This window comes from Amblyomma maculatum, unplaced genomic scaffold (genome assembly GCF_055883805.1).
Source record: "Amblyomma maculatum isolate TAMU_Amacu unplaced genomic scaffold, ASM5588380v1 scaffold_20, whole genome shotgun sequence".
Lineage (NCBI taxonomy): Eukaryota > Metazoa > Arthropoda > Arachnida > Ixodida > Ixodidae > Amblyomma > Amblyomma maculatum.
In genome coordinates this window covers 2,600,515-2,672,603 of record NW_028146745.1, presented here as the reverse complement: position 1 = coordinate 2,672,603, position 72,089 = coordinate 2,600,515, and the positions used below count along the sequence as shown (strand labels likewise).

At 46.6% G+C, this 72,089-nt stretch overlaps 1 protein-coding gene across 1 annotated transcript; it reads left to right on the top strand.

The window, feature by feature from the left end:
* Positions 1–20,152: 20,152 nt before the first annotated feature.
* LOC146171527 (uncharacterized) lies at positions 20,153–70,693 on the top strand. The gene is made up of 2 exons (XM_084586493.1): positions 20,153–21,210; positions 70,621–70,693. Exons 1-2 carry the CDS (start codon positions 20,156–20,158, stop codon positions 70,691–70,693), a joined length of 1,128 nt encoding a protein of 375 aa, XP_084442619.1. The 5' UTR covers positions 20,153–20,155.
* The last annotated feature ends 1,396 nt before the right edge of the window (positions 70,694–72,089 follow it).

Here is a 72,089-nt window from a genome sequence, read left to right as displayed (position 1 = left end):
CAATAAAATATGTAATATATCTCTAAACTAAGGGTCCCCGCTCCGCTTTAAAAAGTAGGCTTCAGTTCTTAGAGACAATCTACAGACATGCATAGTTAGCATATGAAAGTCAAATTGTTTTCTGGGCCATTTAAATCAGTAAACTGCTTTCAACACATATATTACAATTTTTTTAATAACAGTAAGTAACAAATTTGCCTGCAATATGCGCACTGTGATGAGCAAAGAAGGTAAACATATGCGACTAAGGCTATGATAACCGCTTCATATGTACATTTAAGCAAAAGACATAAAAAAAGCAAACATCTGGTCAGAATCAAACTCTGTAATAGCAACATCCGGTACAATATTTGGCCACGGAATTGAAGCTGTCGACCTCTACTTGAATGCTGAGGCATCAGTATCGAATATCCATTTATTCTAGTCTAAAGACACTACAAAAATCAAGTAATGCGGTCAAACAGTTATGTTGAAATGTGACCACAAAAATAATGAAAACTGGATGGTTTGAACCACATCAGCTGACTTAGCACGTCTACAAGTGCCTTAATTGAAGTCTTGCTGAAAATAAAATACGTACCTAAATGATTCTTCGAGAGCGAAAGTAAACGCCATAACAAAAGCAGCATAATAAGAATGCAAATTCACACTCCACGCAACCGCAAAATATGGTCCCCGTAAAATGAAAAATGCTCCCATTGTGATTAAAAAAGGCAAATCCAGACGCGGGGAAGTTAACATAGGCTGATGATAGCGCATATAGTTTACGCAGTTTGGAATAAACTATTATGCAACCAGGCCGGCCGACCAGCGCACTGCGATGCCGAGAGCACGAGCGCAGAGGCGTGCCGCGCCGAACGGCCACCGAGAACGAACATAGCCTCCTCGAACAAAAAGTTTAAACAGAAGGGCTGCGGGAGGACGCTCCCCGAGCAGCAGGACGGTGCGCGCCTATGCTCCGAGTAAATAAAAAAAAAAGCGGGGGGGGGGGGGGGGGGGGTCGCAGCGCTCCGAGTGAAAGAAGACGACGAAGAATGAAAGAGGTTTCAGGAGAGCGAGCGCGAAGTGTAAGAGATAAGGAAGGAGGGGGGAGGGGGGAGTCGAGAGTGCTAGGAGAATTAAGGTAGTACGCCAACATGACCTTGCCGCACGAACGGAAACGGTAGAACAAAACCGAGTCGTTGCGAATTGAGCGCAAGTATCAAACTGTCAAGAAACGAAAATCGTTTCGTGAACCTCCTGCGCGTACAAAATGCAAGGAAACGTAGCACATACATTATTTCTGTTTAAGAAAGTTGAGACTGACGTTCTTGCGCGAAATCTGCATAACTCGCCGCGACATCTACCACATGTGCGATGTGCATTTTGGCAGCCAGGTGAAAAGAAGCGCGTGTCTCACGTTTTCATTTCAGCACATTCTGGAGCGTTCCGGCACAAAAAGACACAGAATGCAGCAATCCGGTAGGACACTGTTCCCACAAAGCGCAATATGCGTGAGAATAGGCTTACCTTTACAGACGATTGCGTCAGCCGCAAAGTACGCTGTCCGCCTTCGTATCACCGGCACCGAACCAACCAGTGCGATTTCAGCGCGAGTGCAATGTAGTCGGCGCATATACCTCTTAGTCACGCAGAAAAAAAAATCGTCCATGCCTTCTTCTTTCGAACATCTCAAACGTAAAGCGGTCCTTCGGCCTGAGCAAAGCAACAAGAAGCCCGGACACTTGCCGACACGATAAATGCACGTTTGCGTTAAACACCACATGTAGTAGCACTTCACAAGCGTACACACTTCTGTAACACATATGCATGGGAAATGCAACACATTTCACGAGGGTACACAATCGAAGAAGCACATTCAGCATTCGCCGAAACGTGGTCGAAACGCACCCCACAATGCTAACGGCCATATTGTGAAATTTGAAAAGAGCGTTCGTAGCTACCGGCGGCCTCCTGGCGGTGAAATTCTGTTTCAGTTTCTGTTTCATTTTTAGAAAGCACTCGTGTGTAATTTTAATTTTAGCGTTACTTTTGGTGCTTTATTTAGGTGTTGGGTTATATTAGCAGCGCCGCTTGTGAATAAAAGGCTACGAAGTTACGCAGCCATATACCCCCAGCATGTTAGGTGATATTGCTTGCCCGTAACACCCTAAGGCATATTCTCCAACCAAAGCACCCCTTTGGCATGCAAGAGGTGATTTCCAATGGCACGAACACCCTAGAGTCAGGGTGTAAGGGTGTTTTGAATCAGACAAATGCCCAAAAAGGTGTTTTTGTTTTTACAGTGTAAAGCCGTGCTGTGCGTCTGATAACAGTTTCTTTTCTTAAAAAAATACGATCAAGTGTCGACAGATTATATATTCTAATATTTTGTACCTTTTTGAGGTCAAGAAGATCGGGCGGTAATTGGATACACACAGACGATCAGTTGACTTGAATATGGGTATGATACGGGCACCTCTCCAGTCCACCGGAAGAGAGAACTGCGCTAGTGAAGCGTTAAAAATTAGGAACAAGTAGTGCGAAATCCATTCCGCCTAACGGCGCAAGAAAACTGTAGGAATACTATCGCGTCCGTCAGCTTTTTTAGCGTCAAGGTTAAGCAGTAAGTTTAAAATATCTTCGTAAGACACAATAACATCAGGCATAGGAGAAATGTACCCTTCAGGCTTTGTAACAAGATTTGTGTCTTTCCTGGCGTATACGGATTGAAAGTAGCTGTAAAATTTTTCGACAACTGCTTTTGCCTCTGAGACTGGGGAACCATCAACTATTAACGAAATATATTGGATGTCTTGCCGCGTATATACCACCAAACTTTCGCTGACGCTGCTTTGAGAAAATTGCCTAAATTGATAGTGAAAAAAGTTTCCTTATCTTCTTTCACCTCAATTTTCAGCGCTGCGCTTACAGTTTTGATATCAGGGTCTCGAGGCCTGCCTCAGCGTCTCATTCTCTTAAGCTTTTTCTTTTCATTTGGATTATCTGTCTCGTAATTCCTAGGTTCAGTTTCCTCTTCTTAACTCTATCAGCAACAAAAATGGCAATACAATGAATACAAATTTGTTTGAATGTACACCACGACATATTTACATTTTCGTCAACATTAAAACCGTCCAAATTCATTTCTAAGTAGTCTAGGATGCTCTCATCATCTGCCCTGATGAAATCCTCCACAACAATCACAGACTTGTTTTTGCCAGAACACCTCTTAAAGAAAAATGTGCCAAATACTAAGTTGCGATCAGAGAGCCCACGCATGACATCAACCGCGTCACATTTGATAGCGGTACTTATAAACAACAAATCAAAAATATGTCCCGCATGTGCAGTGACTCTGGTAGGGCCAGTAACAATGTGAGCTAGATCACATGAAAATGCAATGTTCAAAATAATCTCTGAGTGTCTAGTGTTCATGCCCATCGTATTCATCGTTGAGAAATTGATGTTCAGTAAATTAAAGTTCCCGGCTAAGGCGAACTTCACGTGCTCACCCCGGAAACGTCATACATGATCGTAGAGTTGCTCAAGAAATGCGAGATCTGCTGTAGGAGGCAGGTATACAACTCCGAGGGCAATAAAATTCCGCAAAAAAAAAAAAATATTACGTGATTAGAAATAGTTGGCAAAATTTTCACAGTAATGTTTTCTTTAACTGGAATAGCAACTCCACTCCTCAGAATTGTCTATCACATCTGAATGTTTTGTACGATGGGGGAATTATTTCGTTATCCAGCACTCCGGCGTGCAATGAGGTCTCCGTCAGCAGCGTGACGTGTGGGTCAAGTTCATAAAGCAGCGCTTCAAGTTCGGCAGTTTTATTACGATACTTAGCTCATTTAAAGAAAGTAACTCTTGAAGACAAGCGTAATTTTCTTGTCAATTGGATGCCCCGCTTGTCCGCATAAACTAAGAGCGGTCATCAGGCTTATCATCGCTCCCGTTTGTTAAGGGCATGCACATCCAGTGAGTAGAACAACAGCGCATGAAATCGTTTTACACCCTACAAGGTGTAACGCTGTTTCCGGGCAAACGCTTATGAAAGCAGCCCTGCTTTACTGTGGAATATCATTCGCAGTTTAAATCTCATTTTTTTGCCCTCAAAAAGTGGATGCTGTGTGTATGGCTCAGGCCACTGCTGCAGCGGCTTTTTGCCTTCAGACGGAAAGTATATTTAGCTTTATTTGTATGCCCCTCTTCTATTTTAAAGAACGCAGAGTAGTAAACTGTAGACATCGGATTGTTAACCGCCGTGACTTATCCCTGCCTTGCCGGTTTCGCGTAGGATGTCAACCCGGTGACGTAACAGCGCCCTTCGGCACCCAACAGTTTTAGAAATATTAGTGTGAGTGAAGTGGCGACGGACGAGTGCCGCGAACATTTCCAGCAATGTGACCGAGGTATTCAATCGGTATACCAGGCTGTACGAGGGGCGGAGAAACGCGTCAGCTCAGGAAGAAAGGAAGGAAAAACTTTATCGCTATGTTCTTTTTCGGCGGTGTCTCCTTGTTGCGTCCCTATGAGTTTTCTCCGTCAACCTCGTCAAATTCTACCAAATGATCAGCTGTCTCCAACCTAGGGCTCTGCTGGCCACTGCCGCCCGTTGAGCTCGCTGTACCAGACCTTACTGGTCTTTGTAGTGGTCGCTGCCCAGCACTGCCTCCCGAACCACGAAGAAAACAACCAGACCACACACAAAATTATGCGGGTGCCGGGTCCCATGTGGGTGACAGGGAACCAAGATACTAAAAGGATTGCTTGAGCATACAATATTTTCTGAGCTTCTGACAAGACCACGGAACTTTCGCAAGTACCAAAGGAGTAATCGGTCATACTAAAAACCTATGGAGGCAGAAAATGCGACATCCCCCACCGCACATTTCTCTGAACAAACAGGGACCTGCTATTTGGAGACAATTGCAGATTCATACCCCAACCTACAGAATCTAAACAAAATACACCCTACCTCATACACGGACGAATGCCCATGATGAGACAAAAAACCCGCCTTATGTCACACAACAAGGACCTGCCGAAACATAGACGTAGTTCCCAAAATACGAAACCTGCGTTCAGGCTAAGGAGGCGAAAGTTTTCAGCCTTCGAGAAGGCGTCAAAAGGGCAGTCAATGGGACCCGCGAACCTTACGAGACGCTGGCTGGTTAGGCGTTACTTAGTCAGACGGGTCTATGGCAATATTTTCAGGATGCTTGATATCGATTGCGCCAGTTGTAAGTGCGCGGGCTAGGGCTTAAGGCGCGGATAGGTAAGGCTACTGTTTAGAGCGGCGTCCTGCATTGAAATGCAATACAATAAAGATTGACCACTTTGTTGAAGCATGGCGCCGTACCGCATGACATCAGGCCTTCGCCGAAAACGCGCGTACAACCTTCTCGCACAGATACAATAGGGTCTGGTGCTTGGCTTCGACGGAGTAGCCGTGAGCGGTAGGTGACCGTTTAAAGTACTTATTTCAGTAGCCTGCTGAGCGGCGAAGGGGCCACACCAGATAAATCAATATAGATCGATGATCGTCTGCTAGCTTCCTGCCCCATAAATAGTATCAGAGAAGGGAAAATGGGGCAGCGGCAGACACTATTTCCACCAGGCATAAGCACGAAAAGCTGGCGGTAGGCTCAAAGTTGTGACCCTAAATTTATGACCTTTATTTCTCTACATCTTTGCATTTATTTAGCACAGAAAGGTTGATACTACTCAAACAGCAGATAAGTAAACAATCCGGTTAGAACTTACATGGCTATGAATTGGTGGCCCTCACAGGTTTGCTGTTTACTTCAATTAGTATTATGTAATGCTATCATGAAAAAATTCTGATAAATATTGTCGATATAAATGTAGCTTCAAGCAGCTGGTTTACAACTTTAGTAAAAATCCTGCTTAAATTTGAAAGAGTTGAATAGAAAGGGCAATTAAAAGGTAGGTATTGGACATTTTATTGGAAAAATAATAAGAAAATGAGGTTAAGGGATGTTTGCCATCCCAGGTATCGGCTATCAAATTGCCGGAAACACCTGCTTCTGGCTCTACAAGGCTGGGTCTGGTAGGTCACCGGATTTGTATCTGCTGTAGGCCGTCATTGCACCCGCCACCGCTTCGGTGGTGGATGATATGGCTCCTTCGAAGCGCGTGTTTCTCTCCCGCTCCTTTTTCGTTCTTTCTTCTTTATTTTGTTTTCAGCCCGCACGATGTAGCGGAGGTTGCTCAGCTACAGAGCCAGTAGAAGGCCCGTACATTTTCTTTTCCTTTTTCCTACAGTCGCAACAACAAAGGCAGGGGAGATAGAAAGAAGGAGATGTGAGGAACACAAAAAGAAATAGACGAGCGATAGGAAAAGAATGCAAAGATAAGGTAAATAAAATAAAAGGCATATACGCTCTAATACAAGTAACACAGCAGTATATTTCTAAGTATATTGATACCCTCGGCACAGCGGGCGAGCCTCAAAACTAGTGTTTAAAAAAAACGTGTTGCGCCAGCGTCAGGGTGTCGTCGTCGCTATGACTTAGTCGCGCCTCTCCCCCTGGTATACGGGGTAAGTGCCGGGACTTCGCCCCAATGAAGAGGCGACGGTATAAAGAGGAAGAGAGCACAACAAAAAAGAAAAAAAATTGTGGGGCTTTAGGGCTTAACGTGAACTTAGGAACAATCGAAAGCTTTGAGTGTTGCAGTGATAGTCTCTGGAACACCGGCTTTTCAATCAGCGGTGCTTTCATAATTTTTCTTACGCCTCACAGGAAAGGGAAGGCGCAGTATCTGTTACACTCGTTCCAAGGTACCTGAAATGCTCCGTAACGCTGGTGGTGGGGATTTATTGTATATACAGAACGAAGGAAAAGATGTTTGCCAACCCCCGTATCTGCACTCTGATATCTGAAGCACCTGAAATGGGGCGGCGGAAATAAAGGGACAGCGAGGAAGAGGCAGAGGAAACATACACTATGGTGCAGTATACCGTATCTTGCTTGAGGCCCACCCGCAAATGTCTTAAGTCACTGAGCACTCGGCACATCGGGCGGGCCGCGTATTTGGGTTTGCTCGGTACGGTGGCTCCGCAAGGGACAAAACGACAGAAGAGACGAAGAAAGCGGGCTGTTCCGACTAGCATCTACCGCCCCCAGGAGCCAAGCAGCCTAGCGATTAGCGGCGCATGCTTTTTCAATGGGCTTCATGTTGGACGCGGCACTAGCTTGAGAAAGCCTATACTACTACTACTACTACTACTGTTACTACTACTACTACTACTACTACTACTACTACTACTATTATTATTATTGTTATTACTATTATTATTATTATTATTTAGTAGTAGTAGTAGTAGTAGCAGTAGTAGTAGTAGTAGTAGTAGTATAGAGGAAGACTCGTTTCACTAAGTTGGCACTGAATTGTCTGTAGGTAACGGCGAATATAAATGGCTGAATATTATCTTCCCAGTTTTAAATATTAATGATAATAATATTATTTGTTCACAGAAAGGAAAAGGCGCAGTATCTGTCACACTTGTATCTGTGGACACCAAGGGATGAAGGTGTCCACAGACACAAGGGAGGAAGAGAGAAAGAGGAGCCGTAGCGGAGGGCTATGGAGTAGTCAGGTGTCCACAGACGCAAGTGTGACAGATACTGCGCCTTTCCCTTCCTGTGAACCAATCATTATTATTATTAATAATTAAAACTGTGAAGATAATATTTAGCCAGTTAATTCGGCCGTTAACTAGACAATTCAGTGCCAACTTCGTGAAACGAGTCTTCCTCTATACTACTACTACTACTACTACTAATGATAATAATATAATATTAATAATAATAACTAGCAGAGAAATATTACTGTGTATTATTATCATTATTTAGTAGTAGTAGTAGTAGTATTAGTTGTAGTAGTAGTAGTAGTAGTAGTAGTAGTAGTAGTAGTAACAGTATTATAGGCTCTCTCAAGCTAGTGCCGCGTCCAACGGGACGCCCACTGCAAAAGCATGCGCCGCTTATCGCTAGGGTGCTCGGCTCCTGGGGGCGGTAGATGCTAGTCGGAACAGCCCGTTTTCTTCGTCTCTTCTGTAGCTTTGTCCCTTGCGGTGCCACCGTACCGAGCAAACCCAAATACGCGGGCGGGCCTACGGAATAGCTCTGCGTCCAGGCACAACGGATGGAAGAAAGTTGGGAGTGAATATGGAAAGAGTGAAAGAGTTGCCTTACTGAAGAACTACGTAATTTTTGACCATCTGGGGAGATTTGCTGTAGTGGAGGGCTGGGCAGTAATTTCGACCACTTGGGGATATTTAACGTGTACTGACATGGTACAGCGGCCCCGCCCGACTACTGTGCCAGAGGTAGGACGCCCGACTACTGTGCCAGTGGTAAGACGCCCGACGACTGTGCTACAGAGTAAGTGTGACAGATACTGAGCCTTTCCCTTCCCGTGAACCAACCAACCAACCAACATCACACAGAGCACGGACGCCTCTTCGTTTGCCTGCAACGAAAGGTAGACGCCAGCGGTCGGGACGGAGCCTGAGCCCTTATTATTATTAATAATAATAACAACAATATTAATAATATTAATATTAATTTATTCGCAGGAAAATAAAGGCGCAGTATCTGTCTAATTCGTTTCAGTGGACACCTGAATCGCGCCGCAAAGGAAAAGAAGGTGGGAGTGAAATTGAATAGATAGGAAGAGCGGCCGTAGTGGTGAGCTATGGAGTAACTTCGACCACCCGGGGAACCTTAACGCGCGTTGACATTGCGAGACGCATGGGCTCCTCTTCGTTTCGCCTCCAGCGAAACGAAACCGCCGGCGGTCGGGATCTAACCCGCGTAGTCCTGCAATTGGTTCACAGGAAAGGAAAGGCACCTTATTATTGCGAAAGCAATACTACTTGCATTTTCAGCCTTTGCCGTGGCGCGGCGGTGCCACCATTGACCTTAGTTGACCTCTGTATGACGTCATATGTGACATCACGCTGAAGAGAAGGGCGACCAACTCGCGCCGTGGCAAGCCGCGGCGGTGCCACCACCGGCGCCTAACTCTTGCGCTCTCCACTAGGAGCGCAACAGGTGTTTTGACGTCACGCTGAGAGAAGGGCGACCGGAGCTCCCCGGCCTCCACAGGCTCCCCCCCGCAAAACAATTAGCCAAACCGACACCTCCACCTGCGACGCCAAAAGTGCTAACACCACCCGCAGCGTCAGACACGGAGGAGGACGCAATGATCACTGAACAGTGTAGGCCACCTCCCGCGCAGAAACGAAGAGGGGGAAAGATCCCCAGGTGGTAGAAATTACTCCGTAGCCCTCCACTACGGCCCCCCTTTCTCTCTATCCACTTTCACTCCCACCTTCCTCCTTTCCCTTACGGCGCGGTTCAGGTGTCCACAGAGCAAGTGTGACAGATACTGCGCCTTTCCCTTCCTATGAACCAACCAACCAACCAACCAAACGGATTCGCTGGCGGCAATAGAGCGTAGACTAGACCCCAAATACGGGGCGAGACTCGAGCGGCTCGAGACAGGCATGACCAACATCGTAGGCGCCCTAAATCGAATTCAGGAAAAAGCTAAAGAAACAAACGCGGCTCTTGCTGCTATAGCAGAAAGGCAAACAGTGAGAGAAAGGATGCTTGACCGATTCCAACATAGGCAAAACGCAAAGATTAATTCGACGGTATGGCAGTGGAACGGCCGATGCTTCTCGCGCAAGCGAGCGTTAGTGCAACAACACCTCAAGCAACCCTATTGAAAAAACCTATATATAGGACCTATTCATATTGGGTTATTGGACATGGGAGTTGTGGGAGTTGAGGGAGTGGTAGGAGTAAAAGGAGTAGTAGGAGTCGCAGGCTATGTGCGTTGTAGAATGTGGTCAGCTCCCCTCGTTCTGGGGAATATGAGGATGGAGGCTAAAAAGACGTTCAGGTAAATAAAAAAATGCACGTAAATAAAAAAAAAATGAAAAAAAAAGCTTGCCGCGCCAGAAATCGAACCATGACATGACTCATTACAACGCATACAAGCCCAGCACGCTAACCACTACACCACGGCGACTTTTTTTTCTTGATTGCATGAATTGGCTCTTGCTGCTATAGCAGAAAGGCAAACAGTGAGAGAAAGGATACTTGACCAATCCCAACATGGGAAAGGCGCAACCAAAGATTAATTCGACGGTATGGCAGTGGAACGGCCGATGCTTCTCGCGCAAGCGAGCGTTAGTGCAACAACACCTCAAGCAACCCTATTGAAAAAACCTATATATAGGACCTATTCATATTGGGTTATTGGACATGGGAGTTGTGGGAGTTGAGGGAGTGATAGGAGTAAAAGGAGTAGTAGGAGTCGAGGCTATGTGCGTTGTAGAATGTGGTCAGCTCCCCTCGTTCTGGGGAATATGAGGATGGAGGCTAAAAAGACGTTCAGGTAAATAAAAAAATGCACGTAAATAAAAAAAAATGAAAAAAAAGCTTGCCGCGCCAGAAATCGAACCATTTCATGACTCATTACAACGCATACAAGCCCAGCACGCTAACCACTACACCACGGCGAATTTTTTTTCTTGATTGCATGAATTGTCTCTTGCTGCTATAGCAGAAAGGCAAACAGTGAGAGAAAGGATACTTGACCAATCCCAACATGGGAAAAGCGCAACCAAAGATTAATTCGACGGTATGGCAGTGGAACGGCCGATGCTTCTCGCGCAAGCGAGCGTTAGTGCAACAACACCTCAAGCAACCCTATTGAAAAAACCTATATATAGGACCTATTCATATTGGGTTATTGGACATGGGAGTTGTGGGAGTTGAGGGAGTGGTAGGAGTAAAAGGAGTAGTAGGAGTCGCAGGCTATGTGCGTTGTAGAATGTGGTCAGCTCCCCTCGTTCTGGGGAATATGAGGATGGAGGCTAAAAAGACGTTCAGGTAAATAAAAAAATGCACGTAAATAAAAAAAAAATGAAAAAAAAGCTTGCCGCGCCAGAAATCGAACCATGACATGACTCATTACAACGCATACAAGCCCAGCACGCTAACCACTACACCACGGCGACTTTTTTTTCTTGATTGCATGAATTGGCTCTTGCTGCTATAGCAGAAAGGCAAACAGTGAGAGAAAGGATACTTGACCAATCCCAACATGGGAAAAGCGCAACCAAAGATTAATTCGACGGTATGGCAGTGGAACGGCCGATGCTTCTCGCGCAAGCGAGCGTTAGTGCAACAACACCTCAAGCAACCCTATTGAAAAAACCTATATATAGGACCTATTCATATCGGGTTAGTGGACATGGGAGTTGTGGGAGTTGAGGGAGTGGTAGGAGTAAAAGGAGTAGTAGGAGTCGCAGGCTATGTGCGTTGAAATATGTGGTCAGCTCCCCTCGTTCGGGGGAAAATGAGCATGGAGGCTAAAAAGACGTTCAGGTAAATAAAAAAATGCACGTAAATAAAAAAAATGAAAAAAAAAGCTTGCCGCGCCAGAAATCGAACCATAACATGACGCATTACAACGCATACAAGCCCAGCACGCTAACCACTACACCACGGCGACTTTTTTTTCTTGATTGCATGAATTGGCTCTTGCTGCTATAGCAGAAAGGCAAACAGTGAGAGAAAGGATACTTGACCAATCCCAACATGGGAAAAGCGCAACCAAAGATTAATTCGACGGTGTGGCATTGGAACGGCCGATGCTTCTCGCGCAAGCGAGCGTTAGTGCAACAACACCTCAAGCAATCCTATTGAAAAACCCTATATATAGGACCTATTCATATCGGTTTAGTGGACATGGGAGTGTGGTAGTTGAGGGAGTGGTAGGAGTAAAAGGAGTAGTAGGAGTCGCAGGCTATGTGCGTTGTAGAATGTGGTCAGCTCCCTTCTTTCTGGGGAAAATGAGGATAGAGGCTAAAAAGACGTTGAGGTAAATAAAAAATGCACGTAAATAAAAAAATGAAAAAAAAGCTTGCCGCGCCAGAAATCGAACTATGACATGACGCATTACAACGCATACAAGCCCAGCACGCTAACCACTACACCACGGCGGCTTTTTTTTCCTGATTGCATGAATTGGCTCTTGCTGCTATAGCAGAAAGGCAAACAGTGAGAGAAAGGATACTTGACCAATCCCAACATGGGAAAAGCACAACCAAAGATTAATTCGACGGTGTGGCATTGGAACGGCCGATGCTTCTCGCGCAAGCGAGCGTTAGTGCAACAACACCTCAAGCAACCCTATTGAAAAAACCTATATATAGGACCTATTCATATCGGGTTAGTGGACATGGGAGTTGTGGGAGTTGAGGGAGTGGTAGGAGTAAAAGGAGTAGTAGGAGTCGCAGGCTATGTGCGTTGTAGAATGTGGTCAGCTCCCCTCGTTCTGGGGAAAGTGAGGATGGAGGCTAAAAAGACGTTCAGGTAAATAAAAAATGCACGTAAATAAAAAAAATGAAAAAAAAGCTTGCCGCGACAGAAATCGAACCATAACATGACGCATTACAACGCATACAAGCCCAGCACGCTAGCCACTACACCACGGCGACTTTTTTTTCTTGATTGCATGAATTGGCTCTTGCTTCTATAGCAGAAAGGCAAACAGTGAGAGAAAGGATACTTGACCAATCCCAACATGGGAAAAGCGCAACCAAAGATTAATTCGACGGTGTGGCATTGGAACGGCCGATGCTTCTCGCGCAAGCGAGCGTTAGTGCAACAACACCTCAAGCAATCCTATTGAAAAACCCTATATATAGGACCTATTCATATCGGTTTAGTGGACATGGGAGTTGTGGTAGTTGAGGGAGTGGTAGGAGTAAAAGGAGTAGTAGGAGTCGCAGGCTATGTGCGTTGTAGAATGTGGTCAGCTCCCTTCTTTCTGGGGAAAATGAGGATAGAGGCTAAAAAGACGTTGAGGTAAATAAAAAATGCACGTAAATAAAAAAAATGAACAAAAAAGCTTGCCGCGCCAGGAATCGAAACATGATCTGACGCATTACAACGCATACCAGCCCAGCACGCTAACCACTACACCACGGCGACTTTTTTTTTTCCTTTATTGCATGAATTTACTGATGCATTTGCACTACACCACGGCGATAGATGGTTCGTATGCTTATATTCGTCGTTTTCCATTGCGATTGTCTGTTTCGCGGTTTGCATCTTTTTTTTTTAATTCCGGTCGTCCTTCGACGATTGCCCTGTAAACACGCTGAACCTTTTTCTTTTCTACAAATACAGATAGGCAATCTCATCTATCATTCAAACCTATCATTGTTTTGCACGTAGACCTAAGAATATGCGAATATGTTACGTACTCGCTATTTTGTCGCCGTGTTAGAGCGCAATTTTCTTTCTGCTAAAGAGATATCTTGTACGGATCCGCTTGTCATATATGACCTTTTAACTTCACATGCTGCCAGCGGAGCAGCGGCAGCAGTATTTTGCTTCCCATCACTCCTTTTGAACATGCAAAGCCTTAAATAAGCATCGCTATTGATATGCAGCTATCAATGAATGGTTCAGTGGGCGGCGACGTGTGTTTTGAGTTATGCTCGAGCATACTTATGTTCATGTGGAAAGGCGAATTTATTCCCTGCACTTCCGTATTGCAGACTCGTCATCAGTTACAGATATGAACGTGCGCCATAAGGCCGGAAGACGTGCAGCGATTGTTGATTGTAATTACCGCATGCGCTCACAGCAGCGCATTTAGAGATCGAAATGCAAAATAAACTTTCATGCTCATTCCATACAAATTTGAAAAGGGCTTTCTTGTTTTTAATTCTTGATTCAATTTAGCGGGGACACCGCATGCGTATATCAAACTTTGCCTTTTCAAACTTGCATAAACAAATCCTGAGTAAGGAGCCCATCCAACTCCTGTATCGTGGTACACAGGACCTATTCACAACTCCGATAACGCCTAATATATATCCCACATGCGATATACAGGAGTTAAAGGAGTCTGAAAATGAGTAATAGGACCTATATGCGTATCCTGCGCGTCCTCCTACTAGTCCTGAATGCTTCTTTATGGGTCCTTATGCCCCATTTCGGCTCCTTCATACTCCCATATTATTTCATGCAGGACCTATTAAAACCGCAAATAGGTTTTTTCAATAGAGAAATAGTTGAAAAACCTCTAGCCGTAGCCCTACAGGAAACTGGCAAAGGAGTAATTAAATTATCAGGATATCAAGCGTTTGCTAGTGGCCGGGGAGAAAAATCCCGGGTCACTACATTCGTCAAAACGAACATAGCGGTGATCAAACACGAAATTAGTTCTCGCGACATTGAGGCGGTTTTCGTTGAAATCATCACGGGTAGGAAGAAGGAACCCAGTATTTTTGTCCTAAACATATATAGCTCTCCTCAGTAGCGCGAAGTTAGGTTCAAAACATTATTTCGCGTAGCAATGAAGTCAGCCGGAGCTAACCCCCTGCTAATTGTAGGAGACTTCAACGCCTAGCACCAAGAGTGGTGATATAATAGGCACGATCCGAAGGGCAGGCAGTTATGGGAAGATTTTCACGAATTAAACCTCACCCTGCTGACAGATTCTGGCTGCCCGACCAGGGTGGGAAAGAGTGTGAGCAAAGACTCAACCCCAGGCTTAACATTGCCCAAAAACATACAGGAGCGTAGGTGGAAGAACACAGAGCTCAACTTTGGAAGCGATTATTACGTCCTCGAAATAACGCTTAAACGAGAGTCAAAGTAAGACGAGAAAAGATCATCAGCGCAATCGAATGGGAGAAATTCAGACAAATTAGGGAATCCGTAAACATGGACGAACATATTGAAAATATCGATGACTGGGCAGACATCCTCATTCACCACGTTAAATCCGCTACCATTACCCTAGAGGGGACAATGAACCGAAAACAGTCGACAGGAAGCTCCTACATATGTGGGAAGCAAAAAAAGGTGCGGAAAGACGCCTCCGGTGTCAGAGATGGAACCGAAACCTAAAGCGAAAAATAGCCAGGCACAATAGGGAAATTGAGGATTATGCAAATAAACTCTGCGAGCAAAACTGGTGTAACAGGTGCGATGAAATGGAGGGCAACATGAGCCTTTCAAAGACGTGGAGCCTGCTACGATATCTTCTTGATCCCGACAGTTCGAAAACACAGTCAAACACAACAATATCAAAGGCAAGACACGCGTTCAAGGGGACTGACGCGAAACTAATAACTAAACTTGTAGACACATATGTCGGCGATACAACATCCCTCCCTCTTAGGCAATACGAAGGCCCACCGAACGAGGCCCTCGACGCGCCCATCTCAGAAGCGGAAGTTAGAGCCGAAATCCTGAGCTTAAAGACGCGATCAGCTCCCGGCCCCGATGGAATAACAAATAAAATGCTACGAAACCTAGACGACGCTTCCATAACGGCACTCACCAACTACATGCAAGAAGTATGGAGTAGCGGTCGTCTTCCCCAGCAGTAGAAAATCGCAAACGTTGTGCTAATTCCAAAACCTGGCAAGCCCCGAAATTGGAAAACATCAGACCTATTTCTCTAACCTCATGCATTGGAAAGCTTATGGAACGCGTAATCCAAACAAGGCTAACTAATTTCATGGAGAAAAACGACCTGTGGCCGCACGAGATAGTCGTGTGCCGACCGGGCCTGTGCACAGAGGACGTAATGCTCCGATTACAACATGACATAATTGACTCGAAATCCAGAGACGCGAAGGTAATTCTAGCACTAGACCTAACAAAAGCATTTGACAACGTAAAACACCAGGCAATTCTCGCGGGACTGCAGGAATTAGGAGTCGGCGAGAGGACATATAATTACGTAATGGATGTCCTGACAAACAGGACGTTCAAACTAAAGTTTCAGGACCTAGAATCCCACACTGTCCACCCGGGAAGTAAAGGAACGCCGCAAGGCTCAGTGCTCTCCCCCTTCCTTTTTAACGTGCTGATGAGAGGCCTTTATGTCGCTCTTAAACTCATAAATAACCTGAAGTTCAGCATTTACCCGGACGACGTTAATCTCTGGATGAGCAATGGCAGCGATGGCAGCATAAAGAACGCCTACAGGCGGCGGCGGACACCATAGTGTCCTAGGCGGCCGAAAGGGGTCTTGCGTGCTCTCCGCAAAAATCCGATCTTTTCATATATAATCCAAAATCAATGATGTGCAAGGGCGACTTTAACGTAGAAATTAAGATCGACGGCAAAACCATACCAAAAGTCCAGCAAATCAGAATCCTCGGACTTTTTATTCAAGAGAACGGGTATAACAACGGAATGATAAAAAAACTCACTACCTACGCAACGCAAGTAACAGGGATATTTAGGAGGATTGAATTCAAAGGCAGAGGTCTCAAAGACAGAAGCCTCTTGAGACTGATGCAGGCGTACGTATTAAGTCGAATATGCTATGCCACACCGTTCCTCAACATCAGGACCAATGAAAAAGATAAGATAGACGCACTCATCAGGCATTGCATCAAGAGGGCGCTGGGTCTACCCATCTCGTCTTCTATGGAACACCTGATAGAAATGGGAGTGCATAATAGCTGGACGGAACTTGCTGAAGCGGTGAAAATCCCCCAACATGAGAGATTAAGTAGATCGAGCACGGGTCGAACCATCTTGGAATGGGTGGGTCGAAAAATAGATAGGGCACAGCTGACAAGGTTGCCCTACCACCACAATGTCGCGAGAACATCATTGTCCGTCCTCCCCCCACAACATGCGCCCAGAATACCACAAGGAGAGGCGGGAGAAGAGAGCAGAAGTAGAGTGCCAGACACTGTAGCAGAAGCACTGGTTAAAAGTGCAAAAGAATTCAGAGTAAAAGAAGTTGCCTACGTAGACGCTGCAAGCGGCCGATCAGGAGCGGCAGTCGCTGCCAGAAACATAGACACGGCTGAAGAGGTCGCAATACCGCTCGCTTGCGTCCGAACGAAGGGTAGATTGATCTTTAGCGACAGTAAAACTGCTCTCTGGAATACCGGAAAAGGCGGGGCTCGCAAGAAGCCGCCCGAATTCTAAAAGCTGCAGCTAAAATCGATCGCAAAATCACCCTAATTTGGGTCCCAGCACACACGTCCTGGCCCGCCGGGGGGGCGCAGTGGTAAGACGCCCGACTACTGTGCCGGAGTTCCCGGGTTCGAACCCAACCTCAGCGGCTGCGTTTCGATGGAGGCGAAACGAAGTGGCGTCCGTGTGCTGTGCGATGTCAGCGCACGTTAAAGATCCCCAGGTGGTCGAAATTACTCCGTAGCCCTCCACTACGGCTCCCCTTTCTCTCTTTCCACTTTCATTATCACCTTCCTCCCTTCCCTTACGGCGCGGTTCAGGTGTCCACAGAGCAAGTGTGACAGATACGGCGCCTTCCCTTCCTGTGAACCAACCAACAACAACACACGTCCGTCCCTGGCAACGAGGCGGCCCATGTTTTAGCCCAAGATCTCTACCTTCGGGCGAATGCGGAGCCGCCCGACTGCCAGGCGGTGGACGAACGTTTGCAAAACTATAAAGAAATAATCTAAAATTATAGACTAGGAAGACGTCTGATGCCGCCACCGGCTCCTAGCTTAAATCATAAAGAGGCCATAGCCTGGCGGCGATTACAAGCCGGAAATTTCCCGAACCCTGTCTGGTTGTTTCACACCCAGATAGATGAGAGAAAAAGTAATAAATGTAAAGTTGCGAAGCGAGGGGGACCCTTGACCATATACTTTGGGAATGCCCTAAGTCTCCGGGCGCTAGGGACAACATTGAAAGTAGAGAAGATAGGTAACACTGAGGCGAAGCGACGTCCCGGCTGACCAGCAGAAAGCATTCCGCCTAGCGGCTGAGGCCGCGAATAACCAATGTATATTCGCCAGTCCTTAGTCGCGGAGGTTCCAGCCCCCGTTCCTCGGGCCTGCGTGCCAGGAGCGGGGAGTAGGGGGCCTCCTAAATAAGGGAAAATTAAAGTTTTAATCAATCAATCAATCAGGGCGACCGACTCGCGCAAGCCGCGGCAGTGCCACCACCAGCGCCTAACTCCTGCGCTCTCCGCTAGGAGCGCTACAGGTGTTCCCTATTGCAAAAACCAGCGTCTCCAGTGCGAAACCAGTAAGATTTTCGCGCTGGTTTGCACTGGATCTGCTGGGCACGCTGGAGGTCTGCGATATTCACTGGAGCAGTAACGGGAAGACACTGGCCGCACTGGTGCGACGGAAAAAAAACGCTGGGATTAGCCTTTTGATGCTGGGTGTGTCGCTGCCATCCGCGATGCACTGGGAGAAGCGCTGTGCGCTGGGGCCGCACTAGTCCCAGTGCCCCAGTATAGCCCGTGTGGCCTGTGGCGTCAGCCGGAGTAGCATCCCTCAGGGGCCAACAGGGCAACAGCGCCCTTTCAATCGACCACCGGGGGCATATAAAAAATATGGTTCAAGCAAGCTCTTTTTGCTGCGAAGTCGTTGCGCATTTGTAAGAAAACAAAGGCAGTATCTTTTTTCTAGAGTTTTCATGTTTCCATAGGTCGTTTGAGCGTTTCGAGAGAGACATCGACCGCCGCGCCTCGATTTCATGACACACTGGCGATTAACGCACAACGAAAGCTGGAATTGAATAATGTGGGCTACCATGCATAACCAACTTCACAGCTGATCTTAAGGGCACTCTAACACAATGATTACGGCCAAAATGTTCAGTGCGGGCTCAATCACAGGCGAGCGTAGCCTGCACCACGGCCGAGTATAAAAAGCAGAAAGAAAAACTAAAACCAGGAAGAGAGTAGTTTACCGAGCGATGGGCCCATGAGAGAAAAAGCAACAACATACAGCGCTTGTAATACATAATATTTGGCGTGTTTCTCAAGCTTTTGCTCTCCTTACTCTGCGTATCAAGCAGCCGAGCCCTCGGTCATCGCAACGCTTCCCGCAATGTTTACATACAAATAAGGTTTAGTTACATGCAATTATGGTCATCGCTGCGGCGTTTGCCGGTATTGAAGCTCGGTCGCACTTTTTTTCCTTGAAGGCTTCTACTAAAGCTCCGTGTTCAGCGAAAATTACGCCCACTGTAGCAGAGCACCACCCAAAAGCCGGAGTTGGTAAATTTGCCAGCCATGTCAAACTCGACATGTAAAAATGATTCCAGTGCACAAAATAGCACGCATAGGCACCCAGAACATTAGTTGCAAGTCGTGAGGGCAGACAGCAAGCTAAAATGATCAAGAAGTTGCAATTGTTAGAGCGGTATTAATGGCCTGTAGACTGCGAAACATGAAGTCCCAACCTTATAAATGCGGGTCATGACATAAAATGCAGAAATATTTCAAGAAGATCCAGTTCTCGGAGTTGTCGAGCACAATTCACAGATATTCAGTTGAAAACCTTGCCTTAAGGATACGAAAAGATAAAACAACTTCCCGCAAAAGGGGGCTTAATGCCACCGGTTTTGCAAAAGAAGTTGTATAAAGATCTGCGAGATGTGTTTTTGGCAGTGCCAGTGTACCACGCTGTGTATAATGTAGGGTCTGAGCGTCACGTTTTGAAAAGGGTAAAACGTATGCCTGTCAGAGCTGGTGCAAAATCATTCTTTTTTCAATTGCATTCCGGCACTCTTCCAGTCAAACCATGACTGCAGAACAAAGGGCTCTTTGTACCTTGGTCTATTAACTGCATTATTTGCAGAAAACCCAAGACCATTGAACACATCTTTTTGGAGTGCCATGACTCAGTTTTCCTCTGGGATATCTTGAAGCGAACTTTAAAAAAGGAATTGCCAATAACGCCATTCCGTATCCGATATCTGCCATGCGCCGACCCTGAAGGAGTGCCGAATGACATGCTGATGCTATTATGTATGCATAGCGTATAGAAAACGCGTATGGATGTCAGGCATGAGCGAAGTGTTGTACACCCCGTTTGACACTACTTCATCGAGAACATGGTATATACCTGAGAGAAATTCTGCGTGCACAAGATAATTCTCTGGAGTGGCTACCTGTACTGGACCAGCTGGCTTCAGTAAAGCCCTTTTAAATCTAGGGCTTTAGGCAGAACGTGCCTAGTGCTTTTAGCATTCCTTTTGTTTTGCTTTGTTGTTGTGTATTCAGAGTATGCTGTGTGCTTAAAAAAAATGGTAATAAAGGAAAATAAAAAATCGGCGTGGTCGAGTGGCGTGGGTAGCGTTTCACGATGCTCTCCGCTACAAAGGTTCAATCGGCCTCAGGCCGAGGTACTGCTCAGGTTAATGCCAGCAGTAATGATTACCGTGTTGTCCTTCCCCGTTTCCCAACTGGTAAGCTTGTCGTCGATTCTGTTTTTCTGCATGCTGACCTCGCCGGTCGCCCCTACCATGCTCAAGACTTCAGAGACGTCCTTCGGAACGTGGTGGATTTGGAAGAAATAAGCTCTATCGGACAATTTCAAATGTCGCATGTATGGATGGTTACATGTAAATCGACGCACTCTAAAGCAAAACTAGTCTCATGTGGAGATCTATTGGTTAAGAACCGCCGCTGTGTTGCTGTGGATCCAGAACCGAAGGAGATAAAGGCGAAACTTCTCTGGCTGCCTGAACTCTTGCATGACTCATTTATTTGCGAAGCTCTACAAGCCTATGGCAAAGCCACCTCGATTTTGAGGGAAAACTGGAAAGTTGCCGATATGGAACAGATGAAGACACTCAGCCGAGATGTGACTTTGACTCTTGCCGAAGAGGTTAGCGTTGGTGACGTTCCACATCAGCTAATTGTGTGTGGAGTGCAGAGCCTCGTTTTGATACCTGGCCGACCACCTCTCTGTCTCCGCTGCAACCGTGTAGGACACATTCGTCGGCACTGCCGTACGCCGCGTTGCGAAGATTGCCGGAGTTTAGGCCACACAGCAGAGAAGTGTGTGGTTACATACGCGGACAAGCTTCGGCACCGAGTCCGGCCTCCTGACGAAGCATTACGGGAGCACATCATGGACGCGTCTGAGATAATTGATGCGTCTGACGACCTTCCTGTCGACGTTGTGGCCGAGTCCTCAAGTGCTACTCCACGGGATACTGAGGAACAAAATACTGCTCATGCGTCCGAGGGTAATGAGAACAACTCAGCGTCTCAGGCCTTGGACAAGGAGCCAACCGCAGACGATCCACCAATCGTTCCCGAACACTCAGCGAATGTCACCGCGGATATTGTGACCCCTGTGGCCGTTACTGTGCAACAACGTCTAGACCAGGGCCAAGTTCCTGTGGCTGACGGGCTCGCGGCTGCCGACGAGCCAGTCTTGAAACGCCGTGCATCATGTGCCTCCGAGTCCAGTGAGGAGGACGATCAAGCTGGCAACAAGCATCGTCATCGCGGTCTTGCGTCGAAGCACAGAGGGAAGTGCCGGCGTTCGCGGTCGAGGAGGCCTGGCGGTGGTTCGGAGGCGGCTTCGCCGTCTTCCGAGAGGCAAATGGAATTGTAGGCAAAACTATGTGCTGTCACCATGGCTGTCTCTGAAGAGATAGTGCTTGCAACTCTCAATGTACGGGGTCTTAGGTCTCGCCAAAGACAGGTGCAACTTCGCCGACTTTTGCACAGCAGGCGTCTAGATATTGTGGCCGTCCAAGAGACGCAGATAGAGAGAGAGGAGGAAACCGAAAAGGCGCTACAGCCCTTTTTGGCAGATTTTAATGTCATTGTTGCGCATGCTGTGGCCTTGTCGGCAGGTTGTTTTCTGTTTCTGCGAAAGACGCTGCCTTGTACTGGCCTAACTTATAATATCGACGCCGAGGGTCGGTTGATATGTTGCGATCTTCTAGTCTTTAGGAAGCCATGGCGGATAATTAATGTTTATGCTTTTAATACTGTGACACAGCACAAGTTTTTTTGAACACAGAGCTAGCTTACTTGACTGTGACCGACATCTTGTGCTAATGGGTGACTTCAACTGTGTTTGCAACCCCATAGATCGTTCTAGTCCAGACACACGCAGTGACAGGAGTGGGGAACTTTTGTTCCGTGTTACAGAAGATGCGGGACTGGTTGATACAGGGACGTCCTGACGTGCTTTTAGATCATTCACCCATATTCAGGGGCATTCTCACGCTCGTCCAGACCGGATCTATGCATCTTGTACATTAGTTTCCCGTTGTCTTGTTTGCGAAACTATACCGGTTTCGTTTTCTGATCATAGCATGGTAGTAGCCCGGCTCGGTGGCATTGACCATTCAAAGTTTAGGCCGCAGTGGGAACTTTGGAAGTTAAACTCATCGCTGGTAAATGATCAAGAATTTATCATTCGTGTGCGCTCACAGCTCCAATCATGTTTTTCCAGAAATCTACCATTGTTCGCCGCTTGGGAAATGTTCAAGCAGGAAGTACGTGCGATAGCAATTGAACTTGGCTCAATTAAATCTTTCTACAGGAAACATCAGGAGGAGACACTTAAAAAAAGCTTGTGTAACCTGTATGAGCTAGAATGTGAATCCCCTGGATCATATACGGACAAAATTGCTAGTGTCAAAAGTGAGTTACAAAGGCGTGATGCGGAACGATACAGGGGTGCCTTAATTCGATCTCGTGTCAAGCGTGCTTTGCACTGCGAACGGCCGACGCGGCAAGCTTTGCTTGATGAACGTCATCATGCGACTGCAAAGCTGATTCCGGGAATTATGCGTAATGGCACATTGGTTACGAGTACGAATGAGGTTACGTCCGCATTCGTGGATTATTACTCGATGTTGTTTAGTGCCACTCCTCCTGTAAGAAATTCTAACATCTCGCGTTTCACATCCCTGGTGAACCCTTTATCAGAAGATGATTGTTCTGTAATTAGTAGCTCTTTCACGCAGCAAGAGGTAGGAGTGGCAATTGATCAATTACCTAGCTCTCTCAAAAACGCTTGGTCCTGATGGCATTTCCTCTGAATTTTACAAAGCTTTTAAAACTGTTCTTGCTCCTATCCTGCTAGATGTCTTCGCGATAAGTTTTGATCTAGAAGCCCTTCCCGAGACTTTTACAAAATGCCACACAGTCCTAATTCCAAAGAGTACTGATGAAGAAAAATTACGCTCAGTGGAAGGCTATAGACCAATCACACTGGCAAATGTGGATTACAAGATTTTCGCCAAAATTTTATCAAATCGCCTACAGTTCGCAATGTCGGTTCTCATTGGCCCTCACCAGACATGCGGCTTGAGGGGCCGAGCCATACAAAGTAATGTGCATATTGCGCGCACAGTCCTCGAATCGTGCTCTTGCTCTCATTATCAGGTTGCTTTACTTCAGGTCGACCTCGCAAAAGCATTTGATCGAGTTCGTCATTCTTTCCTGTTTTCTCTTCTGGAACGAGCGAACGTTGCAACAGTACTGAAGGGGGTGCAACTTTGCTATAGAAATTGTTCGACTCGTCTAATTGTAAATGGCCACCTATCAAGCCCCATACCAATCAACTCTTCTGTGAAGCAAGGCTGTCCGATGTCTCCACTGCTTTTTGCTCTTTACTTGGAACCACTTTGTCAGAGTGTTTTACATAACAGTAGTATCCATGGCTTCCCTCTCCTTGGAAATGAGGTTAAAGTACTTGCATATGCGGATGATCTTGCGTTTTTCTGCATTGACAAACCAAGCATAGAAGAAGTTATATCCAGCATAGAAGAATTTGGCGTTGTTTCTGGTGCTCAGATGAATCACTGCAAGAGTTCCGGCCTTTGGATTGGTTCGTTGGGCTCAACACCACCCCTATATGCAGGAATTAAATGGTCATGTGTGCCCCCTAAATATCTAGGCGTTCCACTGCATGCATTTAAGTCAAGTTCAAATTACTGGAAAGAGCGCGTTCCAGTAGTTCAGCGTTATGCTAATACATTTGTCCCCTATCGGCTTTCAATTTCGGTCGGGCTCAGGCCTGCAACATGTTTTTGGCGACAAAACTTTATTATGTGCTTCAGGTCCTCCACTGTGCTAGGCATTACATCCAGCGTTTTCACCAAATATTTGCGACGTTTACTTTGACATCCAATTTTGAACCGATTCGGCGTGATAACCTATTCAGAGCTGTTTGTGCAGGGGGGCTCGGTTTAGTGCATCTGTATGTAAGGCAGTTAGTTGCCCGTTTCTTCTTTTTTCGAGATTGTTCACATCCAATTATCAGAGCATTCCTACAAGTCAATTTCATGAATCTGCTTCCCGAATTAGTGGTTTCTTCAGAATTTACTGATCGCCCGCAGTTACTAGGATTTATGCAGGAAGTTTATGCTTTGTTGAGTTTTTTGACAGTACGATTCTCGAATGAGTACTTATATTCTGTTTCGCGCAATATACTATACAAGGATTTGGTAGCAATGCTTTTTTCGCCACCACTGTATCGTTCTTTATACTTTGGCTTTAAGGGTCATGATGTGTTAAAAGGAGTGCGCAAAATGCAGATTTCTCCTTGCACGAAAACATTTTTCTTTAAATTACACACCGAAGCTCTACCTGTTAACACATGGCTCCATAGAAAAAATATTTTTGTATCTTCTGTAAACTGCCGTCTGTGTGATGTGCCCGAAACAATTGAGCACTGTTTCATTAATTGCAAAGACGCAATTCTTTTTTGGGATGTGCTGCAAAAAACTCTAAAGAAAGACTTTGTTCTAAATTCGTACAGTGTGCGGTGTCTTGCTGTTACACAATCTGATTACGAACCATATGACATGTTTTTCCTTATTGGACTTCATAGCTTGTGGAAGACACGCATGTCGGATCGCAACGCTGAACCTGTTTTTCCGCCTAGACTCCATTTTAGCAGAATGATGCTGCAACTGAAGGACACTTATGATGAAAATGACTTTCAACCTGATTGGTTTCCGCTGTTGACACGGTGCTTATTTTTGCCTGCGTTTTAAAAAGTTGTGTCTTCTGTTGTGCATCTCAGCAATGGCTAAAGGAATTGTAAATAGTCTGTGTACATAACCCTTTCTGTATAATAAATACCATGTCAGAAAAAAAATCGGCGTGGTCGATGTTTATGGGGTGCAGGCATTAGTGCTTATCTCAGAGAGACCTCCACTGTGCCTTCGATGCAGCCGGGTAGGCCATGTACGGCGTCAGTGCCGAACGCCTCGATGCACCCAGTGCCGGCGCTTTGGCCATAATGTGGAGAACTGTGTATTAAGTTATGCCGATAGACTGCGTCAAGGCCAGTGGTCACGAGAAGATGACGTGGCGTCCGAACATATCATGGATGTGTCAGAGGTTGTTGACGTAACTGGTGAGTTAGGTCGTGAACCTCAAATTGATGGGGACCAGAAGCCTTCTGCACTTCACACCAACTCAGAAGAATCTGCAGTGACTGGCCATCAAGAACCAGCGTCTCCAGAGCCAAAACCGCCGGACCCGGGCCCGCCTGTGAGTGCCACTCAGAGTGTTGCGCTTGCTGCCCAAGAACCACCTGTTATTGAAGGACGTCTGGATATGCCTCCTATGGAATCAATGGAGAAGATACTGCCAGTGGATGCTCGCCTATCCTCCTCCGTCACTGATTCTCCTTCGTCGTTGGAGGGTAACAGTGAGCCGTCTGTGGCGCCGATCTCTGGTGCGTCCGGTTCTCTGTCGGCTGTCAGTGTGGCAGCGAGCGACGTGCTCCAGTCAGGTTCGTGGGCCGAAGCCTTGAGTGTCTCAGAGGAAGACATGGACAACACAGTGCCTTTGAAGCGTCCCGCAGATGATGAGGTGTGTATCAATGGTGCTGGCCAGAAGGCACACTGTGTAGAGGCCACAGGAAGGGTGACTTTAAAGAGGAGGGCGATGTCTGCCCGAAAGGCCGCCAATTTGCAGGCGGGCCACCCCATTCCAGGGTATGATGTTTAAAAGGACTAGTACTAAAAATGGCTAGAATCGCAGCATATCAAGTCGCTACCCTTAACGTCAGGGGTATGCGTAATCATCGGAGACAGCAGCAGTTAAGACATCTGTTAAACAAATGGAGTGTGTCTGTAGCAGCAATTCAGGAAACAAAGTTGTCCTCCGATGAAGAGACGGAAGCTGCTCTTGAGCCGTTTTTGCCGGAATATAACATTATTGTTAGCCACGCTAGAGGCTTGTCCGGAGGGTGTATGCTATTCCTGGCCAAAACACTAGAGATGACAGCCATGTCTTATTGCATAGATGGCGAGGGACGACTTATATGCTGTGACCTCACAATCTCAGGTGTGCAGTGGCGAATTATTTGTGTTTACGCCCCTGTTAAACAGCGAGACAGAAGGAATTTTTTTCTTTCATTAGTTAATCATTTGTGCACAGATCGCAAAATTATGTTGTTGCGAGATTTTAATTGTGTTTGTAGGGATGAGGACCGATCAGCATTATGTAAGAGATATGACCCTAGTGCTGCATTACTTAACGATTTGGCTTGTGAATACAACCTTGCGGATGTGGGGCAGAAAAAGGCGACAGTATTCATTTCACTCATTTTCAGTTCTCCTCTAATGCCCGCCTTGACAGAATTTATGTTTCTGCAGACATGTTAGCAAATTTGTTTGTTTACTGGGTGCGGCCCATCTTCCTCAGTGACCATTGTATGGTGTATCTTCAGGTAGGGAGGTACAGTCGGCAGATACTTCCCCCTCGGTGGGAACTGTGGAAAATGAATAACTGTCTGCTCTCAGATGAAATCTTTAAGCGTGCTGTACCTACTTGTTTGAAAGACATATGGTCACGCCACGATCTGTCAGTTTTTCAAAAATGGGACTTGTTCAAACAGGAAACCAAAAACTTAGCAATTGAAGCCTCTGCAAGAATCGCGTTCCTAAAGAGACACCACCTTCGTGAGCTTAGGCGCACTCTAACTGAGCTACATGAGCTAGAGAGGGTTAGCCCGGGTGCCTATGTTGAAGAAATTAATAACGTAAAGGCAGAGCTTCAACAAATTGCGACGGAAAGATACAAGGGGGCCCTAATAAGATCTAGGACTCGAAGGTTTCTTGACGAGCAACCTTCACGTCGGGCCCTCAGTGATGAAAAAAAGAATGCTCTTACGAAGGAAATATTGGAAATTCAGTATGGTGGTTGCACATATAGTGATGCTCCTAGTATTCATGCTGCTTTCTATGATTATTATCGAAAGCTGTTCGGCAGTTGTAAAGATCCAAATCAGGGTTTCGATTATAATTCCTTACTTGAGAACTTTCCTCGACTAGACGATGAGAAATGTGCTGTAGTAGAGGGACCCATCACTTTGGAAGAAATTAAATCAGCCATTTCAGACCTTCAGAACCAGAAATCTCCTGGCCCAGATGGTATTACTAGCGAATTTTATAAAACATTTTCGCCTTGCCTAACGCCTGTTTTGATGGAATTATTCCAAGCATCTTATGATGTGGGTTTCCTGCCTCCCACTTTCTATTCAGGCCACACAATATTAATACCCAAAAGCAAAGATACTAATCGATTGAAAACTGTTGAAGGATATCGTCCAATTTCCCTCTGTAATGTTGATTACAAAATTTTTGCCAAGGTCCTTTGTTCTCGTTTGCAGCTGGTTATCATGGACTTGATAGGTTCGCATCAGGTATGCGGTATCAGAGGGCGCAGTATTCAAACACACATCCATATTGCACGTTCAGTAATCGAGACAGTATCAGATGAGACAGGCCAAGTAGCTCTGATTCAAATTGACCTGGCGAAGGCGTTTGATAAAGTTCGGCACAATTTCTTGTTCGCGGTCATGGAGAATGCAAACATTGGTGACGTTTTGCTCAAAGGCATAAGGCTGTGCTATATAAACTCGTATACAAGACTAATTGTTAATCAGGAGCTAACGAAACCAATACCACTGGAATCATCTGTTCGTCAAGGATGTCCACTGTCTCGACTGTTGTTTGGCTTATATCTGCAACCCCTCTGTCTCAGTGTAATTAACAGTGCAGCCATCCGTGGTTTCTCTCTGGCTCAATGTGAAGTTAAGATTTTAGCTTACGCGGACGATATCGCCCTGTTTTGTTCTGACAAAAAGAGTGTACTTGAGGCTTTACACTTGACTGAACAGTTCTGCGATGTATCAGGCGCGGCCCTTAATTTAGATAAATCCAAAGGTTTTTGGTTGGGACACTGGGGCACTAGACCAAGCCAGTTTGGAGGCATATGCTGGGACTGTAGTCCTCTTCAGTACCTAGGGGTTCCGCTGCACCAAGTTCGTAACAGCGCAGCCTACTGGGATTCACAAATCGTACCTGTGCGGCGACAAACGCAGGCTTGGATGGGTAGCGAACTCTCAGTGTTTGCTAGGGCACAGGTCTGTAACATATTTTTTTTGCAAAGCTTGCGTATGTCCTTCAAGTCCTGCATTGTGCGAGGAGCAAAGTACAAGTTATGCACAGAATATTTGCAACATTTGTGTGGCGCTCTCAATGGGAGCCCATGCGGCGTGACAACTTGTTTCTTCCCTTAGAGTCTGGTGGAGTGGGCCTTGTTCACTTGTTTGTGCATCAACTTGTCTCCCGTTTTTTCTTTTTCAAATCAGCAAACCATCCGTTTCTTGTAACTGTGCTCATTAGGCGTCTTAGTCTACATTTGCCTTACTTATTCGCACCAACTGGGCAGGCTCGTGAGGGGTGTTTATGGGGATTCCTTAAGGAGGTTGCTGACACTTTCAATTTTCTCACTGTGCGTTTCTCTGTAGATTACCTGTATAGCCTCTCGAGAAATCAGATGACCCAGGCTCTCACTGAGTCTTTGTTCCCTACACCGTTGTATCGGCAGCCTTATGTGGGGTTTTTGGACACCACTATTCTAAAGCGTGTTAGGGAAATGTGCATTCAGGCAGCTGCAAAAACGTTCTTTTTCAAGTTACATACAGCGACGTTGCCTGTCAAGACATTTCTTCTCAATAAGGAGATGTTTGTGCCCTGGTCGGTAAATTGTCGTCTCTGTAACGTGCCTGAGACAATTGATCATTGCTTTATTCTGTGCCGTGATGCTATGTTCTTTTGGGACATACTACAAAGAACTCTTAAAAAGGACATTGAAATTACGCCTTATACAATTAGATTTTTGCCTCCTGACAAAAACTCTGTCGTGCCTTACAATCTATTTGTGTTGATGGGACTGTTCAGCCTGTGGAAAAGCCGCATGATCGACAGGCATGCAGAGCCACCAAGATCGTCGAAATCCGTGTTTCGGGAGCAGTGTGCTTTGGTGAGAAGTGTATATGCTGCACGTGAAGAACCTCCAAACTGGATGCCGTATCTAGACGCATGTGTATGTCTCCCAGACTTTTGATGTTCTGATGATTGTGCATTGTCGGGCTGGGGATATGACGGGCTCGTATTAAGCAGCCCGATAACTTTAGACATGGGCATGTTTAAGTAAGTGGAGTTGTTCCTTTTTACGAAAGTTTTTCCATGCAATAAAGAAAAAAAAATCGGCGTGGTCGAGTGGTTAGCGTGCTGAGCTAGTGATTGATATGTACCCAGAGACGCAGTTCGAGGCGCGCTTGGTGCACTAATTTTTTTCTTTTTAGGTTTTTTTTATGTACCTAACTTGTTTCGTTACTTTTTATTTTTTAATTTTTATCCCACACCTTTTTTTCTCCGGGCGAACAGTGCCGCCAGTGCGGAGCGTCCCAGTATGCCGCGTCCCAGTGCGCCCAGTTTCCAGCGTCATACTGGGACCATAATCAGGCATGGCGCTGGAGTGCTGGCAACCAGTGGCACTGGTTTTTAGGGTTGTGACGTCTTTAGTCGCGGAGGCCCCTGCCTCCGTCCAATAGGCCTGCGTGCCGAGGGCGGAGAGTAGGGGGCCTCCTACATCGGTAGAAAAATAAAGTTCATAACAACAACAACAAGGACGACCGACTCGCGCCGTCGCAAGCCGCAGCGGCGCCACCACCAGCGCCTAACTCCTGCGCTCTCCGCTAGGAGCGCGATTGTGGCATTACGCTTAAAACCCCTCAATAAACTAAATGTAGCGCCAATATGTGAAGTTTGCCGCCCGCCTCCTCTCCGGCGCTCTCCTTCGTCGTTCGACCCTCTCATTGGCCAAGAGCCGTCACGTGCTCGCGCACGCTCTTTTTTTTTTTTTGCTGGGCGCGCAGCTTCCTCCTGTCCAACGGTGCGGGCGGCGCGCGCGCGGCACATATCGCCGTGTGGTTTGTTGCCACGCGGACTGCTGCTAAATCGTTCTCCTCCGCCAGCTAGTTAATATTTTTTTCAAGCATGTTGCGCCCTTTGGCCGGCTGCTGATAGAAGCACGAAGGTGAAGGCGAGTTCAACCAACGCAGACATCACGTACGAATGGTGTAACACATTGACCGTTGAAAGCGGAACCGTTTCAGCGCAAAATATTAAGAAAAAACACTGCTACCACGCTTCTCAAGTTTAGCGGTAGCTCACAAGTCAGTCAAAGCTGCAAAGACACCACACAGACTGCAGCTTCCGCCGCCTAGTTAATTCTGATCTGCAGCTGAAGTTGAAAATAAATGGATGACAACTGCTGCCACACTTCTCAAGTTTACTGGCAGCTCGCAAAAAAGTCAACGCTGCAAAGAAACCATACACAGACTGTTGCCAAATTGTTCCTGTCTGCCACCTAGCTACAAATTTTTTTAAAGCATGCCGCTTAGTTTCGCCAAGCGTGACGAACTACGGACGCACTGAGATGACGGCGAGTTGAACCAACGCCGAAATCGCGTACATGTGGTATGAGACACTCACAGCTGAAACTATGCCCATCCATCCATCCATCCATCCATCCATCCATCCATCCATCCATCCATCCATCCATCCATCTGTCCATCCGTCCGTCCGTCCGTCCGTCCGTCCGTCCGTCCGTCCGTCCATCCATCCATCCATCCATCCATCCATCCATCCATCCATCCATCCATCCATCCATCCATCCATCCATCCATACATACATACACACACACACACACACACACACACACACACACACACACACACACACACACACACACACACACACACACACACACACACACACACACACACACACACACACACACACACACACACACACACACACACACACACACACACACACACATACATACATACATACATACATACATACATACATACATACATACATGCATGCATGCATACATACATGCATGCATGCATGCATACATACATACATACATACATACATACATACATACATACATACATACATACATACATACATACATACATACATACATACATACATACATATATACATACATACATCGAGGATAATAGCTTCAGAATGGGCTGTGGCGGGGCTAGAAAGTTGTCACACCTGCTTTTTTCCACGTCGGTCTCTTGTGGGGTAATTTAGGGTAGATGTGAAGTAATTGTTGGCCTTAAGAAAATAGAAAATGGGCTAACCCTAATGAGGATGACCACTTAAAAGCTGAATAGATCGTTGGGCTGAAAGGCGGGCGTGTCCTCAAACGGCCCAGACAGGCCTTTTTATAGGTACTTAAGGCCAAATTCAATATATATTCGGAATCTATGCCGTAAAACACGATGAGCAAATTGAGTCGGCGAAATGAGAGCCGAAGGACGCCCCGAATTGATCGTAACAGGCTAAAGACTTCGAACTTCTCCAACCTATCTTTACTGAGTTAATGTTATTGAAATAATTCATAATATATGCGCCGCTAAATGCCTCATCTGGAGGTATTACAAACTGTTCGAAGCATATTTATGCCTAAAGACTATTTTTGCTCTAGAATTTATGATTAATATGCAGTATTGCCAACAAATCTGCGGCACTAATTCTTCCACTTTACAAGTAGACAATTAACTACCCCTGAATCTTCACAGCGACATTATTATTGGACACAGGCGGTCAAAATCTTCTATCAGACCTTTATTTAGGTGCAATATGGTCCAGCACATAATAATTTAGGGTTCGGATTACATTTCTTTTATGTTGCATATAAGCACCAGCTAAAAATAGTGCTCAATGTTTAGAACTTAATAACAGGAATATGGGCAGCCCCGAAAATGCCAACTTTAACACATGGCGGCAACACGTAGAGCAGCCCAAATCGGGCTGGCCTCGGTTAAGATCGCGCCAGTTCTATTCAAGTACTGGAGGTTAAACCGACATGAGAATTAAAACGGTGATCAATGGGGCAATACCCACCTGTCCAACAATAGTGCACATTCATGATTTATTATGCTGCCCAGGTTGGGATATCTGGGTCGAATGCGGGCAGCCTTATGTTGGCTGCCGAGACAGGCACGATTGGATACAAAATCGTACCGAAGTGAGGGGCAGCCCACGCGGGGTCCCTCTTGGCATGAGTTGCAAATCTTGCATGGGACCCGTATGGGCGGCCCCTGTGGGTCCTTTACAGGATCCCACGTCATATCCCATTTTGTGCAACAACGTTAGTCCCATAATTTTTGCCTTAGTTATGTGAAGCATACTCACTGGCACACAGTCGTAAGCTACCACGGTACCTGAACAACCACCAGCCGCAGATATGATGCCGCATTTTACCAAGCCACCGGAACAGACATACTTACATGCATGGCATGATGTTAAGATGTGTGACTGATTGCGAGGGTTGTTGCAGGTTCGCTTCCCTGAACTTACGCCCCTAAAAAAAGTAGCCAAAGGTGGCACCTCCTGCCATTCAGCTATGGCATCGCGTCGTTGGAGGACGCTACCACCAGTCACTGTCCGTCCATGCCAGCTCCAGCTACAAACTGCCATATATAATGTTTATGACAGAACAGCGCGTTACAAGGGTTCAAGACACAATTTCCTAGCGCTTGTGTTTTTCACATTGATAAGCTCTGTTTTGTCACAAATTTATAATCATATTTCCTTTCAGCTGTCAGCCGCGCCCGCGATTTTTACTCCCAGCGCCGGCACTCCGAACGCGAGAGATTACTCATTTAGAGCAATCGACTGCTTCATTGATGCATACACGTCATTTCATACTTTTGTAAGTGTCCTATAAAACGCTGCGTAGGGTGTAAATCAGTATCGAGTTGGTATAATATTGAAGCAAAAATTGCGAATATGCGAACTCGCCTGTGCTGAGTGAAAATAGCGATATTTAGACTTATTAAAATTGATGTAGACGCCACATGATAGTGAGTCAATGTGATTCAAGCAAGGGAAGTATGAAAAAGCTGACTCTCAAAAATTTAGAAAATATCAATGAGAACAAATGAAAAAATTGCCAGTGTTGAAGCACATCCTTCGATGAAAACGACGCCTTGCAGTGAATATGAGTTTGGATTTCAAACATATTCCACTTTCCAAAGTATAGATTTGAGAAACAAAGAAAAATGACGGATGACCATATTTACAGATGGCTTTAGTGTTGTTAGCAAGTCGCAAGGGCAGCTTCATCAGAGTTCTTATTCGAACCAGAACAACACTAAGAATCTGCAATAGAAGCAAGCCGGATATTACCCCGTAATTATAAAGGTAATTTCTGCGGGTGAGTTTATTTCATATTTATTGGCACCTTTTTGTCCACGGAAGGTGGTTTGTACAGGCGTTTTAACCACAAAAGGTTAATAATGTAACAAATTTGGAGCCAGCTTTGGTATAAACCTTTATTTGCTTATCATACACTTAGCGCTATACCGCTGTTGTTACTGCATAAATAGCAGGCCGGATATTATTTCTTCAGGCTACTATTTCAAATCCTCTTTGGGGATTTGCCTTTGGGATCGAGAAGTTATGAGCGTTGATTCATGCACGGTTACGAAATTCTGGCTGCATGATAAATCGCGGAAACATGCCGAAGCGTGCAACACGTATATAGCACATACTCATCCTCTTAAAATGCTATGGAGACGCTTCCTGAGGCCTCTGCTGGAGCAAATGGATCACCATATTTTAATGGAATTTACAAAATCGTGTCACGTTGTAGCCGCAGCGCTCTTTAGTTGAACATTCTCGATGCGTTAAGTATGTAAACAATTCAAACCATCGCTCTAGCGGTCGGCTCTACTTGCCTTTTTGTGTAGGTGAAAAGCCGTGCACGTATAACGCCCTTCAGCCTATTAGCTTTTGATAAAGAAAATGTTTCCGGCACTCCTGCATTTTCCCTTTACTGAGTACAAAAGTCTACGCATATTTTGCTGGCCACGTACTAAAGGTGACCGTTTCACAACAGCAATTACTAATGCCAGCGTTCTTAGGTCGTTTCTTTCTGTTCGCAGCAGAAATACGTATTTGTCGCAGTCCCACGCTTTTTATTCGTAATGGGAAAAGGTGCAGGTCAACGCTCCTTAGCAACGAAGCTTTAAAAACACGCATTGTACGTCAGACACAGCACTCGGAAAACCAGCTGCTTCTTGTCCAGAGGTCGTTGCTGCATCTGCAGACAATCAAGTGGTGTTCTGATAATATCACAGAGCGTTCAAACCCTCGTGTTAAAACGCCCGCTTATAGTGCACGCAGTAAAGAAGCTTTGTGATGTCTCTTTTGTCATACAAAAGAGTGTTTTCATAGAGTTTTGAAATAACGTCAGCATTTCATACAATATATAAATACACTTTAACAATCAATTTATCCGAGATATCCACCCGTAAATTTCAAATTGGTCTGGTATTATACGTCCTATCAACCATAAAAACATTCTTCATTCGCTTTTTAAACAGTTATACTGCTGGAAAAGGGTGAAGGATAAGATTAAAATGAAACACTGCGTATAAAACGTTTGCAAAAATATTGTTCAGTATTTTGGCTGTATATAATAGTCATAGGCTGTTGCTCACAACTGAATTTGGTGTCCATGAAAGCTTGCTTTTCGCTTTAAAAGATGACATTAGATTCATTTGTCTTTTAGTAAACACTTGCCGCTCCTGGTTTGAGCATATCGTAGTCTTGACTAAAGCAGAATAAAAGACGAAACTCTCTTCTTTGGTGACGATCGTCATGAAGCGGTTGGGGTGTCGTATCTCTGCCTTCTTCTGTGTCCTCAACTTTCCACGCTAAGTTTCATAAAATGCAGAAGCAGAGTATCAGCAACACGACTCAAAAGGGTATCCCATATATCTTAAATATGATAATTTTTCCTCGCAATGCACTTTCTGTTGTTGATAATTGTTCCAATTGTGGTATCGTCTCATCCGCGACCGAAGATCTTTAGGATGCTAAAGAAGGCGAATAGAAGCATTCGCATTTTTCGAAACGAACCGCGAACGAACGAGGACACTGAGGAATGCATTGTGTCGTGTGTCTGTCTACTTCAGTGTCCTCATTTTTTCGCGCTACGTTTCAAAAGTTTCCAGTATCACTTTCGACTCCGACTAAAAAAGGATATTTTGTCATTGTGTCATTGTTCGCTACGACATCGCCTTCTTTAGCATAACTGGAAATTAAATAAGATCTTTCTTTCAGTACATTTGCAAAAGTCTCGCAAATTTGGTGTGGTTTGGTTATGGGGCTTAAATTGCAAAAGTTAAGGAGGATACAAACGACGCCTTAGAGGAGGATTCAGAAACGTTCGACCACTTGGCATTTTTAACATGTTCTGACGAGGCGAGCTGAACGGTAGCTTTGCTTTTCGCCTCCATCGAAAAGCGGTCGCCGAGGCATCGATTCGATCCCGCATCATTGGGTACAGCAGGCGACCAGGCTAACCGCACCACTGCGGGGCGTACAAGTTTGGCAGACACTCTGTTTGTTGGGCCCGGCACTCTATCCGTATGACAGGGTACTTCTGTTCAGTTGCATCTGTGGATAGAAAGAAGAAAATAGTATATGAAAAAAAAAAATCATTATTTCCATGCAAGGTATTTCAAGAAAGATAGGATGAAATGAAGTCTTTGCTTAAAAACACTAAACGGTAAAAACCAATTTCATGGCCAAACTCAAGCTTGCCTTTGAAATATGATTGGTTATTTTGAAATTATAATCAGTTGAAGCTGCATGGCGAAAAGTGTGGCAAACAACAATATGCGGGGACTAGCCGTGTCGTGGTACAGCCAAACTGACATCACAAAAACGTTTTTAGGTCAACTAAAATTCGTATTGTGCACTTCTCCAACAATATACATAATGCTCTAATAAAGATTTTGGGACAAAATGTCTCAGGTATAATAAAGTGCATACACTATATCATTGATCAACTTTCAACAATATTCACAACTATGTTGCCACAACTTCCTATCTTATATGTACGTATCTGACATATTCGCGGCCCTCCACACGATACAGGACCACTATAGTTTAGTCGCTTATGTATATGGTGATATGTCTGAGGGTTCTCAATAAGAAATACGCTTCTACGTTTTTGTTACAGCCAAGTGAGCATTTAAATATAAGGTCTGTTGGCGTGATTCAGCATGAAAACACGATAAATTGCCGAAACCATTTGAAGTACCAGAATTGACACTTTTGGCTTCCATCGTTGCATTAAACAGCAGGTTTCTTATTTATTTACCAAATACTGCTGACCTGTGTTGCAGGCCTTATTAGAGATTGAGGCACAGTCATTATCACAACACCAGAAGTGCATCGGAACAGTACCAAGTGAACAGTCAGAACCAGAACAAAAAAACCCAATACAATATAGAGAACAAAGGCAAGTAATTGACAAGAAGATCGAACTGGACAACGAATGAAGGCATCGAGTGTGGTCTTAACAGAGATTCATGTGAACCCTCTGTTTCATTGCGAGCATGTTAAAATAAATTCACTGATTCGCAATTGATAACATCGGCAAGTAGACCATTCCACTCAGTGATAATATAAAGAGAGAATCTTTAAAAATATTAGATTTACATGCAAATGCTGCAACGTTATCAGAATGATACGAGCGTGCAACGGGAGTTCCTCCGTGTCTTTGTTGCAAAACTTGTTTACTTTGAGCTTTATATATATATCAAAAAACACTTCCGCCGTTCATTGTTTTAGATGGATCATTTCCCATAATTTTCGACTCACATGCACTTTTCTTCGCATATTCAATGACACTAATGATGTTCCTTTATTTATTGCAATTCTTCTATACATATATCCTTGTTTGATGTCCAGTCGCCGCACACTTTTGTGTTAATCGAAACCGATTCTTATAATCATTTAATGACGACAGTGAAAGTGCTGGACTCCTGTCTCGAGCTACACCTTTTTGTGTATGCCACATTTGCTTTAATATGTTTCTCTGGCCCGTGGAAATGGTATAGCTGGTGCTTGTGCCGTGAACGAGTATAACGTTGGTCGCTCCAGGGTGGTGTCCGTGCTTCACAGGTTTTCTTTGTGTTTTGCCCAGAGCCCATTTAAATCTGTACATCAACATGCGAATTAACTCAAAATATAATTAAATTAAATTAAAATTAAATTGGTTCGCAGGAAGGGAAAGGCGCAGTAACTGTCACACTTGCTCTGTGGACACCCGAACCGCGCCGTAAGGGAAGGGAGGGAGGTGGGAATGAAAGTGGACAGAGAGAAAGAGGAGCCGTAGTGGAGGGCTACGGAGTAATTTCGACCACCTGGGGATCTTTAACGTGCGCTGACATCGCACAGCACACGACGCCTCTTCGTTTCGCCTCCATCGAAACGCAGCCGCCGCGGTCGGGTTCGAACCCGGGAACTCCGGCACAGTAGTCGGGCGTCTTACCACTGCACCACCCCGGCGGGGTTGTACTTCCAAAGTACATATACTAAAATATAATTCAGAAATTCAGATTTTGTGTACGAGCAGTTTGCGGTTTCTCATCTCGCGGATGAGAGTAAGAAGTTCGCAGGGGTCAAGTGGATGCAGCTAGCACAGAACCGGGTTAAGTGGAGAAATATGGGAGAGGCCTTCGCCCTGCAGTGGGTATAATCAGGCTGATGATGATGAGTTTGCGGTTTATGAGGGGAATGGTACAAATATGCAATATGGGAGAGTGTCATTTCTCTAAAAAAGGTGGCTTCCGTACATGGTTTCTTGCAACTCAGCATTCTAAGTGGCTACATTCTTGACAAGCTCCAATAAAGACTCGCGAGCATAAAACAAATCAGCTGAAGGCAGCATCTGCTCGATGTCATCGACCTGCCCTTTGAAAAAGATGAGAAACGAAATTGCAGCAGAAATCGGAAAATATTTCAGCCTCCACTCATTCCCTTGGAACAGGTCAAAGTCGCTTCTATTCATTCCCTCCTCCAACAATGAGAACAATTGTGAACTTAGAGGTTAGCCATTTCGCTGCAGGAATGTTTCCGAAGGTTTGCTTCCGGCTTTATCTCACATATCAAATTGTCGCGAACGCCAGCAGGTTATTCTCTTAAGCGTCTTTTGAGCCTAGACAAATGTGCTGCTTTTTCATTGCCATACGTGGCACTCCCAGTAATGAATTGGTTGATTTTGGCTTTTATTCAAATCTTCCTGTACATGGAGAGCTTTCCACACGCTCCTAAGAATATTTTGTGCTGTCTCACGTCAAATGTTATCTCTGTTGCTTTTACATCCTAGCAGTACAACCGTTACTTTGTATTTCTTTCCGGAAAATGTCAAGTTGTGCGAAACTGACACAGCTGGGACGAGAGCACCAATGATAATTGCTGAGCACTTCGATATCTTTATTGTGCCCGTAATACATATTGCATGGAGATTTATATAAGCTAAAGAAATATATGCAACGTGCCAAAATTGTAATAAGAAATAACATGCTTCATGAATTACGTCAAACTTTCTTCCCAAGTTTTCATCAAAGACCATGTTGTAGTGTTTCCAATAGAATCACACAAGGGGCGAAACATTTTACTGCAAGTTCTCGGCATGTAATTGAACTTGAGAAACCCTTTGTGGTTAATATAGAGCGTCTTATAATTCTTCCTCAACGAAATTGTCGTTAGTCACAGGCGTGCTAGTATAAACGATGTAATGGTGCCTAAAAATTTCTTTTGTTCTTATTCGTGTCATTAACGTCTACGAAATATCCTAATTTCTTACTTTTGCTTTCAAGAATGATCTTTTTCTTTTCTCCGCACCGCCAGCCATATACCACTGAAAAGGAAAACTATTTGCTTGCGATGCAATATGCAAATAAAGTTTTAACTGATTAACAAAAGTTTGATGTATTTTGCCGCCGTAATTGTTTAGCTTCGATGATAAGCTACGTGCGAAGTAAAAAAACTATTTAGGAGTCTCCTTAAACCAAGCTGAGATAAAAATGCTTTACGGAAGAGCTGTCTTGGTACAATTCTGTAACAGTAATAGGACATTGATGGAATTTGCTAATTGTATTTATTATAAAACAACGTTCTTATCAATTCAAGGGTTCTTTCCGTAGGGAATAAAGCCTGTATGCTTTGTTGTATCATAGAAGACGCCTCTAGAAATGAAAAGGGTATCCCTTACAAAAATCTCATATCTCCTTCAGATATGGAACATATGCTGCCAGATACAAATATATAAGGCTGCAAATAAGAACATATATGCGCAAAAAGTTGCCTTTATATGGCTCAGATTTGGCCATATCATGCAACATATAATCCATATCTGAACGGGTTACGGGACCTTATATGGCTTGATCAGGGGCATATATGGTATCCTCTCAACCTTATGTGGCCTGATAAAGGGCATATATAGCATCGTCATGACCTTATATAGACAGACCAGGGCCATATGCCTGGCATCAACATAACTTTATATAACCTCATCGGGGCCTTAATTATGTAGGCGCCATAGTGATTGTATTAGCATTATATGGCTTTCGTCTACCTTCTGCAAATATTCAATATTGACATCATGGGGTCGAGCTCCAATTTTTCTACACTCAGCATGGCCTGCATGCTTAGTGTTAACTGTATCCAATTTAGAAAATAGCTACGACTCCTAATATTTCAAATATTCTGCAGATTTCGCTGCACTATAATTATTACACCATGTGTTCCTTAATCCAGGAGGGCGCTTGGTTATGGCTACATGCTCCTCTTTCCGTCTACTAACTCGCCTTTTCATTTAAAATGCGGCGGAAGTCCGGTGCACAAACGCATGGTCGGTTAAGTTGAGCGATTCAAAATATCAAGAAAATGATGGCAGTTCAGTATACGGCCCCCTCCGAGCTGTATAGACGGTGACTCACCCTCAGAGACAGCTGGCGGTTGCTGCATATAGGGCCGCACTGGCTAGACAGTGACTCCTCCTCTCCCGCGTTCCCCTCTTCCCTCTCAAACACCGGCGGCCCCTGCGTCGCTGGCTAGCATTTCATCTCTCCTCCTCGCTGCCACGCTCTATACCGCGTCGGCCGTGAGCTCTATTTTGTGTGTGCTTGCTTCTTTCCCCTCCCCCTTTCAACTCCGTACGCCTAAGCACTTGTCTTGTTCCTTTCGCGGTGGCAGACATCGGAGTTCGGTGCGGCTGGCGGGCGTGCTGCATGTTGTGTATGCTGGTGTATGTGTTCCAGCGCCTGTTCGCTATTAGCTCGGTGCATGTAACAAAAATGCGACAGCAAACCTACAAGAGCTTCAGCCTGACTGTCGGCACACAGGAAATTACTTCGTCCCACTGCGGGTGGAAGCTGCTTCCCCAGCCTTGGCAGCGAACCTGATGGTTGATTGAGCTTTTCGAGGCTTCCGGCCAAATCTGCACCATTGCGTCGGATCGCACCCTCATTGTGCATCATCATCTTCACGCCCGAACACCAAAACCGTGAGCGAGAGACTTCTTGTCGGGAACTAGCACTTGCCAGCCTCAGGATATTGTTCATTTTATTATTTTGATGGAAAAATTTTCTAATCAGTAAATTGGATGGTAATTGCCAGTATGTGATATTTTTCCGTACAATTCGTTGCTAATTTGTCTTTCGCTCCAGCAATTTTAACAAATTTCAGTGGGTGGATAGTGTCCTTCGTTGTTTATTATTATTATTATTTGCACTACCTAAGTAGCTTCATGCTTGATTTGGTTTAGGGGAAGAGCTGTCGCTGTCATGACAAATGAAATCGGACATGCTTTTTTCTTTGTTTTTCTCTCTTAATTTCAAAAGCAACCACGAGTTAGGCGCGTTCGCTCATCTTGCACTGCAGTCTCTGCAAAAGGTAACACCAGTACTTCCTGACAGCCTATATGTACTTTGCTAAGGTTTAGGTATTATCAGCAGTCCAAGCAGTGTGTGTTTTATCGCCCTGCGGTTTAGCGGTACCTTTTCCGGGTATCGACAAACCTTTAAATTCCCTTTCAATAGTCTAGTTCGATTATTAGCCGTTTATTTTATTTAGCTTCGCAAGTAAACCAGCTCAAACTAAAAGCATTTACTGGTTAAAGCTCTGTGTGTAAAAGAGTAGAATAAAAATGTAATATCTAATTTAATAGGTTATTGTCTTTCACTTTAGCTTCTCGTGTAGACATTATTCTGTTCAGATATCCCATTAGTTTGTTATAGTATCGCGCCTAAATGAGTAGAATCTCAATATTTACTAACGGATGAGCATGTCTTTGACCCTCGGTATACACACGTAATTCAGGACCGTCTTTGGGCGATTCCATATAGGCAGGGAAAAAAGAAAACCTGTGGTTTCAAAGCTATTTTCCTGTAAGGTTTGAAATAAAAGGGGAAATTCAGGTTTCCTTTGGCAAACTTGATTGAGCGTGCGTTTAGCTGGAATACTGAAATTGTCTTGTGTGTGTTGTAATAAAGTGTTATGTTGATATGCAGATATATAGATCTATAGTTCAAAACCTACATGCCATGCGGGCTAGATCTTTAAGTCAGGAATTGAGTAGATAAGGCATATCTGACTAGATATGCCTTATCTGGTACTAGAAATCAGGAATTGGGCAGATATGTCTTATCTGGCCTAGATCTGTCCTAACAAACCATATCTGCCCAATTCCTGATATACCTGATCTGGATTTTTTTTATAAGTCCAGATATGGCATTTCCGTAAGGGATGGCTGATTCATCGAAGTTGATGATAAAGCTTTTATGCTATCCGTACAAATAGGCACAATATAATAATTTTTCTTTATTAACAAATTTCTAGTAAGCTCTGCTGTAACTAGTTGCGTATTCTTCGTTTTGCAACTGAACAGAGCCACGGCTTCTATAAATATCAACCTTCGTATTGCGGACATGACACTGGACACTCCGGGCGAAGACATTGGTCGGCTGTAAAGGTAATTTGTAGTTACGGGAGAATAACGAAAACTAGAAAAGAGATACTTAAAGGCGGAACCTTCCCATCGCATATATGAAGCCACGTGGCAGTAACCGCGCACAGGTGAGGCAGAGTATGAAATCGGCGTCGCAGCTGGTCGCTTCTTTTCATAAGCCTCAATCTATTCGCATTTGTTTGTCGTGGTGATATGGGGGTTCATTGTAATGGCAGCGAGGTGAGTGCTGTTAGTTGATGGGTCTTTTTCCAGGTTATTGGGTGACAACTGACGCCTGGGAGAGCAAATGCAATTTGAAGGGTGAAAATACGGATAGCCAAATCGGGCTGTCTTAACGGAAAGCGCACCTTAGAAACGGTACACTTTAGCACTTAACATGGTAATAGGTACCGGCGTCGATACAAGCCTGAATAACCGAATAAGTCCAGGCTTGCAAGGGCTACAAACTGCACTTGCTTCACAGGTCAGGAATCTACACATATCACAAAGTAGCCATAGTATAGTTTAGCATATTGTTTTATTTATTTGCAGAATTCCTTCAGACAATTGGATCTGAATGCCAGGGCAAACGGCAGATGCTATCTGCCTGACGACGGCCTTGTCACCCAAACACAGGTCGGCAAATGCAAGTGATGGATTAAATTGTTATACAGCGCTAATGAAAACATACAATACGGTTACGTTGTTCGTATTGTGTTGGTATGTTTTTCGCTGACTGATTCGTGGAACAGCGACACTATGGAAGTAGATTTTGGTTGAGTAGTATGCGTGGCCTTGTTTTCAATCAGTTGAACAAAATTCCAGAAAATGCGCACTTGCACAACAGTTGCAAACAGCTCCCAAAGCATGGGCTGATTTCAAAGTGCTGGCCTAAAACCGGCGAAATTTACTAAGCCGCAGCGCCATGTCAAATATGTTAAGGTCTGAATTCTCATTAGACGACATACTCGAAATTATGCCTCTGAGGGAAGTAATGAAAGTTATAGCGTCTCAATGGACGTAATCAAGGCAATCGTATAAAGATCTCGAGGGGCGCTGAGGTGCCCGCATGATCGGACGCGTCTCCGCACAGCTCAGTGCTTTGATGCTGTTATCGGGAGAAATCCTTCCCATCGACTAAAAACGAGTGAAGAATCGGATGTCGGAACCCGCCGGGAATACGTGGATAACAAGTTCTCCACCAAGTGAGTCCGATTTCTCGAATCATCAAGGATTTTTGGGGCGAAGCGGGCTAAGCCTAACCCAGATGATAAGTGGTCGAGGCCCCGACGGAGGAGCCGAGGGTGCAGCAGCGCCACCACCATTCAGCACGGCACGAAGCGCGCGGGAAATTTGAAGTAAGTGCAGCCATGGAGGTGGTTGAAGGTGAAGAAGTGGACCCGCGGGAGTTCACGGTGCTGGGACCATGGTTCCAGTGCAGAGGGAAGAAGGTTGTCCCGCTTGAAAAGAGCAGTAGGGAAATCGAGGCCGAGCAGTTCAGGCTTAAGCAGGCCGGAAGGCAGCATTTTCTGTAGAAAGACAAGAGGCAAGAACCCCGTAGGGAGCGGACAAGATTATTCTCTCACCCGAAGGAGGACTAGACTCCTTTAACGTGGAGCGGCATATTTAACAAGAATTATCAGGGCGTCGGCGGGCGTAAATATGGAAGAAACGGAAGAGGAAGACATCGTGATACCCAACACGAAACAACATTCCATTCTCATCGCTACAACAAGTGGGGAAAGGAAAATCAAATACGCGAGCATAAACCGAATTAAGCTAGGGGAAGAAGAAGAGCTGGCAGTCTTCGCCTACGTGGGCACTCCGGACGGGTGCGGCAAGGGAGTGGTGCACGGGGTGGATAGGATTTTCACCCAAGAGGACATCATGCATATGCTAAGGCACAAGGCAAACTCGGAGGCTATCTGGGTAAGAAGACTTGGGAAAGATTCCACGACTATATTAATACTTTTCAAGGAGGAGAAGTACCGAAGACCGTCATCCTTGGGGGAGCCCCGCACAGATGCTACCTGTATAAGAAGAAATATGAAGTATGCAAAGCATGCGGAAGACTAGGCCATAGAATCGACGTATGTCCAAACCCGACAAACGTCAAGTGCCGTGGTTGTGGACAGGAAAATCCACCAGAGGACCACACCTGCAAGCTGAAGTGCCAACTCTGCGGGAAAGAGCACATGCTGGGGGACAGAAAATGCAAGCTGATCCATCGTACACCGTACGAAATCAAAAAGAATCTGGGAAAAGAAGACGAAAGAAGCGGAATCGGGGGGAGCAACCAACCAAATCGCAAAAACCCAAGAACACCAGAGCCGCCCGAGAGCCAGACAAGAAAGGGAGAAGGAAGGGTACAAGCCCAGGACGAGCTCCTTCCCTAGACTAGGAGAGGAGCAGCGGACAGCCTCCAGGGGACGAAGCTCTTCCAGGTGGAGGAGCCAATTCAGGGGACTGTCAAGCTCGAGAGCCAGGACCCCCAGTCAAGACCGAGACGAACCAACAACCGAGAATGGTGAGAGCAAAGGCGTGAGCTTCGCAAGCAAGGATACCCAGGACCGAAATATTAAGAAGGACAAAAAAGACGAGGAAATAGAAAAATAACAAGCATCAATAAGAGCATGAATGCAACGATCCTTAGTTTAAAGGAGGAAATACAAAATTTAAAAACAGAGCGCAATACAGTGGCGACTAAATCTCAAACAAAAGCAGGCGGATCTGAAATAGGGGCGCCCAACAAAATCGAAGGCCAAGATCTTACAGCTCAAGTCGACAACAAGGGAGCGGAGAATAATATGATGGTCGAGGATACTTCTCCACCCCCATCTAAACGCAAAGTTAGGGAGGATAACATCTCAGACCTAACAGTGGATGAAAAGCTAGAGAAATTAAATGCTAAACTGGACAGAAGTCTTCAGAATTTCGCTAAGGAAAGAGACAGTAAACTTGAGGGCTTAGCCAGCAGATTCAACATATGCAGATACAGATGCAAAATCACTTTCACCTCATGACGGAGGCGCTCCAGCAATTAAAGGGGGAAACCGCCAACCTAAATGCGAGAGTGACTATACTTGAGGAGAACACAACAAAGTTGAATAATGGACAGACCGCCCAATTACATCCAAATTTGGCAGTGGAACTGTCGCGGGTATCGACGCAAGCGACCGGTATTGCAGAGCACGCTGTCGCTCCGCGAATCAGCCCCCCTTGCTATAGCGTTGCAGGAGACCGGCGGCCCGGCCAAATTGCAAGGGTATCGCGCCTTCCACAGTGGGAAAGGGGACAAATCGAGAGTTACAACACTGGTGCAGAGAAACATAGCAACAATCCAACACGAATTAGAAGACAACGTCATAGAAAACGTCTTTGTAGAAATTCTAACAGAAAAAAAGGAGGAATCAAACACTTTCCTACTCAATATCTACAGCCCACCGAGACAACGGAAGGTCCGCTTCAGGGCGATAATGAACAAAGCACTTAAGATAGCAGGGAACCAGCCGCTAGTTATAGTGCGGGACTTTAACGCCCATCATCCGGAGTGGGGGTGCACTAAGGAAGACGCAAAGGGGAGACAGTTGTGGGAGGACACGCATAACCTGGGGATAACATTGCTGACTGACCCATTACACCCCACGCGGGAGGGGAACAGCGTTACTGCCGATACCTCACCGGACCTGACCCTGATTAAAAACGTAGAAACAACGCAATGGCTAAATACGGAACTCAACCTGGGGAGCGACCACTCAATAGTGAAAACCACGGTGGAAATCAGGAGTAAAGTCAAAGAAAAAAAGTCCTTCCGGACGAAAATCACAGACTGGGATAGATTTAGAGAGATTAGGAGGAACAGAGACCTAAAAGAGATAGGAAATATAGAGGACTGGTGCGAAGCGGTAAAGAAAGACACCAGGAAAACAACTAAGACGCCAGAAGGGGAAAAAGCTCCGGAAATAGCGGATGCCCGACTCCTACACATGTGGGAGGCCAAACAGGGCATGGAACGTCGACTTAAAAGGCAAGGCCGAAACAACAAAAATCTCAGAAGACTTGCGTGTCATAACCAAGAAATAGAAGATTACGCCTTTAAACTATGGGAACAAAATTGGACTAACAAATGTGGCGACATGGAAAGGAATATGAACCTCCCGCAGACGTGGAATATCCTAAGACATTTAATATACCCTGAAACGTCCAAAACACAAGCACGAGTCAAAATGGCTAAGATTAGACTCGCATGCGAAGAGCAGGACGATAACATATTCATAAAGAAACTCGTCGAGACATACATAGGGGACACCGAAATTAGAGAGCTACCCGACTACCAGGGAATTCCAAATGAGAAGTTAGAGGCGCCCATCATGAGAGCTGAAGTAAGGGCAGAGATAGCGAAACTCAAAACCACGTCAGCTTCAGGGCCTGATGGAGTCACGAATAAGATGCTCAGGAATTTAGATGACAACTCCATAGAGGCCCTTACCAGCTACATGCAGAAATGCTGGGAAAAAGGGGAGATCCCACCGCTGTGGAAAGAGGCTACCGTGATCCCGATCCCAAAACCCGGGAAGCAACCGAAACTGGAAAATCTCCGGCCTATATCGCTCACGTCATGTGTAGGAAAGTTAATGGAACACATAATTCAACCAGAATTTCAAATTATATGGAGGGACAAGAGAAATGACCAGACGAGATGTAGGGCTTCAGGCCCCATCTGAGCACACAGGACGTCATGCTGCGGTTGCAGCAAGACATAATTCCAGAACCAAAGATGCGAAAGTCATTATGGGACTGGACCTAAAAAGGGCCATCGACAACGTCAAGCACGAAGCCATTTTGGAAGGGCTCTAGCAGGCAGGAATAGGGCTAAAAACTTATCGCTATGTCAGAAATTTCTTAACGGACCGCAAGGCGGTTATAACTTTCCAGGAAATACAATCTGGGGTGATCAGGCTAGGTAACAGGGGGACACCTCAGGGATCGGTACTGTCACCCGCCCTCTTCAACATGGCCATGAAAGGGCTCCCGAAGGAATTGCGGAAAATTGGGAATTACAACTTAAATTACAGCCTGTACGCGGACGACATCAATCTCTGGTTCAACAAAGGGAGCGACGCAGAGATCAATGAAACGCTGCAGGCGCCAGCAGATGTCATCTCTAAGTACGCGGCGGACAGAGGACTTAAATGTTCGCCTGAAAAATTAGAAATCTTCGTGTATGATGACAAGACACTCAAGAACAAACCTCCCTCTGACCCACAGGTGTACGTGGAAGGAAGGGAGATACCAAAAGTGGAGACAATACAAATATTGGGACTCCACTTACAAACACACGGAAGGAACACGATCACCATTAAGAAGTTAGAAAACCACGCGACCCAGGCATTAAACCTCATCAGGAGGGTCTCACGTAACGGGGGCGGCCTCAAGGAAAAAAAACTTCCTGAGATTGGTACAAGCCTTCATCAATAGCAGAGTAGGCTACGCCACGCCATATCTGAACCTAAAGGCAGATTAGAGGAGAAAGATAGACGCGCTCATCAGAAAATGCGTTAAAAAGGCCCTAGGCCTCCCAACATGCACATCGACGGAGCAGCTACTGGCCCTAGGACTGCACAATACGATTTCAGAAATCACGGAAGCGGTTAAAACCTCGTAACTTGAAAGACTCAGCACGACGCGAGTGGGAAGAGCTACGCTAAGTAACCTTGGAATAGCCACAGACCGGGGGCAAAAGGAAAGGGTTGACATTGACAGGAAAATCAGGGCGCACCAAAGAATCCCTCGCCTACCCAAAAACATGCACCCTGAGTTTAATAGGGAAAGGCGACAGAAAAGGGCTGAAGCGATAAAAACAATATATCGGAGCAAACCCCCAAATGAAGTTCCCTACGTAGATGCGGCAGCAAACAGACACAGTCGATACATGACCATAGTGGCGGTATATGGGGAAGGCACCCTCATCACGGTGGCTACCATACTAGGGAAAGAAACCGAGATAGCGGAGGAAGCTGCGATAGCGATCGCTTGCGTTGGCACCAAAGCTAGATATATTATTAGCGACAGTAAAACTGCAATCCAAAATTTCAGTAGGGGGAGGGTAAACCCCCTCACCACCAAAATTTTAACACAAGGAGTTATTGATAGGACGATCAACATCATTTGGACCCCGGCGCACGAATCTGTCAGCGGTAACGAGGCGGCCCACAGTGCAGCTCGAGATCTCTACCGCCGAGCTGTGCAGGACGGCTCGGCTAAGGCAGAACATAATAGAGAAGGGCGATTATTCTCGTATCAAGACATTACAGAACTTCAGGCAATGCCGGAGGCGTTTTCCCCCACCAAACACGGCGTTAAATAGAGGTCAGGCAATGGCGTGGAGACGCCTGCAGACTGGAGTATACTCATACCCAGTACTAAATAAACATATCCGATCGGACTGCGAGGACGATAAATGTAAAAAGTGCGGGGCGAGAGGAATCCTCGACCATATAATTTGGGAGTGCGCTTACTCCCCAGGCAGGGCGCAAAACGTTAGCAGTATGGAAACCTGGGAAACCTTATTGCGAAGCTCGGACCATGAGCTCCAACTCACCGCCGTCCAACTGGCAACAGAGGCCGCCGGCGAAACCAAACCGGCCAGCATCTAATGCAACCATCCCGTGCGGCTGGGCCGCTAAGTCCCCTCCCCCAGGCGGTGTGGTCCTTCTCTGTTAGACAATAAAATTTTTCAACAACAACAACAACAATAAAGATCTCATTACAACGCTATGGTTAAATTTGCTTCATTAATCAGGTGTACCTCCACAGCATTCCTCAAAATTTGCAACGCAACCTACATTTAAACCCCGCCCTTATTATAACAACATATCTCATTGCACCCACCGATTATCTCATTGCATCCAGAGATCTGCTATTCTAAGCTAATTGCAGTGGCCCTCGACCGTGGCTCAGACTAGTTGAAGATGATTCCAACCTATTTAAGGGTGGAATAATACAGGTGTTCTGCCGCAGCATTGGCGTGTACATTAATACGCGCTTGTAGCTGATATTGTATTTTGTTTGCGATTTTTCATGGGTTGCAAATTTTTTCTCTGTATTCCCGTTCTAATCACATTTTTGCCTTAAAAACGGAGCCAATACTTGCTTTAATTATAGGGCAATACTTACAAAAAAGAATACTACTTCGGCACTTCTGCTCTTCGTTATTTAAATTTTTTTATCTTCTAATAATTTTTATCTTCTAAATGTCATCTGCTCCCGTTCTATTTTGAGCGCTTTTGGCTGTACTATAGTGATGACCGAAATAACAGAAACGAAATATTGAAGTGCATGAAGTGCATGAAGTTTCAAGAGAGTTTAGAAACACCTCAACAAACTCTTTAAAGTGCGATCAAAAATAACAAACTCAGCCCTGACACAAAACCGTTAATAATTTTCCTAGCGAGAAGTAGTTACAACTGTAAGAAGTATCGAAACGTGGCTGATAATATGCTGATATGTTGGAGGTTCAACAATCCCACAAAACCCAGTACACAGAAAAAAAATAGCTTACCAAGATACTTTGTTGGGCGAGTTGGTACCTATTCATTATTAATATTGTAGTAATACCAATCGCCATCAGCTCGCGCGCCAACCCGAAGAGGTCGACGAAGTGGAGCCGGAGCCTTGTTGGCACTGCACTGTTGGTTCGAACGCTACCCCCGTCGCTTTGGTTTGCGGACGTTGCCTACGGTCGTGGTGCCCCAATAAACACCTTACACTTCGTGGAGGTGTCTCCGTCGTCGCCCCAGTCCGCCTCGCAAATTTCACCCTGGAACTTCGGAACCGCACGCTACCGCCTTCGGTCACAACCATGCAGGACACTCCCAGCCAACCATAGGCGCCCATCCCTGCCACTCCTGCCACCATCTTCTGTCCCGGGGCACAACGCCCCCGTGACCAACCTTTCTTCAGTGGTACCGACGACCTTGACGTTGACGACTAGGTGGCCTCTTTCGAACGCCTCAGCACTTACAACCACTGGGACGATACCATAAAACTGAGCAACGTCCTCTTCTACCTCACGGATGTGGCAAATCTGTGGTTTCGAAACCACGAAGCCGATCTTTCGACGTGGTCTGTCTTCAAGAAGAACTTCGCGGTTGTCTTCGGCCGTCGTGCGGTACGCAAACTCCGCGCCGAACAACGCCTCCATGCATTGCTTCAACTTCCCGAGGAAACGTTTACTAGGTACATTGAGGACGTGGTTGACCCCTGCAAGCGGGTCAATCCGTCCATGCCCAAGCCCGAAAGAGTCAACATGTTCTAGAAGGTCTCACTGATGATGCGTAGTATAGGATGTCGGCCAGGGAACCTACTTCCGTATCCGACATTATAACCCTGTGCCAGAGGTTTGACGAGCTACGAAAGCAACGCGCTTCTACGCGGCGGGCTACCGCACCTGCCGGCATTGCTGGCTTGGCACTGGCTAAGTCGCCTGCGGAGCAGTCTCAATTTATGCAGAATATCCAAGACTTCATCCGCGAAGAAGTTGCACGCTATCCCTCCTCCATCCAGTTCAGCCGACCGTCTGCACTTCGTAATTACCGCCGGCCAACGCGCCATCTATTTCGCCGGCTATCCGCCAAGTTATCGAGGAGAAAGTCGCCGAAGCGCTGCCTTCTAGTGTTCCCATCGCTCCTGTGCAAGCACCACGTACTTACGCTCAAATAACCGCTGGAACGCGCGGTCCGCTTCCTACATTGTCTTACCAGAACGGCCCTACATTTTATGCTCCACCTCGTTTCATGGCCCCTCAGTCTCCGATCCCTCGATCACGGCGCCGCCTTACGAACCCATGCCGAACCGCCGACAATCGCCCAGTTTGCTATGCTTGCGGGGTCCCGGGTCACGACGCTCGCCTTTGCCGTCAGCGCCCGCTTCATACTGAGAACGCAGTCCGTCAGTACCCGCCCGCCCTTGAGCGACGTCTCTTCTGGACCCTCTCCACATCCCGCTCAGTACTCGACACGCCATTCGCCTTCGCCTCGCCGACGTTCCAGTTCGCCGATGCTCCGGCGACAGGGCCCTACGCAAGGGAAAACTAAATGCCGCAGTTCCGGAGGCAAGAACTGCGCGTTTGATGAACTCGTTACGTCCTCCGCCTTCTCCCGCCAAAGTCATTGAAGTGTTCGTAGAAGGTTTTACCGTTCTTGCGCTGGTGGATACAGGTGCTGCCATTTCCGTAATTAGTGATGCCCTTCGCCGCAAAATTCGCAAGGTCACGATGCCGCTTTCTTTCTTTTCGCTTCGTATGGCAAGTTCAGAGCGCATCACCACTGTGGCAGCGAGCACGGTACGAGTTTGCATCAAAGACATTACGTATCTCGTCGAGATGATGGTGCTTTACGCCTGCTCCCACGACATCATCCTTGGCTACGACTTTCTGTCGACTCACAGTGCTGTGATTGATTGTGCCCGTGCTGAAGTTGAGCTTTCTCCTGTGTGTAATGTTTCCCTGTGTGACCCGCCTGTGCGCCCTGCTAAACTCCTTGTAGCTGCAGACACCGATATTCTTCCCTTTTCTTCTGTTCTGGTTCCCCTTATTTCGACATCTGCCCTCCCTAGTCCAGTTTTTATGCCCAAACTTGCCTCCGCCCACCATAACCGCCTCCTTCTTCCTTTCGCCGTTCTAACGAAATCTGACGGCAGCTGTGTCATCTATGCTTTCAACCCTTTTCCCTGCCCGACGATTGTTCTTCGCGGGGAGTGCCTCGGCTACATTGAAGAGCTGGACCCTGATCGCACTTACATGTTCTCCGAACCTGAAGTTTTTCCTCACGTCGCTGCCCTGACGTCTTGTGCTGCTAGGAGTGATGAGCTTCCTGTCGACGCCCTTCATCGAGCTATCGCGACCGACCTTCCGTCCGCTCAACGGGACCAAATACTCGCCCTCCTTCAGCGCTGCAGTGCATCTTTTGACGTGTCCCACCCTTCCTTGGGCCGCGCCTTGACCGTTTCTCATGCAATCGACACTGGTCCTCATGCTCCCCTGCGGGTGCGACCATATCACGTGTCGCCCACTGAGCGCCGCGTCATTCGTGACAATGTCGCCGATGTGCTTCAACGGGGCATCAGACGACCATCTCATAGCCCTTGGGCCACCCCCTTAGTGTTTGTGAAGAAGAAAGATGGCACGATCCGCTTCTGTGTGGACTACCGGTGTCTGAAGAAGATAACCCGCAATATGTTTACCCAATACCACGAATTGACGACGCGCTAGATTGTTTGCAAGGAGCGGAGTTCTTTTCGTCGCTAGATTTGCGCTCTGGCTATTGGCAAGTACCGATGGCTTCCGCTGACCGCCCGAATACAGCCTTCATCACTCTCGATGGCTTTTATGAATTCAATGTGATGCCGTTCGGACTGTGCAACGCCCCCGCCACCTTAGAGAGAATGATGGATAACATTCTCAGTGGGCGCAAATTGGAAACTTGTCTTTGTTATCTAGATGAAAATGTTGTTTTCTCGAAAGATTTCCCTTCCCACCTTATGCGCCTTCAGCGTGTCCTTATGTGCCTTACTGAAGCCGGCTTACAGCTCAACTTGGTGAAATGTCACTTTGCCGCTGCCAAGCTCACAATACTTGGTCATGTCATATCCAAGGATGGCGTTCTACCGGATCCTACCAAACTTCGTGCCGTCGCAGACTTCCCCAAGCCCACAACCTTGAAAGAACTTCGCGGTTTTGCCGGTCTATGTTCGTATTTCCGCCGTTTTATCCTCAACTTCGCCAGTATCATTGCCCCTTTAATGCAACTTCTGCCGGAGGCCCGAACCTCTCATCTTGGTCACCAGCCTGTGATGCTGCGTTCAGTACACTACGCCGTCTACTGGTCTCTCCCCCTATACTCCGCCATTTTGACCCTTCCTGCTCGACCGAAATACATACTGATGCAAGCGGCGTATGTCTGGGCGCTGTTCTGGCTCAACAAAAAACGGGATATTCCGAGTATGTCGGCGCGTACGCTATTCGTACCCTCTCGAAAGCGGAATCGAACTATTCTGTGACCGAAAAGGAATGTCTGGCCATCATATGGGCCATTACCAAGTTTCGTCCTTATATGTACGGTCGCCCATTCTACGTTGTTACCGACCACCACGCGCTCTGTTGGCTATCCACCCTCAAAGACCCCTCCGGCCGCCTCGCCCGCTGGGCGTTACGTCTTCAGGAGTACGATATCCACGTCATCTATCGATCTGGACGCAAGCACACCGACGCTCATGCCCGTCCCCGTTCACCGCTTCCTAACGACTCGACGGCTGGCCTCGTTTGTGCCTACGATATGTCGCCGCTCAACATTATACATCATAAAATCTGAGCATCAGAAGAATCCATGAATATCCTCCCTTTTAACATTCCTGTCTACGCCCGCGGAGCTGTCTCCGTCACGTGCACTTCATCGTCAGGCCCCCCACTTCGGCACTCGTGATGGACTTTTATACCGCCGCAATTACCATCCTACAGGGCGAAAGTGGCTTCTCGTGATTCCGCGACATCTCCGTGCTGAAATCTGCGCCTCTTTCCACGCCGATCCCCAATGCGGCCATGCAGGTGTCATGAAAACCTATTCTCGACTGCGTATGAGATATTACTGGCGCGGCATGTACCGCTTCATTCGTCAATACATCCGATCCTGTACCGCCTGCCAACGTCGCAAGAATCCACCCCTCAGCCAGCCGCTCCGTTGCAGCCATTGATTGCCCCAGCCGCCCTTATGACCGTGTCGGTATCGATCTGTATGGCCCGTTTCCGACCACTTCTGCTAACAACCGCTATGTCATCGTAGCCGTTGACCACCTAACCCGTTACGTGGAAACATCGGCCGCCGCACAGGATGCTGCTTCGTTCATTCTGCATCGCCTCGTTCTTCGTCAAGCGCACGAAAGAATTGATGAGTGACCGCGGACGTGCATTTCTTTCCGACACTGTCGATGCCCTCCTCAAACAGTGCCAGATCATTCACCGGAGCACCACAGCGTATCACCCCCAAACGAACGGCATAACTGAGCGATTTAATCGCACTCTTAGTGACATGCTAGCCATGTACTTTGATAGTGCTCACTCTAATTGGGACCAACTGCTGCCTTTCGTAACGTACACCTACAATACGGCTACGTATACTACGACTGGGTTCTCCCCCTTCTTTCTTTTATATGGTCGTGAACCCACGTCAACCATGGATACTATTCTGCCCTACCACCCCGAAGCTTCAGAGATCACTCTACTGTCTGAAGCGCACACATTTGCCAAAGAATGCCGACAATCGGCGCGCTCCTTCACAACGGATAACCAGGCTCAACAAAAGCACAACCGGGACCCTACAAATCCAGCGCCTCCATATCTCTCAGGCGCCCTCGTTTGGCTCTGGGTGCCTTCCTCTGCACCCGGCCTTTCATCCAAACTCCTATCGCGCTATCATGGACCTTACCGCATTCTCGAACAATCTTCTCCCGTCAATTACGTAGTAGAGCCCTTGAACCCATCTCCAGATCATCGCCGCCGCGGCCGAGAAACTGTACATGTCGACCGCCTCAAGCCGTATTATGATCTCCCTACCCTTTCCTCACCATGAGTCTCCAGGATGGCTCCTTTTGCGCCGGAGGGTATTGTAGTAATCCCGACCGCCATCTCCTCGCGCGCCAACCCGAAGAGGTAGACGAAGTGGAGCCGGAGCCTTGTTGGCACTGCACTGTTGGTTCGAACGCTACCCCCGTCGCTTTGGTTTGCGGACGTTGCCTACGGTCTTGGTGCTCCAATAAACACCTTACAATATAAACGGCACGAACACGAAGACAAAGGACAAGAAAAAAGAAAGCCACAGTACAAGCGCTGACTCACAACTATGCCTAAGCCCTTTACTCCAAGGCCCGGAAAAAAAACTAAGAAAACGAAACAGTCACGTGAAACAACCCCTGGGTTCACCTGCTGCACAAAAAATCACTTAAAAAAGACACCTCTTTGCTTGATAGAGCAAGAGAAGTCTTGCTGACACATTTATTGTCCGTTGAAATAAAATATAATTGCACTATCTCTCTCGTCATGCAAGGTTAGGATTTTGTATCGCCACAAAGATAAGATTTATCCGAAAAAGAGTTCGCCAAAGCCACTTTGGGTTGGGACAAAATAGCTGTGTACGGCTCAAACACCTGCGCTCACTGAACGCCCACAGACGGGATCGCCTTGCGGTGGACTGTGATCAGGGCAGTGGATGAATGTGCCTTGGCTAAACAAGATGCGGATTCTGGACAGAAGCGGTAGCAATGCAAGCTGCTTAAAGCGTATTGTACAAGAAAGAGGATGGAGGTTTAGTGATACATCTGTGGCTCGGGGGGGGGTAGAGATGCGTTATCTTATGCGTTTCGGACTGCGCATATGTGTTCATTGGTATACTGCCGACCTTTCTTGTGCAATAAACTAATAAACGCAGATGTAGTAGGGCTGTCTCTTGTCCTTGTTTTTCTCCGTACGCATGTTTGTTCGCTCTAATAAAATTCCTTCTTAATCTAAAGCTATTTTATTTTATTCAGAACAGTTCGGTCACGAATTGTTCACAGATTCAATTCGTGAATTTGTATTATGCTCCTACCTTAATTCGCCCTCAAAAGTGTTCTTAAAAAGGCGGTGAAGACTCCGCCAAGCGTCAAGACAACCACCTTGATATCCTTTAGAATCAGCTCATTATTGAAGCCGCTACATGTCAGTTTTATAAAACGCTCTGAAGATCAACTAAAACTTGATTTATGCTATGAAGACAGCTCAATTTGGTACAGAAGTTTCTACTATAAACGACCCACAGCAGCTGTTGAACTCGCTCGGGTCATCATATACATCCTTCTGTAATTTCTTATTACTAACCATTTGTGGGGAAGCCTTTGTTCATGAGACCGCAAAATGCGGTGAAATGCCTCCCCCCCCCCCTCGCGCACACACACTTTTCTTCCTTCTGGTATCAACGGTGGTGCTTCTCTTCATTAGGCGCGCTGTGGAGAGAGCGAGGGCGGGGCCGCACGTGTTGCCACGCGGGTGGCCCAGCTCTTAGCTTCGCGGTGGCAGTCCAAGCCGAGCAGCGCAGGAGAACGGAAGCATTAGCCAGAGCGAACGGCGAGAGCCGCCTGTGGCATACTGCCCGAGCCTTGTGCACGCAGCCGGCCGTTCCGTGCATCCGAGGAAAGGTCCACTATACTGCAAATCAACAATAAATCGTTTATATTTGGGCTGTTTTATGATGTGTCGCTGTCCAACCATATGTTCGGTCCGACCTAGTGGCGCAGTATCTAGGTCTAAAAGCATAGTCCCCGCCCTACAGGACACCCTTGACAAATACATTTAATGTGACCGCCAAGTCAATGGTGATCAATGTCAGCTGTAGGTATCACCGTATAAAACATATTGAGTAATAATATTTGATGTAAGCTGTCACTAACGCAAGTGCGACGTTTTCATCATGGTAACTTAATGTATCAGGTCCACATTCAATAAAACGTTTTCGAGTAGAAGCTCATCATTTGCGTTAGTAGTCTTGGTCAGTAAGCACATGTAATGTAAATATGTAAATGCGTGGGTGCCTATTGCTAGGGCAAAGACTAGGAAGTATCTGATGACAACGAGTTGATTACAAAAAACGAAAAACAGAGAAATTAGGAGGCCAGGAACCTCGGCAAAATCGAGGTGCTGTCGGATGTGTAGATAAGGGAAAACATCGACAAGACAATCCAGTGGTGTTTAATGTGGATCACAGCCTTCTTTCCAATAACAAGAGATGGCTATTTTTAATTGAGAGTGGCAACTATTTTAGTCATAAAATCAAGCCTCTGAACGAGTACCACTGTCCAGCTTGAAACTATAGTTTCAGTGCTGAAAATATCAGTAGGCATTGGAAACTTTCGATCTGGCTTTGAACCGCAACATACACTATGACGGAGGAATGAAAATGACGGAAGTACTATGTAGAGAATGTATAGTACAAGAGCTTTACCTGGGTATATTTGTCAAAATATGGAGCCATAGCAACGCGCAATTAACTTAAAGTGCTTGTACGGGTTGCGGACTGTGTTGGCTGAAGACAGTTTTTCTTATACAATCCTATTAACGGAACATGCTTGCCTGATAAAGCACGAATCCGGGACACCAATCTGCACATGATGAGGACTTTTGTTTGTGACATGTCAGTGTGCTTTTCATTTTTACTGCGGAATTATTTCTGTGCTCATGATCGAGTGGCACGGACCGGATTTGTGGGCAGAGTGCTTTCTCACAAAAATCGCCAAAACTGGGTTAACATTAGCAGCTTGCAGTGTTCAAAAAGCGACTGTGGTGGAAGTGCCCAGTCGGAAAAAATGCGAAAAAAATGTCTGATGTTACGACAGAATTTCTGTGCGGTTTTTGACGGGAAACCTGTTGTGACAACAGAACATGCTGTAGTAACATCACAAATTTCTGTAGTTACAACAGAAAAGGGCTACAGAACTACAGACAACAGACAGAAAAACTACAGAACTACAGAGAAGTACTACAGAACTACAGAAAAATCTTATGGTTATGAGAGAACTACAGGATATTTTGTCATATTTTCGACACAGTTCTGTAGTTTTTTTCGACTGGGTGGAGCAGCTATTACCAGGGCCCAGCTCATAACGCGGGCCTATTGTCTCAACTGAACCATGAGGCATGGTGCCCAACCAAAACTGCAGCCTTGACATACGTGGCTTACGTTCGTGCACCGGCCGTGAAAGACGCGCATCGCAGTTCACGGAAGACGCTACTAAACAGCGAGAATTCTGAGACGGCCGCTGGCACAATATGCCTGATTAGTTCTCACAGATTTGCCCCACTCGCGTACTGAGCACACACGTGCAAGTGTGCTGCATGCATAATTAGGTCGAACATAACAGCGTTTATAGATGCACTAACGTAACCTTTGATGAAACTCTTCCAGAATTGCTTCTGTTATTGTAGAAGTACTGTCCTGGGGCCATCTAATATAGTAGATTTGCGCCAAATATTAGCACGTAATCCCACACCACAAATCACACCCACCACCGGAAATCACACCTACCACCTCTTTCTCTTCAATTCTATCCTAAATTTTCTTGCTTTCGACCTGCTCCTTCTAAACTCTGACAGTACGGAAAAACAGTCACACGGCCACAACCCAACAACTACTATACGCGCTTACAAATGTGATATTTATTGTAGCCAAAGCTAGACTATAGGCTAGCCGGCGGCGTATTTCGAGAAAGCGTCGATTAGTCACTACTACGCACGCACAGTAACCACAATAACTAGCTGTTCCGAGCTACAGTAGGGAAGGTGAACAAGAAGAAGGCGCCGGTCAAATGAAGCAAGAAGATTCGGAATTTGCCACCAAGAAGCGCCTAATTACCGATTACACAATACAGTTTACATCCAGTGCAGCGGCGATGAGAACGTTCGAGTTGCGCTTTGTGAACAATCCGTTTGGTAGCTTGCACGACAAATATCCAGGCTTCACTTAGTGTTGCCGCCATCAATTTTTACACCCAAGCAAGCGTTATTTGTGTGTAATCGGTAATTAGGCGCTTCTTGGTGGCGAATTTCGAATCTTTTTGCTCCATTTGACCGGCGCCTTCTTCTTGTTCACCTTCTCTTCTGTAGCTCGGAACACTTAGTGCAGATGGATCTGTCGCGCACGCTCAAGAATTTTCTACAGTAAACAAACACCTACTACATAACTTAGCGATGGCACCTACGCGTGTGCTCGGTGCCTCTGCTCGGCTGGAACATTTCCCCGTCTGAACATGAAATAGTAGAGAATTGACTGGTATTTTTAGAGGCGGCCCCAAGCTGTATTTGATTCGATGCAGTCCTCACTCGACAGAATTGCTGTATTCGGCATCCACAAATCGGGCAGTCGTACAGCTTTTGTTCTATCCAATGAAACGGCGCAGTGAGACGAACGCAGGAAAAGAAGAGGAATAGAATAGCGCCTTTCTGAGAGCGCCTTTTGGTAGCCTGAGAAAGTACAGCTGCGCACACCAGGGCGCGCGAAAGGGAAGTCATGGTGTTCCCTGTTTTTGTACACAAATCACTTTCTGAGCATTAATGAGCATTTAATGACGCCGCGAAACTTAGGCAAGTCTACTTTGTTCTTCAAGGACATGCCCGAGTTTGGTTCGAAAATCATGAGGCAAATATGAAGGACTGGGAGACTTTCAAGGAAGTGTTTCTGACTGCCTTTTCAAGCATCGTCAGAAAGGAAAAAGCCCAGGCCCTTCTTCAGTCAAGACTGCAACTTCCTAACGAGTCTGTCCTGGAGTACGTTGAGGAGATGAAGCGCCTCTTTCGCCGCGCCGACCCTAACATGACTGAAGGTGAGAGAGTCAAACTTTTAATGCGAGGCGTCAAAAAATCGCTTTTTGGAAATCTTGTCCGAAATCCGCAAAAACAGTGGCGGAATTTGAAACGGAAGCGTCTTCCATCGAGAAGACGCTGTACACCCGGATGCGCCACTACGAGCGGCCACATCAGCCAGACTACTCAAGCAACTACCCCAGCGCATCTGCAAGTGGAGAGAACCTTCGTGACCTAATCCGGGAGATCGTGCGAGAGGAGCTCCGCCGAATGCAGCCATCATCGCAACAACCCCAGGTGGCGACGCTCGCGGAAGTCGTCCGTGAAGAAGTCCAGCAGGCGCTGGGCGTTCCTAAGCGACGGCTGCGACTGTTCCAGCACAAGAGGCAACAGCGATGTACTACGCTGGGGCATTACGTCGCACTCCGCCCCGACGTGATGACTTTCCAAGCCCTCGCCGCTACCGGCCTGTTACTGAAAACCGCCCCTTGGCTCCCGCCCGCCAAGCCTACCAACGACCAACAAGCCTCAGGAAGTGCGACGCATGGAGGACAGCGAACAACCGGCCATTATGCTTCCACTGCGGTGAGGCCGCCCACATTCTGCGGCACTGCCCGTACCGACGAATCGGTCTCCGCGGATTTGCAGTCGACGCTCCACGACCACGACCAGGTGAACGACCACAAGAAATCGACAACTATCTGCGTAGCGGTGAGATTGCGCCACCAAGCCGTCGATTCAGGTCTCCATCGCCGTACAGGGCCCGCTTTGCGTCGCCAGGACGTAACTATGATGGTAGTGTGCGCGCAAGTTCCTCAAGCCCCCGTAGGGGAAACTAAAGGCAGCAACCTTTGGAGGTGAGGTTGCTCAACAGCGAAAAGACGAAGATCCTCTGCCGCCGACGACCACTTAACACGACGACGCAACTTTTCATCGCCGCTCCACACGACGACATCGACGACAACACGACCAGAGTGCAAGCAGACACCGCCGCCCAGCGAGGTAACAACGGTATGCCCCGGCCATGACCTGAAGAAACGATGGAGCCGAGATCGGACACTAAGGCCCACGTGCAATGCGAGGACGCGAACAAGTGACCTTGAAGTTGATGTCGACGGTCGCAGAGTCACTGCCCTAGTAGACACCGGAGCTGACTATTCAGTCATTAGTGGACCGTTAGCCTCTCAGCTAAGAAAAGTTACCACCGCTTGGGATGGCCCGCTGATTCGCACAGCAGGTGGCAACCTGATTACTCCATCGGGACGATGCACTGCAAGAATAACCGTAAATGGGCTTACTTACCCCACCAGCTTCGTGGTCTTGCAGCAGTGCTCCCGCGACGTGATTTTAGGCATGGACTTCCTAAATGAACATAGGGCTATCATCGACCTGCGATCCAAGCTCATCAAGCTCTCTGCAGACAAAGCCATTCCTGCTACGACGACGTCGATGCAACACATCCCTCTAAACGTCCTCGACGAAGAATTGAACGTCCCGCCCCGATCAAGTATCACAGTCTGCGTAGGTAGCGCCAACATCGAAACCGCTGAAGGCATCGCCGAAGGAAATATCCAATTGCTCTTAGAACGAGGTGTCGGCATCGCAAGAGGCATCACGAAATTCCGGAGAGGTCAAGCTCAGGTTCTGGTAACAAACTTCACCGAAGAATACCGGCATCTCAATAAGGGCACGACGATCGCCTTTCTCGACGAATTAGCGGACCTCAAAGATGTATTCTCCCTCCACGACCAAACGCTGGAAGACGCACCGGACCTATTCCGTCAGCCCACATTTGACATCAACCCGGCATTGAACCACAACAGGAAAGACCAGATTCTCAGTCTGCTTCGAAGCTACGGGGAGTGCTTCTCATCGTCATCGAAGGTACGACAAACACCACTGGCCAAGCATCGCATAATAACGGACGAACACGCCCGACCTCTGCGCCAAAGCCCTTATCGTGTATCGCCGCGAGAACGCCAGGCCATTCGCGATCCAGTTGAGGAAATGCTGCGTGATGACGTAATCCAGCCATTGAACAGCCCCTGGGCGGCACCAGTCGTTTTGGTCAAGAAGAAAGACAGCACACTTCGCTTCTGCGTTGATTACCGCCGCTTGAATAGCATACCGAAGAAGGATGTCTACCGGCTTCCCCGCATCGACGACACTCTCGACCGACTCTGCAATGCAAGGTACTTCTCATCGATGGACCTGAACAGCGGATATTGGCAAATTGAGGTCGACGAAAGAGATCACGAGAAGAACGCATTCATCACACCGGACGGCCTTTATGAATTTAAGGTGATGCCATTTGGCCTCTGCTCCGCACCAGCCACGTTTCAACGAGTAATGGACACAGTCCTGGCAGGCTTGAAGTGGCAAATTTGTTTGGTATATTTGGACGACGTTGTTATCTTCTCGTCAAACTTTGAAGACCACCTAAAACGACTACAGACAGTGCTGGAAGCCATCAAGTCTTCGGGGCTAACGCTAAAAGCAGAGAAGTGTCATTTCGCCTACGAAGAACTCCGATTCCTAGGTCACATCGTTAGCAAGGGCGGTATTCTCCCAGACCCGGAGAAAACAGCTGCAATCGTACAATTGCCACCGCCTGCCGACAAGAAAGCTGTGCGCTGATTCCTTGGGCTGTGCGCTTATTATCGACGATTTGTCAGAAACTTTTCGCGGATCGCCGAACCGTTGACGCAGCTTACAAAGGCTGACGTACCTTTTAAATGAGAAGCGCCGCAAGGAGAGGCCTTCAACGAACTTAAGCGCCGCCTGCAATGCCCTCCTGTACTTGGCCACTTTGATGAAAACGCCGAGACCGAAATTCCCACCGACGCGAGCAGTGTAGGCCTAGGAGCCATTCTCGTCCAGAAAACTGCCGGACAGGAAAAAGTAATCGCCTACGCTAGCAGGTCTCTCACAAAAGCCGAAGCTAATTACTCGACGACCGAGAAGGAGTGCCTTGCAATCATCTGGGCCACTTCTAAGTTTCGTCCATACTTATACGGCCGACCATTCAAGGTGGTAAGCGATCATCACGCGCTCTGCTGGCTGGCTAATTTGAAAGATTCTTCCGGCCGCCTTGCCAGATGGAGCCTACGACTTCAAGAATTTGACATGACTGTAGTCTATAAGTCGGGCCGGAAGCATTCCGACGCAGACTGCTTATCCCGCGCTCCCGTCGATTCTCCCCCGAAGGACGATGACGATGACGCCTTTTTGGGACCGGTAAGTGCCAGCAGTTTCGCAGAAAAACAGCGATCAGACCCTGAGCTGAAAGCGCTAGCCGATTACTTGGAAGGAAAGACCGCTTCCCCTCCTAGTGTGTTCAGGCGACACTTATCATCCTTCACGTTAAGCAATGGCCTCCTCGTGAAGAAGAACTTTGCACCCAACAAGACTGCGCAGCTTTTCGTAGTGCCTAAAACCCTTCGGCAAGAAATTCTGCAGGCGTTGCACGACGAGCCCACAGCAGACCACCTCGGATTTGCGCGCACGTTGCGTCGAATCCAGGAGAAGTATTACTGGCCGCGACTGCCTGCCGAAGTTTTCCACTACGTAAAGACGTGTCGTGAGTGCCAACGACGCAAGACGACGCCGATCAGACCAGCAGGACTATTAAACCCGATTCCGCCCCCAATCCTGCCCTTTCAACAAATTGGGATGGATCTCCTCGGCCCCTTTCCATCTTCGTCTATGGGTAACAAGGGGTTCATCGTGGCCACTGACTACCTTACCCGTTACGCCGAAGCAAGAGCACTACCAAATGGTACCGCGGCAGAAGTCGCCAAATTTTTTTTCGAACAAATTCTCTTGCGACACGGCGCCCCAGAAGTGCTCATCACGGACAGGGGAACGGCGTTTACGGCTGAGTTGACGCAAGCCATCCTGGAATACAGTCACTCAAGCCATCGACGAACAACTGCGTACCATCCCCAGGCCAATGGCCTTACGGAGCGCCTGAACAAAACGATCGCGGACATGATCGCTATGTACGTCGACGCTGAACACAAGACCTGGGACGCCATCTTGCCGTACGTGATCTTCGCGTATAACACGGCAGTCCAGGAGACTACCAGAACGACCCCGTTTAAGCTTGTGTACGGCAGGGAGCCCACGACGACGCTCGACGCAATGCTGCCGCACGTATCCAACGAGGACAACCTTGACGTCGCCTCTTACCTGCAGCGTGCAGAGGAAGCCCGACGACTCGCACGGCTGCGTATTAAGGACCAACAGCGCACCGATAGCAGACGATACAATTTACGACGACGCCACGCAGAGTACAATCGAGGAGACCAAGTGTCGGTTTGGACACCAATTCGCCGTCGCGGATTAAGTGAAAAGTTGTTGCTTCGATACTTTGGGCCGTACAAAATCATTCGCCGCGTCGGACCATTGGACTATGAAGTCATTCCCGACGGAATGTCAGCATCACAACGGCGACGCGCACGCCCAGAAATTGTACATGCTGTGCGACTGAAGCCATATTACGCGCGTTAAATAATCTTTGGTGTTTAAACTTTGCAGTGTTTATGTTTACGTTTCTTTGTTTTGGAACATCGAGGCGATGTTTTTTTAAGGGGGGAGTAATGCCGCGAAACCTTCAAAACAGTATTTGTTGTTTTTTAACAGCCGCCGGCATACAGGCTTATCACTCTGATTCTGGACCGCGTATCAGTTCCGTAATCTTTGTTTGTTAATGCTCGATGTCGCGAGTCACACCTTTATCAGTTTTGTTGTAGCGCAAGATGCACTGAGATCTGTCTCGAAGGTTCCGGCCACTTGGGTGTCTTTCCACAATGTTCCAGCCCGTGCTGGTAGCTGTTTGCGACGTTATCTAGATTGTTCTGTGCAGCCTTTAAATATAGCGTTGCCGAGTGTGACGGGCATTCTTTGTTCGACGATCGACGAGCACGTTTGTTTCTATCGCAGCCGCCGAGTTTCTTAGTTCTTTTGCGGGCGCAAGTCAGCCCAAATAAAGAGTTTCTTTAGTGCAATCATCGACCCTTCAATTGTGTCGTCGACCTCGTCACCACTACGTGACAATATATTTGTTTTACGCTTGCATAAAGAGCAGAAAACAAATTGTTTCCTACAAATCCCCCGGTCAAAAAACTAAACTAGAAGCGTGCACGAGCACATTCAAGCCAATAAATACGCCCTGTTCTGAGGAATACGTGCGCTCGCTTCACTTTAAAGCGTGAGTGAGGCACCAGAAGCAATACAAAAAATACTCTTGCAGCAAGTTACCCAGCTCCCCTAGCAACATTATGAATCTCATCGCCATTACATTGGCCGCATGCATATTTTCAGGTGAGCATACTATTAAAGCGTACGGAAGGAGAAGTTTTACGTTTGTTGGTTGAGGAGATTTTGAAGAATATTCCGAGTTTTTTAATGGGTCTCCCTGCATACGCCCGGAGATGGATAGGAGCGTCCTAATTCACAAAAGTTGCAGGCCGCTCTAGTGGGTGTAATTTTATGTCGCCGTGCAGTAGTGAATGATTGTATAAAAGGCGAGTGCCGGGAACAAGATACAAAATATAGACGTATCATGTTTTACGTACGATAGTCAACACTTATAAACAGCCTCGCCACTATGGTGGGCATCTTAGCGTATAGCGGTTGGCATGTGGTACCATGAATGCAGAATCCTACGGCGTCTTTCAGATAACAATTCTAGCTTTATAAAGCACACCTAACAAAGCGGAACATTTAACGCGCTATCTGAACTCCGCAGTAAAAAAAAACGAGAAAAAAACATATCGCTTCGAAGCAAAAAACAATTAGTCACTAGTACTTTCTCATGAATGGCACATGTGGAAGGATGCCGATTCTCGTCTCCAGGCGGTTAGGAATGTAATAATGCGGAACGAGAAAACGCCCTTGAGGCAAATTGCAGATAAAAACTTCACCAAATCAACTAACATTCCGACGTTACCAGTTGTACGAACAGGAACGGTAGCATGAACAGAGAAAGCAAGTAAATAAACTATTCAATGTTAAACGCCTTGGTAAACTGCAAAATGCTCACTACCTAAAAAAGGCGAATTAGTGTCGCTGCATTCTAAGGATCAAAAACACGCCTTACAAACTTTTTTTTTTAAATGTTGTAAAGGCAGAGGAGTCCTAGGTAATTTCGTAGTACCATTGCAGTTCTCTGAGGCTCTTCCGCTTGCACACTACGCTGAAAGGGGCCTAATTCCGTGTTAGAGCTCCCTTGAAGGGAGCATATAACGTTGCAAAGACAAAACTATTGAGCACTGCCTGAATTTGTTGTTACTCGTTATTGTTCTTGTTGACAATATGCAACAGCATCAGTTTTTGTTTAAAGCTGGAACTGCTTCGGCGAAATTAAGGCATAGGCCTGAACTGACGAGTAGGGAATGGGCAAGTACATGGCGCCTTTATGCTCACTTGCAATTTTGTTTCAATCTGTAGAGTTTGAGCTGTGCGGTAAAGCACAGAGTGAAAACAAAATTTTATTGCTTGGCTTTTGTGTCAAAGACTGTGCCGAATAAATTCCGCGAAATACGAAATGTACCTAAGCTGTAAAACTGCAGCCATGTTGTTTCCATGCAGGTTCTGTGTTTCTTTCTTGCGGTGTGTCTCCTTGTTCCTGCACGACAGCAATTTTATTTCATTTTATGCAGTGCAAACACAGAAGAACTATGCTTAATGCAGCGTGTGCTACTTCAGTTCAGTTGGATATGATTTCATCAATAAACTCATGTAAGCCACGATTACAAGTGTAAGCTCTCCTTCGCTGTACCATTTCAAATAACGTTGTGGGCCATGTTGAGGTGTTGCATATATTTGTTAGATTAGTACTACTACACAGTATGTTTTTAATTTCGTCTAAAATTTCACACTAAGGTTTTTCTCACATGTGAGAGAACGTGAATCGTCTCTGTAAGCAATGAGGACTATAACCGTGCAACCTGCAGCATATTTTCCAGGGCCCTTAGCAGCAGCACAGGCCATAATGCATGTAGATAATTAGAGAATTGTTTCTTGCTCTAAATTAAACCATACTATCCGGTAGCATTCTTGCCGAAGATCTGGTCAGTGTAGATATACTGATTGGACACAAAAAGGTGCTGCAACTTTCGCATCTTGTTTTTAGATGTAAGGTGGTAAATGTCGCCTGTATATGTGACAGCTTTATTGCGAAAGCAATACTGTAACGAAATCGGCGCACATTTTTATCAAGCCGGCGCGGCGCGAGGCCCCGCGGCGCCGCATGGATTCGTCCACAAGGTTCGAGAAAAGGCCTCCTTCCCCAAAGCGAGAGAGCGCATAACTTTGTGCGCGTCGCCGTCACCCTCCTTTCCATTGCCCGGGGATGACGGTGAATCATCAGTCTGGAACACGCCAGAGCCTTCCAGAATGTTCTACGGGTCGTGGCCAATGACGATGCGCGGCTTGACGGGAGGAAAAGGGAGCGGTCTAACCAGCGAAGCTATGTGTGTGCGTGCTAGCCTTAGCGCGTCATATTTATTGAGGCCGCGCCGCTTGTTGAGTCAGTCAGTCAGTCAGTAGTTGCGGCGTGTTCGCCAGTGCTTCGACTTGACTCCCGGGGTTCACCCGCTGCTGGCAAGCCCACAGACCTGCGACGGAGCGGCGCTCGTCTTGCATGGCTGCCAAATCGTGACTCTCGAGGCGTCGGACTGCAACAGTGCCCAGTGAACAATTTGGTGTTTGTTTTGTGACTCTCTCGTGTGTGACCTGTTGTAAATCCTCTGTGTTATTGAGTGCCTCTGTAATTGCATGCTTAGCGTTTGTTTTTCTATGAACCTCTCGTTTGTGCAATTTTAGTGTTTGTGTATTCCTCTGTATCGTCGCTTGCTGTGCATAAAGTTTGTTTTGTTTATTACTTCTGACTCCGAACCTTACTCTGGCTTGAACTGGTGACAGCTGGGCACCAAATGGCCACCCCTTCTGTCACTACAAGGTAGTTGAATTCCGGCTGAGCTTGCCACGCAGGTCGAGGGCATCTCCTTTGCCACCGGAACGGCTACCCCCACTCACTCTAAGGGTGTCAGGGAGTGTGCGCACCGTTAAGGGCGCATCGTTAATAATGCCCCTACTTATTAACGGGTGACAAATACTACTTTCACTTTCAAGCCTTTGCGGTGCGACAGCGGCGCACATGAAATGACCTTTCACATGACCTCTGTGTGACGTCACGCCTCAAAGCTTGGCGACCAACTCGCGCCGTCCGTGAGAGACGGCGGTGCGCATGAACGGCGGCCTAACTGCCGCTGTCTCCGCTAGGAGCGCCACAGGTGTTGTGATGTTATACAGCTGTATAAAGCGGCGACTGACTCGCGCCGTCCGTGAGAGACGGCGGTGCGCATGACTACGATGCCGCATACTGCTAAGGATGCTTTCGCAACCTACCAGGCTTAACCAAGCTAAGCCTCTGTCAACTTTTGTTAACTGAAATTTCCTTCTTAATATTAAGGGCCAAGTAGAATACAAGCAAGAATCTCCGCCAAGCTTATCTTCAAATTAGGCAACATTTGTATTAGTTTTTCTATCTGAAGAGCCCCCATGTGGAATTCCATATACTGTCATAACCAAACACAAGTAGCTGGCACGATATGCTCTTCAAACCCGAACCAAATCATTGCAGACAGCGGGACCCAGCCAATGTGCTTAGCACCCATCCACCATAAGAAAGCTAGGGACAAACGAATTGAAATACTTTTTTCATGACTTCATTCCTCGTCTGAGTTGAACTGAGGCAAGGCTTGCCGCCCAGATAAAATCAAAATCTGCCAGCTGCTATTCGTTCCTGCATTTGGCTTACTTATTTGTAGTCAAAGCTTGGCGTAATGACCTCTAAATTGGCGATGGGGGTATTTTAATAAAAAGAACAAGAAATGGATACTGATCTGCCAGAATAATATCGGTGTATGAACCGGTTCGTATGACACCCTCATTTTATCTGAAAGTCCTTTGTATTGCAATTACTATTATTTTGTGCACAGCAGCCACGCAGCCACCTGTAAAATTAGGTAAAGAAAACGGCTGTATACTCTGGTTCAACCCTGAATGGAGGCAACAAGACGAGAAACTTTGCATCCACACACCACCATTTGGACTAAAAGCAAATGATACTTTCAGTGAAGTTGTGCTCTCTATAACGCAGGTGAAACTGCCTGTAGTATCTTGGCATCTGAACAATTGTATCTTAACTACTATGATAGATTATCCTTTGTGGTCTCCTCTGGTATGTTGCTCAGCAATGCGAACATCTTGTACATTTAAGATATTATTGATTAGTTCCAAAAGTAACTGCATTAAATGTTGGAATTTTTATTCGAAGACGCGACGATTAGAAATAAAACCTTAAAAATATTTAGGGCACCATATTTTATAGTTTTGATTTATAAATTTATTTAGCGATGACGAAATTCAAAATGTGTATTCTGACTTTCGACATTTCGAACTAGAGTTATGAACGAACAATATAAAATAAGGAGTCTTAAATATCATGTTTGGTTCAAAATGCGCATTGCACACGACATATCCCGCATGTTTATCCTTCAAGTTAATGTTTTTTTTTGTGTGTGTACTTCGACATGTAAAAGGAGTTAAAAAAGTATTTTTCTGCGCAGCACAGCAGCCCAATTTAAACATAAAAATCAGAAAGCGCACGGAATGGTCAATGAAACAAGTCCTTTGACGTTTGATATTTTGAACTGTATTGAAAATTATCTTAGTTGCCTGTTCATGTACTCGCTTTCCCAGCATAATATCGCGACGCCAAGCGGGAAATAAATCTTGGTGTCTACTTTGATGCTATTAATCTCATAACCGCTACTGACTATCATATGCATAGAGACGGTGGTGCTGTACAAAGCAAATTTTAAAGTTGCACTAACCTGTCTTTTGAAATCTAAAACATTATCTAACTTTAATACAAACTTGTGTTTTTTATTGTTCTTCACTTTTATTGAATGGTTTTAGCATATTCTAATAAAATCGCAGTACCGTTTTATAACACCTGTTTCATAAGAAAACACATTTGCCTTTCAAACAACTCAAGATGTAAATCCAAGCCTCTAAAGCTTAACTAATTTAATCGGAGCTGGTGGCGATCTAAAAAGCGTTAAGTACAAACCTAAGATGTAAATGCGTAGAAAACTGACGTTTTATAGATCTGCAATTATATTGTCAGGCATGCGAACAGAAGAAAACAAGGAAGTGCAAAAAGAGGCTCTCCGGAATAGAAGTGGAAGAAGAGGAAGCTCACTATATCTAGGTTAGCACATCAGGCTAAGGGGCAGAACCACTTTGTAAATAAACCTTAACAGTGTGGTGGAAGGTGCTGAAAGATCACCACGGATTCCTCTCTACCTCGTTCGAGCCGACGACTCGCTTGGCTCCCCCCTTTGACACCCACAATGATTCAAGACGGCGATGCACGGCAGCCAGGTCCAGCGGCACCCGCATGGCAGCATTACCGTGAGCCGAGTACCTTTTCTGGCAAGGCTGGCGAAGACGTGGACGACTGGCTCACCAATTACCAGCGGGTGAGCAAGTACAATCGCTGGGATGCCACTGTAATGCTGGCAAATGTTGTTTTTTTCTTGGACTCCACAGCCCTGACATGGTTTTAGAACCATGAAGCATCCTTAACGAGCTGGGAGCGTTTTGAAGAGGAGATTAGAAATTGTTTCGGGGATACCACGGCAAAACGGAAATGCGCTGAGCAGGCTTTATTCCAGCGAGCCCAAGGGCCTGGTGAAACATGCACAATGTACATAGAAGAGGTCATAAAACTGTGCAAAGCGGTGAATCCGAGCATGTCTGATGAAGACAGAGTTGGCCACCTATTAAAGGGCATCGCGGTGGACGTATATAACTTTTTTAATTACAAAAGAAAACTTACATTCTCCCACGGCCGTGATCAAGCACTGTCGTACGTTCGAAACTTCAAAGCTGCGTCGCATAACCCCGAATTTCGGCCGTCTGCCTAACGTGACCACTGTTTCAAGCGTGGTATCTCACGAGAATTCACATGAGCCTCCGCATTTGGCCGACATGATTCGCCAAATTGTCCATGATGGGCTCTCCCGCCATCAAGATGTGAACCGCAGTGCAATCCCCTGTGATAGCTGCTCCCTGCAGGCAGCTCCCATCCAGCGCTCTTCTTGGCGTTCTACCGCTCCTCCTCCGTCCGTGACCACCGAAACGACTCATATGGCCCTGCTCCCCCAGCTCGTACCCACTACAGGGCGCCACCTCCTCCGCAACACCCCCGGGGTCTGGACTTTGCTGATCGCTTCGGTCCTGTTACCGAGAACTAATATTTGGACTGTGCTCGTGAACCACCCGTCTGTTACCGCTGCGGTATGCTTGGCCACAATCCAGGATCTGCCGCCGCCGGAACCCGCCACCACGCTACCAGCGCCAATGGTGGAATCGCCGTTCTACCGCGACCCGACTTATCCCCCTCCTTCGGGCTCCTACCGCTACGTACCACCACGCAACGACTCACCAGTTTCTGATCGCAGCCTGACTCCTCCTGCCCACCGCTCCCGACAATCGCCTTCTCCCCGCCGTTCTTCTCCGCCACCGGGAAACCAGCGTGTGCAACCGCTGGAGGTGCGGTCGCCAGGTCATCGATATTGCCAATTCTTCTACCGGTCGTTATGCTGAAGAACCGCTTGAAAGTGTTAGTGGATGGTGTTTGGGTTGGGGCCTTAGTGGATACGGGTACTACAGTTTCCGTGATGAGCTTAGATTTTAAGAACCGTCTCGGCCGAAAAATTATGCTTGGCTGGGATAAAACTGTCATATTTCGAGGTGTAGGGGGAGAATCGTTGCTTCCGCTTGGTATTTGTTATGTAAATGTAGCGATGGCTGGACACGAGTTTAGAACTGAATTTACGGTGCTCCCTCGCTCTACGCACGACGTTATTTTAGGAGTTGACTTTTTACAGCAGTGTGGCGCAACTCTAGACTTCAACAGTGGCGAGATATCAATAAGCCCCAGCCTTCGATCGGCCCTCATAGAAGAATCGCCGCGGGCGGTCCAAGTGTTTTCTGTCTTTGAGGATACCGTCGTTCCGGCGATGTCCGCCATCTTCGTCCCAGTTGTGTCTTCGGGTGCGGTTCCCAATGCCTTCAAAGCTTTGGTGGAACCCGCTTCCCTTTCCGGTGCCAAAAAGAGTGTGTTGGTGCCCCGCAGCGTTGTTCGAGTGAACGATGGCCGTGCCACGCTTTGGACTGTCAACCATACCAATGAACCTGCCGTATTACCGCGTGGTTTGAAACTCGCCAAATTTGAAGAACGCCTTTCTATGCACATCGCCGCGTTCAGTGATGGCGTTGCTCGTTCAACTAGACGTCTTGATCATGCTGATTCCCAGTTTCAGTCTATGATAAATAAATCGCTACCCACCAACGACCGCCGAATATTGATGGAGGTTGTTATGAAACATGCGGACGTGTTCGACTTTGCGCGAGATCAGCCACCACCGATTCCGCCTTCCCGCACCCATCACATGATCGACACTGGATCTGCACACCCGATTGGACAGACACCATACCGTGTTTCACCTTCAGAACGAAAGATTATTGACGAACAGGTCCGTGATATGGTGCAAAGAGGAATCATTCAGGAATCATCTAGCCCATGGGCCGCCCCTGTGATTCTCGTGAAAAAGAAAGATGGCACCTGGCGATTTTGTGTCGACTATC

Excerpts from the sequence above, each read along its gene's own strand:
- LOC146171527 (XM_084586493.1), top strand. The coding sequence starts at position 20,156 with ATGCTCTCCGCTACAAAGGTTCAATCGGCCTCAGGCCGAGGTACTGCT. Across the intron at positions 21,211-70,620 it reads CAAGTTCCTGTGGCTGACGG|GGCGCCACCTCCTCCGCAAC; the intron begins GCTCGCGGCTGC and ends TACCCACTACAG.